Genomic DNA, 72,089 nt, shown 5'->3' on the forward strand with positions numbered 1-72,089 from the left:
AGGTACCTCCATTTGGACCCTCCTACATATTTAATATAATGAAGATAAATCTATGAATCATCCACAACCACAATTATCTTTTATATAAGCTTTGGATTTCAAATATTTTGGCCACGAGCATCACAGAAGAGACATGTATTGTCGAAATGCGCATCTGGTGCAAGAAAATTGGTATCATTGATTTTATTAGAGTAAACTTTCAACACCAAGAGTAATCAAAAACTAATCTACATTGTGTTTGCAGAACTTGGCAGTTTCACCCTGAAAAATGTCAAGCAATTCAAAGGTTTGATATGAACTGACCTTTGACATCAGTTTAACCTCTATGAATTGACCTTTGACATCTATTTAACCTCTATGAACTGACCTTTGACATCTGTTTAACCTCTATGAACTGACCTTTGACATATGTTTAACCTCTATGAACTGACCTTTGACATATGTTTAACCTCTATGAACTGACCTTTTACATCTGTTTAACCTCTCTGAACTGACCTTTGACATCTGTTTAACCTCTATGAACTGACCTTTGACATCTGTTTAACCTCTATGAACTGTGCTGTATACTTGTTCATTACATTAACCACTTTACTAACATTGTTCTGTGAACAAGCAACTGTAATCATTAGGTCATCTGTTTCACTGTAAAATTAACAACCAACTGTTATCATTAAGTCATCTGTTTCACTGTAAAATTAACAACCAGCTGTTATCATTAAGTCATCTGTTTCACTGTAAAATTAACAACCAGCTGTTATCATTAAGTCATCTGTTTCACTGTAAAATTAACAACCAGCTTTTATCATTAAGTCATCTGTTTCACTGTAAAATTAACAACCAACTGTTATCATTAAGTCATCTGTTTCACTGTAAAATTAACAACCATTACTGTTATCATTAAGTCATCTGTTTCACTGTAAAATTAACAACCAACTGTTATCATTAAGTCATCTGTTTCACTGTAAAATTAACAACCATTACTGTTATCATTAAGTCATCTGTTTCACTGTAAAATTAACAACCAACTGTTATCATTAAGTCATCTGTTTCACTGTAAAATTAACAACCATTACTGTTATCATTAAGTCATCTGTTTCACTGTAAAATTAACAACCAACTGTTATCATTAAGTCATCTGTTTCACTGTAAACTAAACAACCATTACTGTTATCATTAAGTCATCTGTTTCACTGTAAAATTAACAACCAACTGTTATCATTAGGTCATCTGTTTCACTGTAAAATTAACAACCATTACTGTTATCATTAAGTCATCTGTTTCACTGTAAAATTAACAACCAACTGTTATCATTAAGTCATCTGTTTCACTGTAAAATTAACAACCAACTGTTATCATTAAGTCATCTGTTTCACTGTAAAATTAACAACCAACTGTTATCATTAGGTCATCTGTTTCACTGTAAAATTAACAACCATTACTGTTATCATTAGGACATCTGTTTCACTGTAAAATTAACAACCATTACTGTTATCATTAGGTCATCTGTTTCACTGTAAAATTAACAACCATTACTGTTATCATTAAGTCATCTGTTTCACTGTAAAATTAACAACCAACTGTTATCATTAAGTCATCTGTTTCACTGTAAACTAAACAACCATTACTGTTATCATTAAGTCATCTGTTTCACTGTAAAATTAACAACCAACTGTTATCATTAGGTCATCTGTTTCACTGTAAAATTAACAACCATTACTGTTATCATTAGGTCATCTGTTTCACTGTAAAATTAACAACCATTACTGTTATCATTAGGTCATCTGTTTCACTGTAAAATTAACAACCATTACTGTTATCATTAAGTCATCTGTTTCACTGTAAAATTAACAACCAGCTTTTATCATTAGGTCATCTGTTTCACTGTAAAATTAACAACCAACTGTTATCATTAAGTCATCTGTTTCACTGTAAAATTAACAACCAACTGTTATCATTAAGTCATCTGTTTCACTGTAAAATTAACAACCAGCTGTTATCATTAAGTCATCTGTTTCACTGTAAAATTAACAACCAACTGTTATCATTAAGTCATCTGTTTCACTGTAAAATTAACAACCAACTGTTATCATTAGGTCATCTGTTTCACTGTAAAATTAACAACCATTACTGTTATCATTAGGTCATCTGTTTCACTGTAAAATTAACAACCATTACTGTTATCATTAAGTCATCTGTTTCACTGTAAAATTAACAACCAGCTTTTATCATTAGGTCATCTGTTTCACTGTAAAATTAACAACCAACTGTTATCATTAAGTCATCTGTTTCACTGTAAAATTAACAACCATTACTGTTATCATTAGGTCATCTGTTTCACTGTAAAATTAACAACCATTACTGTTATCATTAAGTCATCTGTTTCACTGTAAAATTAACAACCAGCTTTTATCATTAGGTCATCTGTTTCACTGTAAAATTAACAACCATTACTGTTATCATTAAGTCATCTGTTTCACTGTAAAATTAACAACCAGCTGTTATCATTAAGTCATCTGTTTCACTGTAAAATTAACAACCAACTGTTATCATTAAGTCATCTGTTTCACTGTAAAATTAACAACCATTACTGTTATCATTAGGTCATCTGTTTCACTGTAAAATTAACAACCATTACTGTTATCATTAAGTCATCTGTTTCACTGTAAAATTAACAACCAACTGTTATCATTAAGTCATCTGTTTCACTGTAAAATTAACAACCATTACTGTTATCATTAAGTCATCTGTTTCACTGTAAAATTAACAACCAGCTTTTATCATTAGGTCATCTGTTTCACTGTAAAATTAACAACCAACTGTTATCATTAAGTCATCTGTTTCACTGTAAAATTAACAACCAACTGTTATCATTAAGTCATCTGTTTCACTGTAAAATTAACAACCAGCTGTTATCATTAAGTCATCTGTTTCACTGTAAAATTAACAACCAACTGTTATCATTAAGTCATCTGTTTCACTGTAAAATTAACAACCAACTGTTATCATTAAGTCATCTGTTTCACTGTAAAATTAACAACCAACTGTTATCATTAAGTCATCTGTTTCACTGTAAAATTAACAACCATTACTGTTATCATTAAGTCATCTGTTTCACTGTAAAATTAACAACCAACTGTTATCATTAAGTCATCTGTTTCACTGTAAAATTAACAACCATTACTGTTATCATTAAGTCATCTGTTTCACTGTAAAATTAACAACCAACTGTTATCATTAAGTCATCTGTTTCACTGTAAAATTAACAACCATTACTGTTATCATTAAGTCATCTGTTTCACTGTAAAATTAACAACCAACTGTTATCATTAAGTCATCTGTTTCACTGTAAAATTAACAACCAACTGTTATCATTAAGTCATCTGTTTCACTGTAAAATTAACAACCAACTGTTATCATTAAGTCATCTGTTTCACTGTAAAATTAACAACCAACTGTTATCATTAAGTCATCTGTTTCACTGTAAAATTAACAACCAACTGTTATCATTAAGTCATCTGTTTCACTGTAAAATTAACAACCAGCTTTTATCATTAGGTCATCTGTTTCACTGTAAACTAAACAACCATTACTGTTATCATTAAGTCATCTGTTTCACTGTAAAATTAACAACCAACTGTTATCATTAAGTCATCTGTTTCACTGTAAAATTAACAACCAACTGTTATCATTAAGTCATCTGTTTCACTGTAAAATTAACAACCATTACTGTTATCATTAAGTCATCTGTTTCACTGTAAAATTAACAACCAACTGTTATCATTAAGTCATCTGTTTCACTGTAAAATTAACAACCAACTGTTATCATTAAGTCATCTGTTTCACTGTAAAATTAAGAACCAACTGTTATCATTAAGTCATCTGTTTCACTGTAAAATTAACAACCAACTGTTATCATTAAGTCATCTGTTTCACTGTAAAATTAACAACCAACTGTTATCATTAAGTCATCTGTTTCACTGTAAAATTAACAACCATTACTGTTATCATTAAGTCATCTGTTTCACTGTAAAATTAACAACCAACTGTTATCATTAAGTCATCTGTTTCACTGTAAAATTAACAACCAACTGTTATCATTAAGTCATCTGTTTCACTGTAAAATTAAAATAAAATTTCTGTAAAATCTGATTTTCTGTGAAAGAATTTATGAGGCATTGATTCGATGTAATTTGCAACATTCATAATAATAATTTGGGTTGATAAAACAAATTGCAATTTTGTCAGAAATTTTAACTGCAATAGGTGGAGAGCAACACATACAGTCATTTCATGATAGTAGGTAACTGAAATAGTGGTATGTGAACATTAATAATAAACGTAATAGTGCATCCACATTAATTTACATGTTTAAGTACAAAATTGATATTGTCAGATGAAAATTCATTATTCAACAGTTGGGAGCAAAAGTACACGACCATTCAAAGTCTGTATGAAAGTCATTTTCCGTCTTAGTATGGGTACCAGTAATAGATCTGGAACGGGTTGTCTTAATAGATATCAAGTATAGAGAAAAACTCATGTATTTTATCATTTGAATAATATTATGATGATCTTTTATTTTCAATTTCAATTAAATGGGTCAAAAAGTGGTTCAACAATAAATACTTCTTCCATGATTCCCACTAAAAAGTGTTTATTAGGACATGCTATACTGTACACTATAATACAAAATAGAAAACAAGTACATTCAAGCATCCACTCTAAATGAACTTTCAGAAGGTTTTTTTTGCAGCTTATTGATTTGAAGATCTCTCAAATTTTCTGAAAGATCTGGTAAAAGATGTGATGATTGCCAATGAGACAATTGGCCCAAGACCACAATTAATGATTCGGCTTTTCGTTGTCCACGAATATAGTTCTCTTTAATAATAGTGCATTTTTTCTTTATTTTTTTTCTTTCCCTTTCTCATACAATTCTCAGTTTTTCTGGGGTGGAAATGAAAGAAGAGAGCTGGAATAAACTTTTGGATGTTTTATTTTAACTGATTTTGACATGGAAAGAGTGATAAGGCCAGGTGCTAAAAGTTGATTTTTACAGTTTTCTGAACATCTCTCGACTTGTCCATAGGGGTATTGATGTGTATTGGCTAAATTTGTAAAATACAGCAGAGCAATCTTTCTGAATGTTGGATATAGTTTTGGACTAGAACTGTACTTTACACACACACAAAATTTGACAAAAAGCTTAGGTGTAATTGTTTTTAATGAAACAAAACGTTATAGAGAACTAATAGAGAATTTAATTGTGGTGTGTGGCCAATTCTTACATAAGGGAAATAAAAAGTTTGGGTGGAATGGGAGATAACTCAGGTCGGATGGGAGATAACTCAAGACTTATAGCTCATAGACCCACTTTGAATGAATAATAAACTATTTACTTTTTTTTAATACCACTTAACAATATAACTAAATTGCATAATGTAGAACAAACTAGGGACACACCTCTGGCAGGTCCCTGTGGCCAAAATTGTTTACTTTTTTAAATTCAGTTATTGAATATTTTACTGTTGGTTCCATCCAACCTTATTATTACTTTTCATTTATGCATAACACCTGTCTTCAATAAAAAAACCTACTTCCAAAGAAATGGGAGGTAACTTAAAATGAGGAATGTCAGATAATTCTTGCTGTAACTGAATGGTAAAACACAACTTACGCAGAAAGAGGAGGTAACCTTATATGAGGAATGCCAGACAAATCTTCCTGCAATTTGTCACACTGTGTTCTTGGTACACAACAACTTATACTATTTGACATGTTACTGTGAAGTTCCATTGCATTCTGTATTGGTCTGACATCAATAACATCTGAAATACACATAAATACAACATGTACAATAGATTTGTATTTTCTGAATGAAGACCTAGAACTATCAACTAGACTTTGTGTGCACATAAAATTAAACAGTTTTAACCAACAAATATGTTTATATAGACAAAATTGAGACTATCTGGACCATGTGTTATTAGTTCTACTGAGACTTTGTTTGTATAATGACTTTTTTTGAAAGTGTCAAACAGGAATATCTATTAATCTTTATTCATGTATTTAGCCTCTGATGAGTACCTCTTCCTCAAAAGAAAGTTATCTAACCTTGAATAGTGAACAAATTGAGGTGGTACCTAACACTTTCACTAAAATTAATTTGGCTCGTTTAATTTTGATAAAATTTTGACAAAGTATTTACTTTGACCCTTTAACAAAAATTTTTAACCAACCATTTTGTAAGAAAAATTACACTGGTTATATAGCAGTTTGACAAACACCAATTTTCATCTTTGAGAAGCTTATAATTCCCTTTACAACACAACATAATTAAAATGTTTAGCTGACTTTACAGAGTTATCTCCCTGTAGTGTTCATGGTGTTATAGGTACCATCTTAAATAATCTCTTGTGCAACAGTGGATTCAACTAAATTAATCTTCTTGAACATGTTGTAGGTCATACATGTACATATACATAAAAATTTCCTGTCTAGAATACTTAAGAATTATTCTAATAGACATCAATCATTTACGTATCATTCTTTACCAAATGCGTTTATTAACCAATCATTTACTCCATTTTCAACACAATCGTAGCTTGTATGAGGGGAGAAAACTCCTATCCTATTCTCCAAACATTTTGTCACGATTCTCTCCTTCCATGATTTCTGAGTGACACATTTCATCCCAGTAAATATTGGTGGATGATATGAAATGATTAAATTGGTTCCCTTGGCAACAGCTTCATCCATTACTGGAGGGGTTAAATCATTGGTCAGCATGATTGTCTTCACCTGGCAAGAAATACATACCGGGTTACACATTTTAAAACTCTTTTTACTACAACTGAAATGTAAGTGACATTAACAAATAATTTTTTTTGGGGAAATTTTGAGTAGTTTATAAGTAGTTTTAATTGAATATATTCACACTCTATTTTTTTTTGTGGATATCTTAAATCAAATTTGACTACTCAAAGACAACCATAATTAACACTTGTTCACTGATGCATTTGTGTTTGGCAGATCTCTATCTGACCATCTCATAGGTTTAACATGTTTTGTGAGTATTGTCTTTGATTGAATTGTTGACGTAACTCAACAATCATGAGTGTAATTATATAAGTCTGTTAAAACACAACCATGACAATCAGGTTATCCTTTGATTTATATCAGTTTTTTAGCTTTAAGCCTCCAACATGTCCAAATGTTCATCAAGTTCCTAATAAATCTGATTTTTTTTTAAATTTTGAACGCCATTTGATTGCGGTAGTAGATCACTCTAATTAATTCACACCATATAATTAAAAAGAATGCTCTTCAGAATTTGCTCATTTCTAAAGTCATGTTTTGACAAGTGATAGGCTACAGTACAAATTCAATCTTATCATGCTTGTTAAAATATGTTCAATCTTTCATACATGTATCTAAGATTGATTTGTAAATAAAAATATATATCTATATGTACTTGTAATGGTGATGATGGCTCTATCAATAGTCCAACATTGTCCCATTTCTCTGCCAATGAAGTTGGGGCAAATTGATTTAACTTTTTTACGACTTCTTTCAACTCCATTACTTTAAGTGATCTAATTGTTGAAAATAATCTGGTAGAAAGCATTTAACTTCACCTGAAAAGAACATCATAATAATAATTTAAAATACGATAACTGTGAATATTAAAACAAAAGATGGAAACATTTGACCATTCTACACTTAGCATATAAGCACATTGTATTCCCCATTCCAAACTAAAGGACAAATTAAAAGTTGGTATTTCTTTCTTTCATAAAAAAAATATAGCCAACATAGATACAAGTATCTTGTTTTAGGGAGGGACATGAGGGATAAATCTAGTCCAAATAATTATGACGTCTGGCTGTCAACGTATATTTGTACCACCTAACAGAAGTTCCAGTGGAAACTTTATTATAAACAATGTCATAATACCTGTACCTTTGGAACAAATATTCTATACTAAAGTAAAGTAATCTTTATTTAAAGTCGGGTTGCATATATATACATAATAACAATGAACATGAGCTCTTAAGAGCTCTTTAACCGACTATTCTATTTATTCCGTTAGGAACATCTACTGTAATATTTATTCCTGTGGAAATAATATTCCAGAATAGTTTTTCCATTTGGAACTTATATTATGAAGGAACTTCTATTCCGTGACAATGGCTAGCCTTGTCAGACGTCATAATTATTTGGACTAACTCACAGATCACAGATGGGCCGCAAATAGTAAAAAAAAAATAGCACAAGGACCTAAAGCTATGGTTCTGCAGCTAGGACGAAGGCATCACAGAAAAAAATTTAAATAGCCTTGTCAGACGTCCTCCCAGAAAAAAAAAAGTAGCTTTGCCAGACGTCATAATTATTTGGACTAGGATAAATCCTACTTTATAAAGGATCCATCATGGATCTGATGCAAACAAAAAATTCTCCGGCATGACTGATATGATTTCTCTTTTCATTCAATGTCAAAACTATTCACACGTATTATTGGTAAATAGTAAGACGAAAAAGGCAGCTTAAAAAGCAGTCTCATAAGTCAAAGATGCTAGTAAACATTTGGGGATTTTATATTCTGACACCAACACACACACCGGAAATTGGGGTTACACTAAAGACCTGAAAGTGGACCTGAAAAGACCTGAAAAGACCTGAAAATATACGACTAAAATTATTCAAATTGCAATAACTTTTTTATTATTGGATGGAATTTCTTCAAGTTGGAATTTTATTAATTGTAAATATTCATATTTCATTAAAATTTAATTTTTTAAAATTAAAAACAATTTCTTGATGCCAAAAGTTGGACCTGAACGGAGAAATGAAAAGACCTGAAGGGACCTGAAAATCTATGTCGGACTAATTCTAACTACAATAACTTTTATAATATTCAATGGATATCTTTCAACTTTAGATTTTGTGAAAATAAAAGTTAGTTGTAATGATAAAATTAAAAAAAAATATATGAAAAATACCATTTGGGTGTGAAAACTCGGAACTGAACGGAAAATTAAGTAACATAAATTTGCCTGGAAAGACTGCGGTCAGATTTATTCAATATCTTTAACTGTATAGGAAAGGTATACTATATCATTGAAAATATAAAGAATTTTATCGAAAATATAATGGTTGGGTTACAAAATTCGGACCTTTTCGGTGAAATAAAAGACATGCATGGATTATAGGGGTAGTTGTATTTAAACTCGCAAAACACTGTTTTCCTATTTGTTTCTATTTAAGACAAAAGTCTATCGAAGAGTACGAATGACTTTATACATGTATTTATACAGGAACATATTTGAAAACATTAATATATATTTTATTCTTATTCTATATTAAAGCGGGTCGTAAACTGCTTTATTTATAAAATGAAAGTATTAGTATTGCTTCCCCATAAACCATATGTAATTTAAAGAGTTCGTCGATTGGAATGTTTTAATAACATGAACGTGTGCCGGTTGTAATTCACACCTTGTATTGCTATTAGGTGATAATTGGATCATTAGTCTAAATAAACATTTCACTTTAATCTTTTAATTGGATTATCACTATATCTGGTTACACGAACTAAACATTGCTCTTTCACCAATTCAAGTATAAAGTTTACAAATTAAAAATATAAGCATATATCAAATAATCAGTGAATTCAGAAACTTTGAATCGTTTTTAGTCAGAATAAAAATATTCAACAAAGTGCGTAGTTTTCAACGTTATTATATATCAGCATGTCTCTTGCATTGCCATTACCTTTGCTAACTGAACACACCAGACTAACACCATACCGAGACACTTTGCAGACACAAGACCAAAACGCTTTGCAGGTAATATTTTAAAGTCATACATATATATTGTTTATCAAACAGCATGTATTCATTTCAGATTTGTATGCCCCACCTACAATAGTAGAGGGGCATTATGTTTTCTGGTCTGTGGCATTGTTCGTCCGTCCGTCCGTCGTACCGTTCGTTCTTTCGTCCCGCTTCAGGTTAAAGTTTTTGGTCAAGGTAGTTTTTTATGAAGCTGTTATATATATATCCAGGTTCATTCAGGACTTCATTTTTCATTCACAAAGTGCAGGTTCCAGACTTGGGACACCACAAAAATTGTGACGGGGTTATCGTAGTTTAAAGACACCAAACCTTTTTCTGAATTATTTATTTCTATGGTATATTATGTCTCTTTGACTTATAAGTTTTGACATCCGAGTTTTGATTATTCTTTGGTATCTTCCGTCTTTCAGTTTTACTTGTATCAGTTTTGCGTATCATATTAGTATCTTCCGCCAATAAAAATTAGAGAGATGTGGTGTGATACCAACGAGACAGATCTCTACAAGAGACCAAATGACATCGAACATGAAAAGTTATCAACCATATTTTTCGTCTATGTTTATTATTTTCGTTTAAAAAAAAATGTGGAATTTTAGGCTCATTCAGATTTTGAATTTTCCGTTCAGGTCCGAGTTTTGACACCCCAACAATATTTTTTTTTATATTATCATTATATTGAACTTTTTGTGTCACAAAATCAAAAGTTGAAAGATATCCATTTAATATTAAAAAAGTTATTGTAGTTAGAATTAGTCCGACATAGATTTTCAGGTCCCTTCAGGTCTTTTCATTTCTCCGTTCAGGTCCAACATTTGGCATCAAAAAATTGTTTTTAATTTAAAACTTTTAAATTTTAATGAAATATAAATATTTACAATTAATAAAATTCCAACTTGAAGAAATTCCATCCAATTATAAAAAAGTCATTGCAATTTGAATATTTTTAGTCGTATATTTTCAGGTCTTTTCAGGTCTTTTCAGGTCCACTTTCAGGTCTTTAGTGTAACCCCGGAAATTGTGAAATGGTTATAATTCATGCAGATTCGGAAACGGATAGTAAAACTCGGTTTTCATCAGTTAAAACTTTCATTATCAAAAATCCTTTTAAAGACAAAAGTTGAAGTATTTCTATTGTGTTGATTGTTAAATGCCCTTGTTGTTATTTATGACCTTATTGGACGTTTCAGCAAAAAGATTGTGTCTTGTCGTATTCGAGGGTCCCTGGACGATTCGGAGTTTAAGACATCAAAATACATTTCCGTTCTTATTGCGTAATCACAAATTTCTTTGGTCAAGGTATGATCGTTTGTTACTACTTTAAGCATCCCTAGCACTATAAGACAAACACATCAAATCCGTCCTTAGTCAAAAGGAGCCCACTATCAATCGCTTACACCTAATAGACCCACTTTTTCACCATATCGCCCCACTTTTGTTTACCAACTCTCTTATGAAAAAGAGAAAAATCCCATTGAAAATAGATTGGATACATGGGGGTAAAATTGTTTATCAGGTCAAGATCTTGAAATATCTGCCCTGAAATTTTCAGATGAATCGGGGTTGCTGCCCTTGAATTGGTAATTTTAAGGAAATTTGGCTGATTTTGCAGGGATCTCCATGGCCTGTTTAACGATGGCGCCCTGCATCGTTCAAATGTCTTGCGCCATTGTCAAATGACTCGCGCCATCGTCAAATGACTCGCGCCATCATTAAATTGCCTTGCGCCATCGTTAAACTGTCTTCCGCTATCGTTCAAAACTTCATCGTTTTTTGTAGCCCGACGTCATTTTTTTTTATCAATTATAATCAAATGCATGTAATTGCATAACCCTTAGGCTTTTTATGTTATAATCCAATACAGTTCTAACGCCTGAGGGATATCCGGATTAAGATCGCTAATCACTTGTACCTGAGCTTGTACAGGAAGATCAACAAACCAGACAGGAGAATACTATCTGAGGATAGACGACCAATTGTCGAATTAATTTACTAAGTTTCAGCAAATGATAATGATAATTTAGATTAAATAAATTAATTAATAATCCAGTTACAAAGAAAATAGTTTAACAAGTCGAACACATGCTTTATTTTGACTTACGCAATCAGCATCCCCCTTTTTAAGAAGTACAAAATAAGATGCAAAACAGTAAATATTGTTTCATCGCAAATAACTCGAGTACTGCTGTAACGATAATCTAAAATTACTTTAAAAGTAAAAACTTAAATATCATGAATATTTTCTGTAAAGAAATATCGTATGGTAATTCCAAAATTCATTTCGTATATATTACAATCAAATTGATACATCCGCGTTTCCGGTTTCTTTTAGACTCGAATGATGCATGTTGCACAGCATCAATTTGCCAGATAAAGTCATTAAAAACCTCTTCATTTGTCAACGTTTGCTTTACAAATCTCTTTAACCTTTTACATAACCCATACGAATCGTTTTGTTGTTGCTGCAAATCAGCCATACTGGTAATGGGTTCTGAATTTGACAGTGTCCATGAAAAATAATCTCCACATGATGGCACATCATATGATTTTTAACCGCCATAACAATTACCAAAAATACAAGAAATCTACAGGGGGACCGGTACCTTCATGACAGCTTTTGGTCATTCTCGACTAAGGGGGGACCATGAAGACTTGGCATTTGAATGGTTTAAAAACGGCAATAAATGAAAATATTGATACTTCTAATTCTATAATGAAAATTCAAATAAATATAATTTAAATAAGCAATGAATTAGCATGTTCACCATTCCTTGTATGGAGGGATAAAATACTTCCGATCGCGCTACACTGTACGGCGTAGACACGGTTTGTAATGGTGAAAGTTCCTCCATGGTTCAATTTTCATCCATGAGCATCCCTGATTTTGGTTATTATCTTGAATATTATTATAGATAAAGATAAACTGTAAACAGCAATAATGTTCAGAAAAGTAAGAAATATCAAAAATTAACTAAATATAATCATAATATCAATCAAGGGCACATAATAACACTTATTAACAATTGAATATACATACCCTAAATAAGCAAATGGCAGACATTTTACTGCAATAATATCATCCTCATACCTGTCAACCTCTGAAAATGAAAAGTCAGGTCATGACCTGCATTGAGAAAAAAAATCTCAGGTCATAACGCGTACGACATTTTGCGGGCTCAATTGAAGAACAAAAATATGTTTACATATAATTTATATAGTCAATATGTATATAAAACAGTTAGAACATGTATACAAGTTTATTTCATAAATCAATAGTTAAAACATACAATGTAGTGAACAGTTTTTACCTGTACACTAATTACTAGAATGTAGTAAATAATATTTTGAAATATCTTTAAGTTGGTACCAAACACCTTGACTAAAATTTATTTGGCTTGTATAATTTTCATAAAGTTTTGAAAAACCCTTGACAAAAATATAAAAATTTCAAAAAATTTGAACCAACCAACTTATCAGAAAAATTACACTGGTTATATGAAAGTTCAACAAACACTAATTTTGATCATTCACTGAGAAGCTGATTTTACAGAGTTATATCCCTGTAGTGTTAGGTACCACCTTAAATTATATTTGGACAAAATAATCAAACTGTTTTATAAATATGATTTGATAAAATATATAAATGCTAATATAAAAATTATCTTTTTCGTTTTTTCCAAATTTTATGTAATTTCCAAATTTCACTTATTTTGCTTAACTCTATACAAAGAGAGATAACTCAAGAGTTTCTAATGTAATATTTGACATGTTACAAAATTTTAAATGCTGAACTTGATACAAAGAGGTATAACTCAAAAATTTCTAATGTAATTTTTGACATGTTACACAAGTTATCAGAGAAAAATAACATGCATGTGCTATTACAGACACTTCCATGAGTTGTCTACTCTTTTTTCCTTAATCTGTAAAAACATATGTTTGTTATCAGTTTAATATATATCATAAATATTTTATCTTAATGAGCACTTGGGAATTTTTAAAACTTTGCGCAGTACCTTAATAATTAATACATTGAATTGTTTTACATTGTCTTATCAGGGCCTTTTATAGCTGACAATATGCGGTATGGGCTCTGCTCATTGTTGAAGGCCGTACGGTGACCTATAATTGTTAATGTTTTGTGTCATTTTGGTCTTTTGTGGATAGTCTCATTGGCAATCATACCACATCTTCTTTTTTATATGACAGTGAAATTTTTATCGCAAATAAATAATATTCCAAGTGAAAACAGTTAGATAAATGTTTACCTAAAAAAAACAAAAAAACTGCATCAATCATTATTATCATTGTACATTCATGACATGAGGGGTCATTTAGGGTACTCCAATTAGAGGTGTCCAGAGGGTATACGTAGTTTCAAGGTATACGATTATTTTAAATATGTTGAATTAGTGCTTTGTTAATTATGAAAAACAGAAGGATGCCATGTTGTACATGTTGTAAACCCAGATTTCTTATTTTAACATGTTTTAACAAACTTATCATTTTGTTTATATTTAGCTTAATAAGCAATATTTCTAAACTTAGAAAATTTAAGTATAAAGAATATAAAAAATCACTTGTTGAGCAGTTACAGAATCTACATGATGATAATCCTAAATCTTATTGGAAGTTAATTAATGATTTAAAATATAATGATAATAAGGACCATAGTTCTGCTGTGGCACCATCTGTGTGGGTTTCACATTTCAATGGATTATATCAATTACATGAGTCATTCAAAGAAAGAGTGGCTAAGTTGGAAAAAAAGCTAGATAATCTTGAAAAAAATGTTTGTTTTAATAATCTTGATAAACTTATAACAGAGAAAGAAATTTCTTTTGCCATTTCTAAACTACGTTGTAACAAATCACCAGGCTTGGATAACATTTCAAACAATATGATTAAACACAGTCAAAAAGTTTTACTATCGTCTCTTTCAAAAATATTTAATTCTTGTCTGTCTCATGGTTTATACCCAAGAAATTGGACCGAAGGTTATATTACAGTTTTACATAAGTCAGGAGAAGTCACTGACCCAAATAATTATAGAGGACTAACAATCACTAATGCAATTGGTAAGCTTTTTAACAGTATACTTAATATAAGGTTGGATAGTTTTTTAGAAGAAAATAATGTAATTAATGATTGTCAAATAGGTTTCACAAGAAAGGCAAGAACATCTGACCATATGTTTGTTTTAAAATGTATTTTTGATAAATACTGTAATACTAAGGATGGGAGAGTGTTTGCTTGCTTTGTTGATTTTCATAAAGCTTTTGATAAAGTAATACATACAGGAATTAGAATTAAGCTGTTAGAGATTGGGGTTAGTTCAAGGTTTTATAGCGTTATAAAGAATATGTATCTTGAAACTAGATCTTGTATAAAAATACATGATAGAATAACTGAATTCTTTCAAACAAAGCTTGGTGTTAAACAAGGAGATAACTTGAGTCCTAACTTGTTTAAAATATTTATAAATAGCCTTCCAGACTATTTTACACAAACCAGAGATCCAATTATGCTGGATGGCAAACTCATTCATTGCCTTATGTACGCTGATGACATTGTAATTTTATCTAACTCAGCTGAAGGACTACAAGAGAAATTAAATGAACTTCATAATTTTTGCAATGACTGGTGCTTAGATATAAATACTAAAAAAACTAAAGTGTTGATATTCAACAAGCAGGCAGACATATCTCTCAAAAATTTATTTTCAACAAAGATGAGCTGGAGTGTGTATCTAATTATAAATATTTGGGTATCCAATTTAATGCATCATGTTCTTTTTCATATGCTCAGAATGATTTATACCAAAGAGCCTTAAAAGCATACTTCAAACTATGTAATGATTTTTTAGTGCATAATCCTACTGTTAAAAATGCAATTTATGTTTTTGACCATACAATAAAGCCTATACTTTTATATGGGTGTGAAATTTGGGGATATTTCAATCCCTTTACTGCACGTTTAAAAAAAGAACACATAACAGTGGATACAATTTACTCAAGGATACTTTGTGAAAAACTTCATATTAAATTCTGCAAATATATTTTAGGCGTTAATAGGAAGAGTACAAACTTTGCAGTTTTGTCTGAATTAGGCCGTTTTCCACTTCACTATGATATAGTCAAACATGTTTTAGGATATTGGCATCGTTTAGAAAATATTGGCTCATCATTTCCCTTGTTAAAAGCTGCATATAATTGTTCTAAAAAGCTATTTGAAACCAAAAAAAACTCTTTGTATGGATCAATTAATATTTTAAGGAAAAAAATGTCAGGCATAGAAAAACATATTCTTGAAAAATATTCAACATTTAAACTACACTGTGGCTAGATAGTTAAGGGATACTATACTGCATTGTGGAAAAAACAGCTAGATATACATAAAGATGGTAAACTACGAACTTATGTTACATTCAAGTGCAACTTCGGTTTTGAAAATTATTTGTCAATAATTCGACATTTTGAGCAAAGGAAATGTATTACTATATTAAGAATATCTGCTCACAAATTGCAAATTGAATCTGGTAGATACCAGGGTACTCTTCGACAAAACCGAATTTGTCTCAGGTGCACCTCAGGTGAGGTTGAGGATGAAGTTCATTTTTTATTTAAATGTGATACTCATTTATTAAAAAGAGAGGAATTGATGCAAAATATATTAAAATCATGTCCAAACTTTCAAAATTTAAATATTTGATAACAAATTAATTTGGATAATGAATAATGAGGATCCCAATGTACTATTTGCATTTTACAAATATATAGAAGATACTAAGAATTCAAGTACAACTTAATCTGCAATAACTAATTCACTATAACTCTTTAATATGAATTTGGATACCCTGTTAAGCCTGCACAGATCATAAGAAGAATTTCAAATTCTTTGGCACCATCCCTTGATGATCTTTGCTGGCTGGACACAGAATCTATAATCTTAAAAATATGCTTTAAAAATATATTTTCAATAATTAAGGAGCTTGACTCATCTGCATAAAGTACAAGTAGGGACTCCCCTTTAAGCACCGACTCTTGGTGCTTTCTGCAGATAAGTCATATTAAATATCCTTTATTAAATATACTTTGTTATTTGCAGTATACCTCATAGTCAAATGTGGGAGTGCTTAATTGCTTTGTTTTTTATTGGGTTCTTTTTGTATTGTATTTTTTTTTTTTTTTTTTTTATATTGACATTTTTCCACACAAACTACTAATGCCTCATGTTTGTCTTTTTAAAGTGAAGATACACTTACCGGGTGCACTTGAGTCAATTTCAACATAGTATTCATTGAATAATAATACATTGCTACTATTTTGAGTGTATTTTCTGTGGTATATTATTTTATTTTATTATTTTTATAACACTGTTATATATCTTTTATTATGTGTGTATTGCATATGTTAATGTTTATAATAATATTGTCTGTATCATATGCCCTCCTGGGGCCCTAATTTGGAAAATAAAAATATTCTATTCTATTCTATTCTATTTAAATTTTCTCTTTTCAGTCAAAAATAAGAAGATGTAAAACTACTTTTGGCAAACTTAGAAGTCATGGAATTATAAGCCAGCAATAAGAATAACAAAGAGAAGACAAAGAACAAACACAGCTCAAGTTATCATTGGTTATACACTTGTTCAACTTTTAATTATACACCTGGTGAATTTCTGGATCTGTATACATAGTACAACATATTCATAATATTGAAATATTTACATACATGTAGAATATTATCACTTCCTTATCAATGTATCATACAAGTATATGTATGTGCAGATTCAAAGTTTTAAATTCCAAATCTAGGGTTTAGCCCTCTTTAGATGTTTAAAGTAGAGACATGAATTCAATCAAGAAGTATAAGTCACTGGTAAAACACTTCCGTCTATATTCAGTATTAGGAACCGTTCAGTCATCAAGGCCACATTTTGTGCCCCCACATTCACCTGCAAATGAGGACGACATAGATAAATTTAAGGAGTTTATTCATAATTCTAAAAGACTGTTAGTTATAACAGGTGCTGGGATATCCACAGAAAGTGGTATTCCTGATTATAGATCTGAAGGTGTGGGACTATACGCCAGAAGTTCGAATAGACCAGTCCAGTATCAAGACTTTGTAAAAAAAGCAGATATTCGGCAAAGATACTGGGCTAGAAATTTTGTAGGGTGGCCTGTGTTTTCATCTGTATTGCCTAATAAGACACACAAGATTTTGAGTGATTGGGAAAGAGAGGATAGTCTTCATTGGTTGGTGACTCAAAACGTTGATGCTCTACATTACAAAGCAGGAAGTAAAAATGTGACAGAACTACACGGAAGTGCTCACAGAGTAGAATGTTTAGACTGTAAACATATGATATCTAGACCAGAACTTCAGGATATGATAAAGGGGGATAATCCCATGTGGTATTCACAATCTGTAGACATGGCACCTGATGGGGATGTACAACTCAGTCAAGAACAAATAAATGGATTTAATGTAGGTACATGAACATGTATTGGCTTTAGAACTGACCATTGAGGTGTTTTTTTGAAGGGAAGGGGCATACTTTTTATCTTGTTATTACTATATAGATATACTGGCTTATAGATCATGGAGATTACACTTTACAGTATTTACTGCATGTGTATTTCATTGTCATAATCTTTTCATTTCACTCTTTACATTTACATGTACATGTAAAATGGCTCTTAATCATATTACAATTTTTTTCTACCAAACAATAGGCCATTTACTAATTCCTGTAATTGACCCTGTAATTAGAGATCCCTTTTTCAGTTGTCTACCTTAAGAGGGACATTAATTTTTATTTACAATGGAGAGCTAGCAGAAAGAGCAAAATTACCTGTGCAGATATATATATAATGTGAGTAATCTTTAAGGTTTTCAAATCTTTTAATAACATTAATTTGTTGTTAAGCTAAATACTTTTGACATCAAAAATTATTTTTCATGAAAAATTTGATAAACTGCCGATACATCACTTTCAATTCATCATGCTTAGCATTGGCAATAGCCAATTTTGTCTAGTATAGAACCAGTCTATGATTGACAAAGGAAAATAATTTGTTTAAAAAGTGTGTAATAACAGAATCAATTCTCGGGAATTGGTAAAAGGACTATTGCCAAACAGATGAACAGATATAATGTTATTCTAAAGTTCAAGAAAAATGCTCTAAAAATTTTAAGAATACAGAAATTAAAGACCCCCTCCTTTTGCATACCCTCTTTGTTATATATAATTACATGTACATTTGTATAATTTATAACCCTCTATTTTATATTTAACTTATTTCAGGTTCCATCTTGTGAGAAGTGTGGTGGAGTATTAAAACCTGAGATTGTATTCTTTGGAGATAATGTACCAAGGCCTAGAGTAGAATTTGTATTTGATAAGGTCAAAGAGTCAGACAGTCTTCTTGTACTTGGATCATCACTTGAGGTAAGAAATGTGGTGTATTGGGGTAAAGTTACAGTCTTCTTACTGTCAGAACTGTAGGACCAGAAGCCAGGCTTGTAAAATTCATATTGGTCCTCTACAAATCATACCCCAGACATCCATACCTGCCAACTTTTCAAAATGCCCATGGCATGGAGGTTTTGCGTGCAAGATGGCTGTCATAGTCCTAAAAAACCTTCAAGGGGGGCCTTCAAATACATTTCAATGTTGTTTTTTGGCTTCATATTTTTATAGGCCAAAAGTCAATGAAAAATTAATTGTTTTGTTTAAAATTGTGGACAAAATTGTTCTTTCAAAGTTTCAATTTTGGAGCCTCCATGGAGGAAATTTCCTCCAAAAACGACAGTTGGCAGATATGCCAATCTAGAGGTTTGAGATTATAATACAAAATACCTACTGTATAAACAATGATAAATTTAGCAATAGGCCAGTTTTAAAAAGTGTGAATGCATTTTGTACAGCTACATGCTAAATCTGCAGTTTGTAAGCTACAACTTCTGGTTGAACGAGTTTAATGAGGATATTGGAACATATAATAAACACGGTCATTGACAGTGAAACCTGTGCATTTTGTCAGGATTTTGATTTTCAAAAATGATATGACAGGTTGTTGAACTGAACAGTTCAAGTTTGTGTTTGGTCAAGGTTAACATCCTGATGACTAGGTATAATTTATCGTGGCCTTGTGGATATAGATAATTTCATAATAATTATACCTTTTATCTACTTTGTAGTGTTTGCATATGTTATATGGAACTGCCAATTTTCATACACATGTACTACATTGTACTAGGAAAAGATAAAAAATTAAATACATTAAAAAAGTATTATAAACAATATAAAATAATTGCATCATATAACGATTGCAAATGTATGGGAAAATGATATATACATGTACCTGTGAAGTGGTGTCTAATCATGCTTAATAAATATACTGGAAATTACAATATTGTACATTTAACATGGTTTAACATGTAACTTGTTAAATATGCTTACTAAAAATTCTGATATTATATTATTGTTAAAAATGGGACAAGCTATCATAGTTATACTCATAATGATTTAAACTTGTATTTTGAAATTTTGTATATGAATTAAACAGGATTTTGCTCAATATCACAAAAATTAAAATTACATTTTAGTCTAAAATGACAAAATTGCAATAATCAATGATAATACTAAAATACACACAAAAATTTCGGAATTTACAGTATATATGCTATGTATATTTATACCAGTTGGTAGATAATTTTGATTTTCTAAGGTATTTATATCTTTTCTTGATTTGTTATACTTAAATGACTTTTCTTTTTTGTATTAAAGGTATACTCAGGATACAGATTTGTAAATGCTGCTCACGAACAGAAGAAACCCATAGCTATTGTTAGTATAGGACCAACAAGGGCAGATAAACTTGCCAACATTAAGATAAACACTAAATGTAGTGAAATTCTAGACCATATATGATTGAATTCTATTTATAGATGTGATATTTTTTTTATTAAATTATTTTATTAGACATTGGTAGTTATCAGACAGAGAATATTTGTATACTGTGGATTCATTATTATTCGTTGGATACCAATTTTCGTGGATTTAGTGGGCACAGTCAAACCACGAAATTAAATATTCTACGAATGATAATTTTTCTATAGGTTTGTATGCAGACTTCAGCAAAACCACGAAATTAAATATCCAGGAATAAGCAAATTTTTTTTTAATCCACGAAAATTGGTACCCACGAAAATAAATGAATCCACAGTAATCATTGATAATTGTTGATGTAAATAATATTAACTTAAATTGTCAGATTTGAATTTTCACTTAACAATAACCACTGAACCATGAAAATGAGGTCAAGGTCCGATGACATCGCCAGTTGGACATTTACACCTTATAGTCCTTCCATACACCAAATATACTAGACCTATAGCATAAAGTATCAGAGATATGGACTTGACCACCAAAACTTAGCCTTGTTCGCTGATCCATAAAATCAGGTCGAAGTCAAGTTAAAACTGTCTGACGGGCACGCTGACCTTCTAAGGTATACGTACACACATACCAAATATAGTAATCCTATTACTAAGACAGAATTTAACATTACAAAAAGTCTTAACTTTTTTCAAGTAGTCACTGAACCATGAAATGAGGTCAAGGATATTGGTCATGTGACTGACAAAAATTTCGTAACATGAGGCACCCATATATATACAAAGTATGAAGCATCCAGGCCTTCCACCTTCATTGTAAAATATAAAGCTTTTAAGAAGTTAGCTTACGCCGCTGCCGCCGCCGGATCACTATCCCTATGTCGAGCTTTTTTGCACAAAAGTCGCAGGCTCGATAAAAATGTAATTGTTATATTTGGTCTATTAAATTAAAAATCGGCTGCTAAGTATTAATTACGGAAATACACCAAATTAACAAGTCATATCAGTCAGTGTCTGAACGACCATCAATAATATATAGATATTGCAAACATGAATGTTCCTAGAAGGAGGATTTCTATGATACATGATCTGTAAACATGTAAGAATCAAAATTGATTAGCAAATATTCATTATAACTTACCATACGATAGGGGTTATGCTCATATTTAAAGGTCGTATGGTCACTGATTGCTTACATGTATATGTTTTGTTTATTAGTCCGCTGATCGTGATAAAAAGGGGAGGGTTGAAATTTCATAAAAAAATAACGAAACCAAGAGTTTTATGCATATTATGTCCAAGGTCAAAAACATCGTCAGTGGTTGACTGTTATTTTGGAGATTTCGGTTTTACCACAGATATTTGACAGCTACTAGTGTTTATTTATTCATGAGTTTTATGTACTCGGGACTCTTAGAGTTTAGAAACTGCTCTATTGTGTGGGGCTATGGTAGAAGAGTGGTTTAAGTAATTTAACCACTGTCAGCTGGGACTAAGGTTGTGAGTTCGAACCCCACACTTGGCAGGTGCGCTGGATCCCAATCCTATTTGACTAGGAGTTTCATTTTTCGTGGAAGGTCGTTGTAGCTCTCGGGCAATCCGACTTCCTCAACCAATAAAAACAGACCGCCACGAAATAATTGATGCTCATTAATCAATCTATAGTGAGTTGTAAAGCATCTTGATGTCCCTTTGTAATATGTGTTTTTCAGAAAGTAGTACATATTTAACACAAAATAGTTCCTACGCATGGACATAACTTTCAAAATATTTAGAATATTTTATTAATCTTGGTATCAAATGAAAGCTGCATGACTGGTGATCATTGTAGAACAATTGTTGACTGATAAATTTGAATAATAAAAAAATGGCATGAAATTTAAAAAGTAGGGTACATTTTGCCTTTTTGTCAGATCGGAAGTACCTGTTTTGGTACATCCGAAGTTCCGGGAACCAGTTCTTTCTTATATGCCATGTAAGGTATGTTGATTTTTTCAGTACATGACACCAGAAGGTGTTGCTTTGACATGCAATGATTGTCACTTTATTTGAACTTAAAATAAAAGAGGTGTGCCTGCTTGAAACGGAGGAATTTAACATAGAAAGCAATGGGACCATGAATTAGTGGTGTACTTCCTTATTTGATAGGAAGTAAAGTACGATGTTTTAGGGTTACTTCACACTTTTATGGTCAAATAATAACTTATATGATATCGTGTAACATTCTTTTGTCAGATTGTCTTTATCTTATTTTAAGTGGGTGAGGGCCTATATATACACTATTTCTGTTTTGATGATTGCTAGTCAATTTCTGGAACACTGTCGTGCTGATAAAGGATACACATATAACGCCTCACGATATCAGTTTTAAAAATATTTTAGTTTGAAACGCAGTTTGGTTTTCAATGAGGACGTTTTCAATCAAGGTTGTTATGTGACTCATACATAATAGATTTCTGTTTTTAAATCTTTTATTGGACCAAAAAAAACCGTATTAGTTGCAATGTCAATGTCAATGTCAAAATACACCGCATTCTTGACTTAAAAAAATACAGGTAAAGATAGGCGAAGAATCTTAACTGCACTTAAACTTTAAAAGCTTAATGTTACTTATTGATGGGCGTTTCAATAACGAAAGTATTTACATATTGACACAATGATATTACAATTCAATACCTCATGTGACCTTTAGAACATGGGACAAGTTATTTATAGCGCCAGATTTAATTTAAAAATGCGTTGTTCCATGAAATAAATAAATTGTGAAACGCCTTGCATAGTTCATCTTTGTAGGTAAATGATATTTGTGAAATATCAAACTACGCGTACTAAAGAGAATAATGCAAAATAAAAGTTCTAATTCAAGATATATACAAATGTAAAAGTATTGTTCGATTTAAGTCCAGTGTCAACTATTTCAACTTTGTGTTTTACATTGCATGGCAGGTTTTCTGTAAAAACCGTATTAGTACACACATTTAGAAATACACGAGCGTTTAATATAAAATCTGAATCTGTTTACGTCGTAATCCATTTCGAACTTAATATGAATAAAAGAAAATGTGGAGTGAATGAGACAGAAACCCAACAACAAATGCAATATCTAGGAGCAAATGGCACGGAAACACAAAGACCAAGAGCAGAAAAGGCATAATGAGATCAATACAATGAATATGCTCTTCAACATTAGACAGATCTCTATACCAAACGACGAGCTCTAAATCGTAAACGAGTATAACTTTAACCATGATCACTGATCAATTACATTTAAATGAGGTCGAGGTCAGGTGAACTGTCACTGCCTGACGGACATGGTGAACTCGTAAGGAACTCATATATCAAACAAAGTTATCTTATTACTCATAATAAACGAGAAATTAGCACAAAAATATATTGAATCATGAAAATGAGGTAAAGGACAATTGATTATATAGACAGAAATTTCGTAACATTAGGCATATGTAAGCAAGATATAAATCCCAAGGATCTAAAACCATTTAAACTATAATGCTGTATACAAACAGTTTTATGCTGCGCGGCCGGATTGTAAACATATGTCTGGCATTTTGCACCAGAACCATCAAACCACTTACAATTTTGTTTGAACTTATTTACTGTCCAAAACAATAAAACTTAACAAAAAAATGGTAAAAATAACTATAATTGTACACTTAATATACCAGTGAACTAGATTTATTCTTCTGAGAAGACCAAGTTAAAATTTTAATGCAGAACGTGAGACATCTAAAGTTGCCTTCTTTGTTAATAACAGAAACAGATTTAAACAAAACATTTATTTATTCTGAAATTGACATAACTTGTATCTGTCACATTCAAACTGGAATTACAAGTTTATATTGTATGCAATATAACAACCGAGTTAATGCATTTTCCGAATCCATCAGAAAATTTCTTAATTAAATGCTTCGGTCCATTTTCAACTGAAGGGTTTCCCCATGAATGGTTATTTAAGCTGAGCTATGATAGCAGCCATAAATTGTGGTAGGTCTTGAGGAATACGTGATGTAATCATATTGCCATCAACCACCACTGGCGAATCTTCATATAATGCTCTACAAAGAGAATTAAGGTATATAAAACTCGTTATGTCTGATTATATGTTACATACTATTATATTTGATCTATATGTACTCTTGTGGACTCCCTTTTAGCTTAAAAAAATACATCGACAGCATAATATCCATGTACAGTCAAACCTTCTAAAGAGACCACCTGTATTAAGCAAATAGTTATAAAAGGTACCAGGATTATAATTTAGTACGCCAGACGCGTGTTTCGTCTACATAAGACTCATTATTGACGCTCATATCAAAATATCTATAAAGCCAAGCAAGTACAAAGTTGAAGAGCATTGAGGATCCAAAATTCCAAAAAGTTGTGCCAAATACAGCCAAGATAGTCTATGCTTGGGATAAGTTTTCCGAAAAAATCGAAGTTTTGTCAAATACCTGTGTTAAGGAATAGACCACCAATTTTAGATCCCTCTCTAGTTTATTTCATATAAATTGAACCTGTATTAAAAGACCACCTGTCTTAAGAGACAACTTTTGTGCTCTCCTTTAAGTGGTTTCTTGAAACAATGAATTAGTATTTGACGTTGGATACGAAAAAGATTTTTGCCTGCCGATCAAAAGGTTTCCAAAATATAATGTTGTCTCTATGTGTATTTCTTAAAGTGATCACACTCAACTTCAAAAGAATCCCACGTATACCATATGAACATAAATACCTTGACGGCTCTAATGCAAATTTATAGAGATTATGGTTATTAGGATAACACCGTGCATCTTTAGAGTACTTCGTGTTGCTATCGTCTAATCGTATTTTAATTTAACAGCATTTTTGATAAACAAGCATTTACTGATTTATATTCTGACCACGTAGAACAAAACTGTGTACAATTGTAAGTATTAAAACTTTATTTAAACTTACCCAGCATTTTCTACGTCATCCTTACACGCTATAAAACACGTGGCTTTCTTTCCTTTGATTATCTTGGCAGATACAAACATCCAAGCCCCATGACAGATTGCTGCAGTTGGCTTACCTGAAACATACAATTAATGCAAATATTCAAGCTTCATGACAGATTTACACATTTTAGGCCTACATTATACTTACAAAATATATGTAAAACTAGTTTCATACAAAAATCTAAGCCCTATGACAGATTTATGCAGTCGGCTTACATACAACATGTAATGAACACAAGTGCAATTGCTAGTAAGATAAATATATCTTGTGAGAACATATCGACAACATAAGAAGGAAAATAACTTTCTTGGTGTTTCTTATGGTCTTTCTATCATTTGGTAGTGAGACCAAGGAAAGATAAATAGTCCAATGGGCTTCTCCCATTCGATATTAGAACTCGTGGTGCGGGAGGCTTCTCATTTGTTGGAAAATATAAACTAAAGCGTATCAATCGACACCGGTCGTAAAAGGGATGTTGAATCTAGCCAATAACTTTGGCAGAAGGTAGAGATAAACTGACGTTCTCTAATCGTTTCGTAAAGAACCCTTGCTAAAATACTTGTGGTGTTTGATAACAATATTTTTCAACGCAAAATCTCCGTTCGTTATAACCAACAAGCCGTTTTGTAAGAGTTATAGGCAAATATTTCCCATTTATCCCGGTCGAACAACATTGCAACCTCTGCGTTTTGTTTTACCTTGAGATGGAATTACAAGACCTGTCAAATAAAAGCAACGGTAGTATACCGTAATAGAAAACAAATTCAAAGATAGAGAAAGAGAAAGAAAGCAGGATATAAGGCAATCAGCCACATTTTATTCTTGTGTGCTATCTTCAGCCGTGTGACCATGATGATTTGGTTAAGTCGAGGGACAAAAGCGTTAAAGTAAACCCACTTAGGAAGATACAGGACCCATTGTTTCAGATGACAAATCGTTTTTTTATACGTTAACAACTGATACTAAGTGACGAAAAACGTTCGACAAGACCCTTCGATCAAGTTGAGCTATAATAAGGTGAAGTGACCCATGTTCCATCAAAAATAAACTTTTCAACACCCGACTACATATCAAGTGTCTTCAGTGCACTTGTGTAGGTGTTTTAATTTCATGTTAATTTGTAAACTGGGACATGTGAATACCTTTGATTATAAACAAGCTATCTTTTTTATTTGTTTTTTAAATTTAAACGTGCAACGTGACAATGTTTGGGTCTATGTTCATGATGTTTAACACTAACATTTCGTCAAAAGTATGAAAGCGTGACTCCAAAAAGAACTAAAATATCGTAAAAGGTATAAAAGTGTGACTCCAAAAGAAATGACGCTAAAACACCTATTCGTTTATCTGTCACATGTTCGTGACAAAGCTTCACCTTTTTATAGCATTCCTTTCAGTGAAGCAGTTAGTAGAACGATTAGCCTCAGAAACAAACAGGATAAAGAAGTGGCTGCAATGGTTTACCGATGTTTCAATCCGACAAAAATACAGATCCTTTATTACCTGTGTCCTTACCAGGGACGAGGACACATAATCTGTAATTTCATCTGAACGTTGAGTTCAAACATACGCATTTTTGGAGACCTTTTCTCGCATAAACGGAGTAGGAACCATTTCGCTAATTCAGCAATGTAATCGCAGAAGGTTAACAATTTTGATGGCGTACCTTTGCATTGGAATTACAATTGAACATTTAAAATATGACAAATAAATATGAAAATATTACACTTTTAATTTTGAATATAAACTTCTTAGGAAAGATAAGTAGTTAGCAATATCCTTTAACTCTACTTCCCGCTATAAAGATGATGTTCAGTCACTAAATAATTCAAGATTTGATGACTATGTAGAACATATCTATCCCATCAAACTAGAGATAAAGGATACTACAGATACAGTTAAGTCGGCCTATCTTGACTTACATCTAGAAATTGACAATGAGGGTCGGTTGAATACAAAACTTCGTAAGAGATGATTTCAGGTTTCCAATTGTGAACTTTCCATTTCTAATTAGCAACATTCCAGCAGCACCTGCATACGGGATATAATCTCCCAATTGATACGATATCCCCGTGCTTGCATTTCCTATCATGATTTTCTTTACAGAGGGTTGCTGCTCACTAGCTATAGGAAGCTATTAAACCAATAGTTCCAAATGATGAAGTCGAAATCATCCCTACGTAAATTTTACGGACGCCATCACGAGTTGGTTAACCTTTTCACAAATGATATCGGATATGTTCCTTACGTCGTTACTACAATCCCCTTCCCTTTCATGAATTTGACCTTCTGAATTACACTACTTACCGGATTTGTTATCACATAAGCAACACGACGGGTGCCACATGTGGAGCAGTTTCTGCTTATCCTTCTGGATCACATGAGATCACCCTTAGTTTTTGGTGGGGTTCGTGTTTATTATTTAGTGTTCTATGTTGTGTCATGTGTACTATTGTTTGTCTGTTTGTCTTTTTCATTTTTAGCCATGGCGTTGTCAGTTAGTTTTAGATTTAAAAGTTTGACTGTCCCTTTGGTATCTTTCGTCCTTCTTCTATGTTCAAACACGTGTCTAAAATCATTTTCCTTTTGTTTATAAGCAATGGTATGTTTTAATCAGAAATCTGCTAACTTGTAAAAATTAAACATACTATGCACCAGCGTTTTTATTTAGACATTTAGATAGACATTTCATTAAAAATATAACGAAGTAACAAGATCAGGGGCGTGGGCACATAACCTGTATTTTATCACATTGTTAAGTTCAAACAGACGCATTTTTTTCATTAACTGGAGTAAGAACCGTTTCGCTAATTCAGCAAATAAGTCGTAATACCATATTGAATATTAAAACCTTTGATTGCGTACCTTTTCATAGGAAAATAAAATTAAAAATTTTAAATAAGACAAATAGACTTGCACATATTATTCTTTTGAAGATCACAATTATTCGTACACGTTTTTAAGTTCAAAATATTTTGGTTTATAAACGATGTACAAGTTAAACATACGATGCACAAGTGTTTTTCAATTAGACATTTGATTAACCAAATATAAAGTGAATTAATCATGAGCTTTACGAAGCATATTTTGCGCTCTCTGTAAATGCATTAAGGTCATCCGTTCACTGTGACCATCATTTTCTGAACACACAAACGGTAATTTGTTAAGGAATATCAGTCAATTCCTCATACATATATAGAATTCATTTAGTCCATTTCTTTTAAGACAATGACTACGGTAATGGAACAGTCATTTAATTATAACTCGATGTGATATCCTTATACACCACATTGTCAAGATTTTATTTTGAGATTTGAAGAATACTGTGGATTCATTTATTTTCGTGGATACCAATTTTCGTGGATTGAGGAAAACTTGCATGTTCCTGTATATTTGATTTCGTGGTTTTTGCAAATCTGCGTACATGCCTATAGAACATTTGTTTTTTGTTGAACATTGAATTTCGTGGTTCACCTGTACCCACGAAATCAACGAAAATTGGTATCCAACGAATAATAATGTATCCACAGTAAGTGTCTCTTCCTTTCGCATGCCATCAGCCCATGTGTATTTTTGTCTCTTTTCAGGCAATTCAGTATTCAGTATTCAGTATTCATTATTTATTACTGATAATCCAGAGATTTAATGAAGACGTTTTAAAACGATTGCGAGCGTAGGCTTGGTATGTTCCACAGGTGAACGTGTCCGTTTTAGTTCAAAACTCTCTTAAGGTGTATCCAATACTATCATAGAAGTGTGTTTCATTTACACGCAAAACATTTATATTGTGACAATTTTAACCAGAAAACCAAAAGATAGTACAGCGATTTATATTCCAACACAAAATCAGTGGTTAGGTACCAATTTGATAACAGGACAAATAGACGCAAGTAAAATTTCATTTCAAATCCAAAACAAAAAACGTCTCCTGAAAGTGTAACAACATCTGCTGAAGTTGAGATAATTTAAACAAGAAAACATATATTTGATTTAAAACTACTTTTATGTAATTATATGTAATTATCATAGCAAAATCTACTTATTGTCCAGGAATAGGAACGTGATTCCAAATCAACTTAAAAATAGCCGATAAGTGCGTCAGTTTAAATGATAGGATACGCATGTACCTAATCAAAACATATCTGGCCTTGATCACTGGTTATCTATTATCTTACACCCCAATACGATAACAATACTATTTAAAATTCACAGGTATACCATGTGATGAATTTTAACGTTGTAGTTGTTAGAGGAAATCGATACATATAAAAAGATATACACGTGATCCGTCAAATCATCAACAGATTGATTTGTTGTATTGCCTTCACCAGAGGAAGTTTACTTTTATCTATTATTCTTATCTATAATTACAACTACATGTACTATTATGTAGTATATACATGTGAGATATTAATATAGGTGGATTATTTTGTATTATTCTGATCTTCGTTGAAAAAAACTAAAAAAGTGTCATATATATTTTTTTCAAGTTTGGATTTGTTCACCGGACTGAGGCAAGTCATATTTACTTCTTTTGCTTCGATGATTTCGATTAATTAACCCAGCATATGTTCAATACATCAATGGAAAGCTAACTTAAAATAGATTTCACGAAATATAAAGTGCATTCTTAATCAAATTGTGAAATAAAAAAATAAACTTTGTCAAATAATAGTACTGTTATACTAGAATGAATTACTCAAGACATATTCTCACATTTTAGTTAAACAAATGAGCTGTTCGGATTTGAACTGTTGGCTGCGGTTTATTTGGTGATGTTTATTTATCACCCGAACAAATCTTTAAATAAACAATAGGAAACACGCATGTTGCATTCAGGAATAAGCAACTTTAGGGATACTGTATTAAACCAATCAACTTGCTGATATCCTTAGTATGCACAAGAAGATACTGGATGTCCGTCTAGATTATCGGAGCTAATAAAAGTTGTACATTACGACCAACGAGTAATCTTTTTTTGTTTTGAACGATATAAAAGAATTAACCGTTACCCGTTTGAGGAAATATAAAAAGAAGCATGTTTTTGATTAAACGACATGAAAATTGATGACAGCCAGTCTTACAATAGACAGAGATAGATATCGTGTGTTAAACAACATCACGTGAAAACAACCGCAAAATCAGATCAATGAAAGTGGGTCAAAATGTTATCAGTTACAAACATTGAGCATATAATGCAGATAAAGCTATATTTTTAGCCGATGCTCTAAAAAGCACGTGATAGACTTCCCCGCTTCCTTAAAATAAATTTGTATGGACTTTTCTAATGCGTTCTACTTCTCTTTAAAAATAGTATTGTACAATGAGGGTACTGCAACACATAGGAAAGTCGTAACATTACAAAATGAATCAAGACATCGATTCAAGAAACAATTTAGCAATTAATGAATCTTTAAATAACGTTAAGACCGAGACCAAACCATGTGACATCAACCGTAGTGACGCGAAGACTGTTAAAGCATCCGCAGGCAAATCAAAGAAAAATGCAATGCAAAACAATCCAAGTTACCATGTTAAAGTAGTTATAACTGGAGACTTAAATGTTGGGAAAACCTCACTTATTAAGGCTTTAGTAGGACCCGAACATGATTCCGTGCTAAAAGGACAGCGTACTGGTAGAGTGAAGACAGAATTTCGGAGAACTGATAACAATATAAAAATGGATATATGGGACACCGCAGGTAAGATCCGAAAGTACCAGTATTTTAGTGTTATCATATCAGTAAAATTCTACTGCGTTGTGCAATATTTGAAATATTTAGTTCACTAATGAAATAAGATTTCACTGCTTGTTGATTGAAATGTAACAAATACATATGACAGTTTGCATAATGAGAAAACCAGAAAAACATAGATAACGGTAAAGAAAAAAGTAAAAAAAAACCAAATAAATATAGCTTTACCAAAAAAAACCATGCAATTTCATTAATTGTGCAGTAAAATAATCTTATAAGGCATTACCACAAAGATTTCCCCTCTTGATAACTTCATAATTGTTTTTCTATCCCAGAACAATGAGTACATAAGTGATTTCTATTTTTTCCTCTTTGAATACTCATTATGCTGTTGACCGAAAATATAAACAGGACACACAGAAAAACTCGATATCTCACTCTAGTAGTGAGTTTGATTTGAATGTGCCTATATATTCATATCCTGTACTAAAGCCATATCTGTCCATTTACACAATATTTGACAAGGTAAGAACCGATATTTATACTAAAGTTATATAGAGATTTCTTTTACTGAACAGTATCGGCCAGTATTGACCAGTATTTGATAGTATTGTCCAGCAATGATCTCGTATTTACCGCCCGCCTGGTCAATACTACATGTAGCATTGACTGTTTATTCGCCAACCTTGATCTGATTTCGTGGTATCGATATGTTTACAACTTCAAAATAGAATGCAGTCAGACTTTTCATTCGTTGACCAGTATATTTCCGAAACAGACTTCTTGAATTGAGCGTTGCCAGATCATTAGGCAAAGTTTGTACATAGGATCATGATCCTAATCAGATTGAAATATCATTTAACATTTAAAAAAATACACGTATCAAAGTTTTGTTTTGTCATAGCTATAGTTATATCGGCATCATCACAGAATAAACCCCATTAGAATTATAAAATGCAATTGTAAAATTTCGTTAAATCGAATTTTACCAATTGGAATCTGATGTTGACAATCTTACAAATGATAAACTTATATATCATAAATCATAAGAAGGACGAACACAACTACACACTGACGTTCTGTTCATATGCCATTGTAGCAAAACTTATGTGCAGTTGAACTTTGTTCTCGTATTTAAAAGAAAACGTATCACATTGGTACTGTCGCGCATGCAATGACACACGTCTCTTTAATACAAGTCAAGGGATTACCTAGCTATAAAAAAGTTAACAGTAGTATGCCAATGTTCGAGCGTAACAAAATTTCACCTGCCTTTAAGGTGGTATAGTTGTCTTCCTCGATCTTGGATTGTAAAAAATAGAGAACCAAAGGTACAGATTTTCTGTCAAAATTTAGCAAAATTTGATGCAGCAATGCAGATATTTTTTGTGCATTTTCATTTAAAAGAACCAATTTATAAGAATATAACTTATTAATATTAATATTTATGCAAATGTTGATTATTTTTGGTTGTTTTTTAAAATAAATTAATTTTGCATTCTAAGGGGAGGTAACTCTAAAACAGTGCATTTTCTGAAGGATTCTACATGGCATTTTCCTATTTTGTATTTTAGCCGGAAAAAAACGTACGGTGACCCTATCTTTTCTTTTGATATTCTCAAAGCATTGTTTGAAAGCTATCTTTTCCTTAAGTATTGATCAATTCTATCATTTTGTTTAGATTCTATTCACAAAATGGTGTTTTTCCTGTATAATCCATACAAATATTTATCAAAGGTATCAGGATTATAATATAGTACGCCAGACGCGCGTTTCGTCCACATAAGACTCATCAGTGACGCTCATATCAAAATATTTATAAAGCCGATCAAGTACAAAGTTGAAGAGCATTAAGGATAAAAAGTTTTTCGTAAAATTAAAGGTTTTGTATACAGGAAATTTACTTTAAAAAAAAAGACCACATTATTGATATATTGATATTCATGTCAACACCGAAATGTTGACTGCTGGGCTTGTGTCATTTTGTCACTTCCTGTAGCTTGAGAAAATGCATGGTAACCTATAATTTTTATTATATTTTTCAACATATATCGATAGATACTACGTTTTGGCAACGTATGAACAAATTATGTCATTTTTATTTTAGACTCCAATACCACCTTAATAAGGAATATGTCTGTATCCGACTGTTGTTTTCTTTTCGTTTGTGTAACGTGAGACGTTTTCGTAATGAACGCCATCTTTTTGAATTTAACTTAAAGCTCGGTAATTAAGTTAACATTTTTTTTCGGGAATACCCTTGCTGATGCACGATCGAGACTTAATTACAAAACAGAGAAAATGTACAAAACGATGTTAACATTTGAATCTTTTTGTATTTCGAAACGGTGTATTTAATACAGAATTTTCAAAGTAAAATGCTTGTGACAAATGGAGGACAATAGACGGAAAGTACAAAATGCACCACTGGCCAGTGATGTCCGATGCTAAACTACATGATTTTTTAAAAATCAAATACAAATGCAGAAGAGTGACTGTCCAAACGTATACTCACTCAAAATATCAGATTGACATTAAATAATTTGACCTTTCGATGATAAAATAAGATTTAAAACCGGTCCTTTGATTTTGATTTTGATTTTTTGTGTTTTAACGCCATTTTTAAGCACCCCGCTTAGGGCATTTTTTTTTATTATAAATTTCCTGTTTACAAAACTTTAAATTTTACGAAAAAACTAATGATTTTCTTATCCCAGTCATAGATCACATAAGCAACACGACGGGTGCCACATGTGGAGCAGGATCTGCTTACCCTTCCGGAGCACCTGAGATCACCCCTAGTTTTTGGTGGGGTTCGTGTTGTTTATTCTTTGGTTTTCTATGTTGTGTCATGTGAACTTTTGTTTGTCTGTTTGTCTTTTTCATTTTTAGTCATGGGGTTGTCAGTTTGTTTTAGATTTATGAGTTTGACTGTCCCTTTGGTATCTTTCGCCCCTCTTTGACCTTAGCCGTATTTGGCACAACTTTTTTAATTTTGAATCCTCAATGCTCTTCAACTTTGTACTTGTTTGGCTTTATTAATATTTTTATATGAGCGTCACTGATGAGTCTTATGTAGACGAAACGTGTCTTGCGTACTAAATTATAATCCTGGTACCTTTGATAACTATTTACCACTTGGTCGATGCCGCTGCTGGTGGAGGTTTCGTCCTAGTGCTTCGAGGGTATCACCAGCCCAGTAGTCACCATTTCGGTGTTGACATGCATATCAATAATGTGGTCATTTTTTTATAAATTTTCTTTTAACAAAAATTTAAATTGTACGAAAAACTAAGGATTTTCTTATCCCAGACACAGATTACCTTAGCCGTATTTGGCACAACTTTTTGGAATTTTGGATCCTCAATGCTCTTCAACTTTGTACTTATTTGGCTTAATAAATATGTTGATATGAGCGTCACTGATGAGTCTTATGTAGAGGAAACGCGTCTGGCGTACTAAATCATAATCCTGGCACCTTTGATAACTATTACAATACTGGGTCGATGCCACTGCTGGTGGACGTTTCGTCCCCGAGGGTATCATCAGCCAAGTAGTCAACATTTCGGTGTTGACATGAATATCAATTATGTGGTCATATTTTTTTAATAAATTTCCTGTTTACAAAACTTTAGATTTCACGAAAAACTAAGGATATTCTTATCCCAGGCATAAATTACCTTAGCAGTATTTGGCACAACTTTTTAAAATTTTGGATCCTCAATGCTCTTCAACTTTGTACTTGTTTGGCTTTATAAATATTTTGATATGAGCGTCACTGATGAGTCCTATGCAGACGAAACGGGTCTGGCGTACTAAATTATAATCCTGGTACTTTTGATAACTAATAAGCTATAAATGTATCTATGTAAACCTTACGTTTTGTATACGGAATAACATTTAATAAACAGTTTGACATTGCGATTTGTCGATGATATCATGATAATAATAATAATAATAATAATATTTTACAACTGGTCGTTTGACCGATAATTTATAATTCTTTCAACAGTAATGCTGCGTTCACACGTATTCCGAACTCGATTCGCATTGGTTTAATTCGAATTCGAAACGTTTTACGTCCGAAAGGAAATTCTAATTCAAATAGCAATGCGCGTCAAATTCGCTTTACTGTCCGAACGACGTTAACTTTTAATTCGTATTAACAAAAATGTATTTGTAATGCGAATTAGCCAATTCGAATCAGTTCGAATTAAAAATATAGAGTGTGAACGTGATTAGCGAATTCGATTCGCATTCGATTCGAATTCAATTTGAAGCAAATGAACGTGTAAATGAGGCAATAATTCAGAAAAAAATAATCTATGTAAAACGATCTTCGTGTTTAAAGAATAACATTCTACTTCAACTCTAAATTGATTTGTAAATCCCAGTGTAAAGAAGAATATACTTAGTTAATTAAAAACAACATACCATAACAAATAGTATAGCTATTTAATTTTGCAATAGAGATTTAATATTTTAATGTACAATACACTTTTAAATCGAATTATATCCGTTCCGTAACATAATTTTCCTTTAGTTCAAGGACCCAATTTTCTCTAGTAATTGATCATAAAGAAAGATCATAACAAAGTAAAGAACAAATCACGTGTTAGGGCTTATATTAGTTTATCATGTGCTAGGGCGCAAACTAGATGTATATCCAAAGAATTTTTAACATCAATAATCTACATGTATTTATAAAAAAAAAGAAATTTTAAAAGTGTTAACAAATTTAAAGCCAATGTTTTACTTAAGAAATGACTGTAGTTTTTCTGATTATGAAGAAACAGCATCAAAAATTTGGTTCACAATGATTAACACGCGTAGCGGGTTATTTTTTAAGTGTGCACCACTTTTTTGATGTTGTTTCGAATAGACAGAAACAATATCATGAATATAAAAGTCGTTTCTTATAATTTAATTCTCAATTCCATTTCAAACCGTAGTACACAATGAAAAACCGTTGATGACGTCACGGTCATATGACCAAATTTAAATTATAGAATAATAATAAAAAAAAATATTCCTTTTATTTTTTTTACAGCTAACAATTGAATTGTAAATGCTATTTATATTTATGAGATTTCAACATTGGTAAATTACTGTTGCCTTATTGTACAAATTTGTTTAAGAAGTAATATGTTAATATTTAACATCTATTTCATGCAAATTTTTTGAAAACGTCGGTATTCCCTGGCAATTGTTTTAAACAAAAATAGCTTGATATCACATACAATTTTCCTTAATTCTAAAAATATTCTAAATAATTTTAGATATGTTGCAACAAAAGATTAAATGTTTAGAGATACATACTATCTTATCTGAACATCAAAGAATAGATTATTAAAAGTGAATCATATGTATGACTTCTATGTGTATTGTATGACGTTTTATACTATCCTTGACCGTTGTCATCAACAACCTTGTACTATATGAAACATATAGTTAGAAACGATACAGTTCGCACAGAGAAACAGAGAAAATTGAAATTGCTTATAAAAATTAAACATCAAGAGTTCATCGGCCAACATAAAAACACATTGCTAGTAACATTATGTAATTAGAACTTCAAAATAGAAATGTACTATCGAATAGTCTTATGTTCTCGTCGGCAATAGGGTTCTAGAGACCGTTAGGTGTGCGGTATAACCCAATGATTTGCATAGCAGGCTTTGATACGGCAATGCTTATTCCAAGTATGACGTAAACATACTTTCATGACAAAATAGTTATACTATAAGTACAGGCTACATAGAAGAGTATGTACTGCCAATACGCATGAAACTGTCACAAGCCTTCGACGCCTTTAATGAAATTGTTGTAAATATACTTTTAATTTCGAAAAATCAAATTTTAATCAAAAACCCTCTTTCGATTTGACAATTGTTTTCCACTCGCTTGATGTGTTTTAGCTTTTATTCTTTCCATTGTTCCATCTTCAACCATTGAAAAGTTTTGTTTCAAATATTATGGTCCGTGCAACACTGCCGAACTGTGCATCTGAATTGGTACCGTTTAACATGACTATCAATTATTTTGTTTTACTTATTTCAAAGAGGATTTTGATGGGTCTTTTTTAATTCTTCATTCTTTATTTTTCTATGACCGTTTGTCTTTATCAATTATTTATCATTGCCATTATTCTCTATTCTTTATACTATAGCCCCCATGACTTTCTATTCGAGTGTTTGATCTTGTTTTCTCTCTTCTTTATTTTTGCCAACCATCCTCTATAATGTTAACCCCAAACTGAACTTAATATAATAAAATTAAAAATAATTTATACAAATCAATCTGTTTTACATAATTGAATATGATTTATGAATACATATTTCTTTATGTAGACATGCATATGATATCTAATGTACATGGAACCACGATAAATGAGTCAAAGGATAGGCTAGGGATAAAAAGTGAATCATTTCACACCTGATCTTTTTTATCAGACTATTTCATGGCGTGTGAGAGTGTCCTTGGACATTGCTATCACAGACATCATGTACTAATGAAATATGTTGTACAGCAAAACAATAGAGAGAAATAATTCTTGTTTTGAATGATAAAAAATAGTCGTGCAATACTTTGTGTTACCATTCAAAGAACAGACATCTCAATACTCATTGCATTTTAATGCTATTATTAACTGAAATGTGTTTTTTTTTATAATTTTTAAGTTTTGTGTTAAAATATATATGTGACGGTAATAATTTTGGTATATCTGAAAAGGGCATTTTTAAGGGAAAACGAAAAATACTGCAATAAATCTAGTTACAAGTTTTAAACTTTTGTTGTTAAAAGTAACCAGCAAAAACAGGAAAATACAAAATTATGCATATACAAACGATAGTTTTACATTCAAGGTCACATGGGCGTGATCCTAATTGAAATTGAATCAAAGAATTATTTTAAATGTATTTGGGCATAATTTTTTCTAGATTTTTTAAAATTATGGTTGTAACACATCTGTTTCAGAATAAGACAGAAAGCATAAATATTTTGAAATTTAATATTTTCTAATTGTAAACTGATATAATTAGTAATTAAACATTGTATATTGTATATTTCAACTTGAGACAAAAGGAAATGATGTACGTGACATTTGATGTTATCGATATTACTAATCAGTGTTCAGTTATTGACTAAACTTTGATCATGGTCATTGTGCACTGACCACCGTATGAAACATGATTATAAATCGACTGTTACCCATACAGTGAACAAGATTTTATTGTCGAAAAGGGAAAGCTGCATATAAACAGAGTAACAGTTCATATTTGCATAAAACCAGATGTAACTAAACACCACATGTATTTGCACGCTACTTACGGGTTATTTTATTTTGATTGTGACTTTTGAAATTATACTACATGCATGTATATGTAGATTCAATACGAATCTCGAATGCTGTTCATTTTAATATGGCTTTTAACCGGTAACATCTAGTCTGATATTTGATAATTTATAAACTGAAAAGAGACTATTAGTTCTTAGTACTGATAAATGAAATACAACATTTGATATTGCAAATTCAAGACAAATGTGTAATCTTGATGGATTTTAACATTGCAACTACAACTATACTGCTTTTAAAAAAAATATCAGCGAAGAGGAGTGATTTATTTCTCTTTTTCAATTTGTGATTTTTTTTCAATTGCGTCGATACAATCCGATTCGCATAGACTATATTTGTGATAAGTGCATTGTTTATTTAGAAGATTTCATATTTCCATTTTGTTCGAAGAATACTATTAAACCTAAGTGACACTTTGCTAAACATGCCGCCTATTTTATTCATTTCAAATTTAAAAGCAGTTGAATTAAAGCCAACATATTATGCTAAAATATTAGTACTTGGTGACATTGCAGTCGGAAAGACATCGTTTGTTTCTAATTTGTGCTATGGAATCTCGCATGGTACTACTAAATTACCAAAGCTACATAACTGTTGCAAAAAGGAAATAAATAAACAGGAATGTAACATTCAAATGCATATATTTGATACGGGAGGTAATATATAGATTTTTAACAACTTTTAATGATGATTTTACATTAAATCGTTTTTGATTATAATTAACGATATTTATATACATGTATGATATGTTATGAAATATAAAGTATAATTTGTTATCTATGTTAATTCAATTTGAAAGTGAATTCAAGCTGGATATTTCTGCTACATTCTAAATTCATTAATTGTTCAATTTGTAATAGCTGCCATGTTATTCTTCTGCTAATAAGTTAATAGACCGACGTGTAAGCAGGAGGTCCTGTTTTAACAAGTAGAACAGGAACTGCTTTTTACCTTCCTGTCTGCCGAGGATGACCCCCAGTTTTTAAATAGGGGAAATGTTGCCCAATCTTACGTTTTCCGTGAATGTAAAACAATCAAAATAGGAAACATGTGAATTATACAATTTGAATGTTTTGTATAGTATGCATAACAAATGCACCTTGTATAGGATTCCAACAATATGTTGGTCTTTGTGAAACTATGATGTTTCAACATTCAAAAGTTGAAGAATATATGCTTTTCAAAAACACACTGTTCAGCACTTATTCAAATAAGCAAAATGTTTTGAACAAATTTTCCTACCTTTGAAAGTTTTAATTCTTGAGATGAGAAAACGACAATTAGAATCCATAACTTCGAGGAAACAGATAATATCATCAATGCAATGCATCAAAAGAGTTAACAAACATTTACAAAACATTGTTAACAAATTTTATAATGTTGAATAAAATCCAACACTCATAAAAGTTAAGGGACATAAAAGGCGACATAAAAGCCATACTTTCAAAGGAAATGTAAATGTTCCAGACCATATTAGTATTTGGACCGTACGCGTATGGCCATGACCATATGGGTATATACTCATATGGTCCGACCATACGCTTATGGTCCGACCGTACGCGTATGGTCGGGGTAATTAACACTCTGTTGCAGTTTACTTTAAAAACGTCTCAACTCTTCATATGGTATGACTGTTCATTAAAAAGACGCTATCGTATAGTAATTTGATATTAATTTATATAATCATTACAAAAAGATTATCTAAAAAAATTAGAAGTTTCAAATAGTTTATTCTATTAACTTGTCAAAACTATCTAAATAAACACATTTTATACCAATGGTCATTGCCGATTGTCATTACCGATGGTTATTACCGATTTGTTATAACGAGTGAATGCCAATATGTCGACTTAAAAAAAAAATATTTCCCAAAATTTCTTAATGAACTGTTACACAAGAAGTCAATTGAAAGTAACACATTTTATTCAAGTTGTCTTGTGAATATGGTGTATAGCAGTCGTGTTACGATATTTGAGATCTAGAGCTTCTTAAAACATCGTAGATATATCGGAATGGCCCAAGACCTCGGCATCACTGTACGCAGCTGCAAAAAGGCTAAATTTTCATTCGCAAACAAAAGATGTAAATGAAAAGGATCGTGCACAACAAGGACTAGTGAATGCAAGAAAGCTATGATACCGTGTGGAATTAACTGTCACCTCAAGAGTAAATGCAAGAATGTAATTAGCGATGAAAACTAGGGCATCAATATTTAATTTTTACGTATAGTCTTTGAATTATAAAATTAATACATTATCATGTAACCATCATTGCTTTTTTAGATAGTTTTTGTATTGATACGTTTATAATGTAATTTAAAATAAAATACCTATATGGTCCAAATACTCATATGGTCCGGCCCGTTAATAACCAAACGAGTATTATACTCATATGGTCCGACCATATGAGTATACGCATACGGTCATGACCATACGCGTATGGTCCAAATACTCCTATGGTCCGGAACATATACATAGCAAAGATAAAACGAGAAAGAAAAAAACACATTTGAAAAAAAAAATAGAAACAGATTACGAGGCATCAGTCAATAGTCAACCCTTAGAGACAGAAGAATACACATGATTTGAAGTTCTCTCATGAGTTTACATTATTCATATTTCAGGCCAGGAAAGATACAGGTCATTAACTGCATCATACTACCGTGGGGCTCATGGCTGTCTTATAATGTTTGATCTGACGAAGCACCATACGTTTGAAAATGTAACATCTTGGTAAGTAAAGCTGTAGATTAAAGTTACTTTCAATTATCTTCTAGTAAATTTATACATAATCAGCTTTGATAAAAACTGCGTAATTCAATATTATTATGTTGATTTTATAAATGTCGCTTTAACGCCAAAAAGCAGGCAGCACATTGGTCACCAACAAAAACGACGAAAAAGCTAACAACTAAAAATACGGGGAAACATTATGTGCAGTTTAACTGCCTGAATAAAAAAAGAAAGTAATTCAACACACTGTGCGAAATAAAGATTGAAACACTGCAACAAGTGCACTCGAGACAGTTAAATTGCAGATCTTTTTTAATAATTAAAATTCATATGTTGAGGGTAGTGAAATATCGTTATACACGAGTTAAAACGTGGAAATCTGTTTCTCTATAATTGATTTTCATTTTTGGTAAAATACCACAGTTGTGTAATTGCATAGTTTAGCGCCTGTGGATTTTTCAAGTATGAGAGCTGATATGCAATAAAACTCAAATTTGGATAGCTGCAGATTAAATAAAGACTTCATAGTGGGTGTATACTAGAAACATCAAGTTGTGTACTGCATGCTTTATGAGCTGTTTTCTGTAATACTGTCCGTATTTGTATATTCATATGTCCGATATTAATCCGGTAATTATTACAATTTTTGTCGCGTTTTTGTAGCACAAACTTTACCCATAGAATGGGTAGCTTGTCGAAAAAAATTTAATTTCGGAGTCAAAAGTCGGTATTATGAAAATAGTCTATAATTGTATAAATCAAATAAATCTGAATTGAAGGTATGTTTTTTTAAAGGCTGACAGATTTGAGACAATATACAACGAATCCAGAAAAAATCTCGACAATTCTAGTAGGAACTCGATGTCATGCAAAGAGACGGGAAGTTGGTAAAGAAAAGGCGGAAGCATTTGCGGAACACGTCGGACTTCCGTATATCGAAGTGAGTTCCGAAGAAGACATTAATGTTCGAGAAGTTTTTGACTTATTGTCGGACAATATATTACAAACACTGAAACGACATCCTTCATTACTTATGGTACCAACAATGTCAACGAAATTATCAGACAATGACTCTAAAAAGAAAATGTTTTGGTGCTCTTGTTGACAAATAATGTAGTTAGTACTAGTAGTTGATAAACGGAAAACCGGGTCTTTCTTAAAAAGTATGAATTTCAACGATCATAAAAACATTTCATTTTTGTAAATATGTCCATTTAACTACACCATTTGAAAAGTTATAGGTAAACCATAGTCATTTGTAATTATAAGTAATGTATACTGTCATTTAATCGACAAAGGTACTTTAATAGGTCATGTACATACTGAGTCGTATATGTAATTTTTGTCAATAGTCCTACACTTTTGAATAATCCGAAACAAAAATTATTGACTCTAATCCAGTTGATTTTTGAAGCTGATATTTTAACATACAAGACATGTATCATGACAACTGTCCAGACTCTTTGATGATGTGGTACATGTATCACATCATTTTGTGGAACTCAAAAAGCTATTTACAAGTACAATAAAAGGTGTGTTCATAAAATGTTTTATCTAAGAGAATTATCCTTCTCCATTACAGCGTCCTTCATTTCATTACCATAACACCTTAAGTACCTTTTCTCCAGTCATTTCGGTCTATTGATAAAAGGGGCTAAGAATAGGTTAAAAGCTTTATCATAATTATAATTTGTTTGGATTACTGATAAATATTTTGACAGAACAAAACTTGTCTTAAAACTCATATTTATTTGTATTGGTCACTTTAAAGACATATTCAAAAAATGTAAAACAAAAGCTACTTCCTACATCACTCAACTCTTTACCAAACATTACATTAACGGGTTATGATCCTATGGCGTCTGCATTTATTATTTTAGATTATTCATGTATGATAAATAATAATGAAAATATCTACGCAATAATTGTCATTTTATTGGTTCTTTTATATTTGAGAGTATGCAATATTGCCATTGTGTTCATGATTAGAAAATATGAGTGCTAATAACATTTTGAATGTGTCCTCATTTAATATGTTTATGATCGAAACGATTTCACACAAACCATAATGTTTATTAACAAATGTAAAATTTGATTTGTAACTTAAGTATCGTACCACCATTTAAACGGTATCAATTTATATGGTGTTTTGTGTTAAATGTATGTCCTCAAAAAGTGTTTTCCTGTGATTTTATTATATTTTTGACTATCATTGGACGTTACCTGTATGTTAAAAATGGCAACAGTCAATAGTTATTCTGTGTCACTTGTAGCAGAATTTGTCATATGATAAGGAAATAAGCAGTGATTTATCGTAAAAGATTCTACAAATATTTTTTTCAAATCCCACTTAAAATGTAAAACTTGCAACGCAACTTTATCCATTGATGAAATATAAGACGTTTTGTCCCTATTACCATTCGCATTATGTTAATATAACGCATATTTATTAATTATTCATTAGGCTGGATCAATGCAATGGCAATATCAACATACAATTTACATTATGTATTTGTTACTATATCTTTACAAACATTGAGGATATCAAACAGAAATAAAACGCAGTATTGGACGTCATTCATACTTATCCATTTCAAAGGCATATTCATGTCCCACATGCAAGTTTGATCTTCAGAGTAATTTGGCTATATTTCTTGTCACTTTTGATAAAAAAAAATCCCAGTTCTTCAAGTGTTTGGGTGTAAGTAATCGTAACTGAACGTACATCTATATTAATTTTGTAAATCAAGAAAAAAAAATTAGGACGCACGAACTTTATAATGGTTAAGTTCGTAACTGTTTAATTTATACTTAATTTAAACAAATGCATACATCGTTTGATCTTTCATTGATTTTCTATTCTGTGTTCCTCCTCCTCCTCCCCCATGATTTTTTCAATGTCATAACATGATGTAAATAATGTATAGCTAAAGTTATAATACCACCAAAATGACAAAGATTTCGTACCACCATTCAAACAGTATATTATCATAGTGTTTTATTGTACTTTAAGTCCTCAAAATAATTATTTCTTTTGATTTTATTATATTTTTAAATTGTCATTAGACAATGCAAATGTAAGACATAAGTTGTGTATATTAGAAAAATGATTCAGTCAATTTACATGCCTTATAACTTGGAGCAGAATTTGACATATATTAAATAACCTAATTTATTTGAACCTGAATCACATCGTTTATATTACGCTCTCACTTAATTAGCTAATTCATTAATTAGTTAGACTACACGACCACCGAGACCCTTCGCTTTCACATGAGTATTTACAGAAACATCAGTATTAAAATTTGAAGATGTTGTATGATTGTCAATGAGACAACACTCTCCATAACACCATACGCCGTTTAAGTTAGCAACTTTATGTCACCGAATACAGCCTTCAATGTTGAGAAGAACCCATTCCCCTCAGCAAGCTATTAAAGTTCCCGAAATGACGATTCTAATGCAATTCAAACGACAAATCCTAGCCTGATTGATGTTCCAAACAATAAACGAAAAAAAAATGACATACAAAAACAAACGACAACAATTTAATCACAGACTTCTGACTAAGGACAGGCACTAGTTTGATTAAAACAACACTTTTCACTCGTTAGTTCGCATGTCGCGCATGCGATGATAAGAGGTTTGATTTTTTATTTACACTGAACAGACAAAAATAGAGTTTTGCGGTATCAATCATGATTTCGGAGGCCTAATATAAAAACAGAAGAAAAAAGCTTAACTCATAAGATCGACAAAAACCATAGAGACAACGTTCAAAAAGACAAAACGTACAGTTCTGAGAATACTCGCAGTTACTGAAAGCTAGTTCAATGCCATCCACATCATGTATTTAAGATTAAAATAGCATTCAATGCACATCAAACATCCAACGGATTTAGTATAAAGACGTCTCTTAAACAGTCAGGTACAAACCTGTCCATGTTTAACGCCAAAATAAAGAACCACAATTATTTAAAGATGTACAGCAATCAATCTAGTAAGGTTTTAATGTATTGATATCAAAATCAATATGTTTACCTATGAAACAATACTGACAAATCAATGACAGTATCAGATTTCCTAACTTTAAGAATAAGTTTATTTGAAGCATCGATAAGATTGCACAGATCGTATCTTAATTTTCAGGCCAGATAAACTACATCACAGTACATATTATGATGATCCATCTGATTTACAGATAGTTTTCTACAGGTGTGTCGAAACGTCCAAACTATGAACGAAACGTTTCATTCAAAGTTTAATTCCGTTAATGTAAACATTATTTATTAGCCATTCATTCAGCTGGCGCAATGGCAATATCAAAATAAAATGTATATGTTGACAAAACTTGACAAATTTTACGGATATAAACCGGAAGTTAACTCAATGAGTATTGAGTGATTGTCGTCTGATGTATGTCCATTGAAAATAGTGCAAACATATTCCGCAGACAAGTACACATTGATAATCATAACAATAAATAGGTTCAGCAGTCGGTTTGAAGGGAGTCAAATATGTGTAGAAGTTGCATAGGGCAAATGTTATTGCATACGGCAAATGTTATTGCATAGGGCAAATGTTATTGCATAGGGCAAATGTTATTGCATACGGCAAATGTTATTGCATAGGGCAAATGTTATTGCATAGGGCAAATGTTATTGCATACGGCAAATGTTATTGCATAGGGCAAATGTAATTGCATAGGGCAAATGTTATTGCATAGGGCAAATGTAATTGCATACGGCAAATGTTATTGCATAGGGCAAATGTTATTGCATACGGCAAATGTTATTGCATACGGCAAATGTTATTGCATAGGGCAAATGTTATTGCATAGGGCAAATGGTGTGACATGCAATAGGTCAACTACAAAACCTCATTCAAATAATTTTTGCAAAGCTTCTTTAACAACCACAGAGCGTGGAAACGCCCCTACAGGAGGAAAAAGAAATACGTCTGACCGAACATGAAACTACTTTTCAGCAAGGGTTTAAGTGTTTGGCAGGAGTAGTTTGCCGTGTAAGTCAACATTGTGGTTATTTGAAAGAACAGACAAATTCAGTTATTTGAGCACAAACAAATTCAGTTATTTGAGCACAATTGGTTGAAAAATATTTTGAGCATCGTTGTCGATATTTTACATATATATGTATACCAGTAGTGACATGAAAAGCTAAGATTTTCACTCTCTTAACCTACAAAAACTAGACCGCTTCTAACAATACCATATTACTAACGCAGTGAATATTATATAAAAACAAGATTTTGTTTTCTTGAGAGATATTATGCCACCACTATACCAGCACAAACACATTACATTTTCCAGATAAAAGATAGGCAATACAACGAAACGTTCAAAATATGTGACCATGCGATAAGACGTTCAAATGATAAACTTCAGCCTAATACTTTTTTGGAGATTTAAACATTGGCTCAAACAGAGGCAAAGTACACCAAAGGGATATTCACACTTGTGAGTCGAATATAAGCTGAAAAGACGATGGTTAAAAAGGCAAAACAGGCAAAATAATTAACAACAGTACGCAAAAAAACATAGAGATGATCTTAGCATCTCCGGAGGGTAGCATGATCCTGATCCACATGCAGCACCTGTCGTGTTACTAATGCAAGTACAATTCAGGAGATACATCGAATTCGGGAGAAAGGAAACGAGATTGTTGTCACGACAATAGGAACATATCCGTCGTTATCTGTGAAACAGATACAGTCAAACCTGTATATAAAAGTCACCCTTCGGATCAGAGGAAACTGACCTTACAAGTGAGGTGTTCTTTGATATGAAGTTCAAATTGCAAAGGTTTAACTACAGCGGGATAAGCAGAGTGTTGATTAAAACTTCACAACTTTGACCTCATGGTTAAAAAGCTTTCTTGTGAATAGCAATTCTCTATCAAGGAAATCGAAAAGTACAAGCCCTGGAATTTCGTACGGGGGTATATATACTGCGTATGCAAGCGCTGCTTGAATGGTGCAGAAATAGACTTGCATATACAATTATCCCTTTTGTCGTACAGTTTTGTTTCAACCGATTCTCATTGTCCAGATCATAGATGTAGATCAAGATATGACGCAGACTAAACTGTACCTATTATGTCCTTTATCTCAAGTTTGATGGAATACATTCGTTCAATACAGTCACCAATTTTGAATAATTCAGTGAGAGAAAATCATCTATATTGAGGAAAGTGAAGTTAGGGGGTACTGATAACGTTTTCTGTCTTCCTTATGATGTCAGCCTGATATGAATAAAGGAACAAGTTGGACAGTAGAAGAGCACAGTTGTTTCACATGGGAATTCTGATCGTTTGTTGAAAAGCACATCTTCCAAACGTAGTAAATATGTTGTCAATGAAGAAACCAATTATCACAATAATGTGAGTTTGAGAGAATTTTTGGTTTGAATCAAAGTGATTTTTACACAGTGCAATTTATCCCTCCCTATATAAATAAGACAAGAAACTTCTATCTACCTAAGTTATCATTTGTTACGAAACAAAGCACGACCAACTAGGCCATAAAAAAGAAAAGGTTTGTTTGCCCTAACCCTACCTACCCAGAAAATAGCTGCCTACTCAAAATCTTTTATTGTCCTGATTGGTAAAATATTTTTTTATTCAGATAGGCATAAAGACTTATAAACATCTGATACTTAAATTTCTCTTTGCCGAAAAAAAGAGAAGAATGCCTACCTTCCTACCTACTGTCTCAATGTTAGGTAGGGCTTGGGCAAACCAAAATATTTTTAAGTGGCCCTTTATTGATTTGTCTTTTAGTTTGGAATGGGAAATACTTTTGTAAAGTGTAGAAAAGTAAAATGCGTTAATACTCGTGAATAGTTATCAAAGGTAGCAGGATTATAATTTAGTACGCCAGACGCGCGTTTCGTCTACATAAGACTCATCAGAGGATTCAAAATTCCAGAAAGTTGTGCAAAATACGGCTAAGGTAATCTATGCATGGGATAACAAAATCCTTAGTTTTTCGAAAAAATCAAAGTTTTGTAAACAGGAAATTTATAAAAATTACCACATTATTGATATTCATGTCAACACCGAAGTTGTTGACTACTGCAAGTTGACAGAGTTTTGTATTGATTGTGCTCTAAAAGATAATGAGAGTTTTTCAGTATCCACATGTGATTCACGCCACCTCTAGAATTAGTTATTGTTTCACAATAACTTTGCAGTCCGGCTTTGATTGTTGATAAAACAAGTGAAACTGCGAGCTACTGCTCACTGATGATACCCCCGCCGCAAGTGAATAATATTAATAGTGTAACAATATGCAAGTGTTCGGTAAACAGGAAGTTGTCAAGTGATCAATCTGAAAACGCATCACACGGTATAGCTGACTTAGATAAACCCTGAAACCAAATTTCAGAAATCCTTGTATTGTAGTTCCTGAGAAAAATGTGACGAAAATTTTCAACTTGGCTATCATGTGTAAAATACAAGTGTTCGGTAAAAAGGAAGTTGTCAAGTGATCAATCTGAAAACGCATCACACGGTATAGCTGACTTAGATAAACCCTGATACCAAATTTCAGAAATCCTTGTATTGTAGTTCATGAGAAAAATGTGACGAAAGTTTCATGGGACTGACTGACTGACGGATGGACGGACTGACGGACGGACTGACGGACAGACAGAGGTAAAACAGTATACCCCCCTTTTTTTTAAAGCGGGGGTATAATTAATGCTGATGATTTTAGAAAGTGTTTGATGCATCACTTGGAAGGCCAAGAAATATATTGTTGTTTGTAAGGACACCTATATAGTTTTGGTATCCAATACGTACCGATTATCAGGTTATCTGCATGTTGATATCGTAAAATATCAGCTGCGAGACATTATATGAAGCTTTTTGTCGAGTGAGCGTTAGCCTTCATATAATGCCAAGCAGCTGATATTTTACAATATCAATATGCAGATAATCTGATAATCGATTTATCGGGCTATTTTTGCGTGTTTCAGAAGTGTTTCCTTTGTTTCACCAGCACACAAAAGATGACTTGATAAGTTCGGGTCAAAGTTATTAACGTCGGTTCAAATATTATGACGTCGCTGATATGTCCGGGTCAACGTATTTGACGTCACAAAGACATGATACGGAATAATATTAAGAGCTGAACAGAGTGATATATACCGTGGGACGACCGATAAAGCGAAATATCCAGTTCTTTATCTTCAGTTAAAATTCCATAGAACAGACCTATGATTATCTGGGATTTAATATGTGGTAAGTGTCGTGGGGTATATGTTGAGTTTCCAAGTGAATTGGCAATACCTTTTCCATTTATCAAGCAGTTTATCTTATGTGATTTACTCACAAAAGGATGTTGCTTTAGGCCTGATCAATAGGTTGTAGTACTCCAATAATTCCAATGGTAGATCTTTTTACCGAGACATAAGACACCGAAAAAAGGCACATGACACAAAGTCTGTTTATCGAGTGAATGACAAACAATGGAATGAAAAACAACGGTGATTGTCACATTAAATACTCATAACATAAATAGTATCCAAATGCTTCACGTATTCATCAAATGCATAGGTGTTGACTGGTACTTTTTTGGCACCACTAATGGTCGAATTATTTTATATACATATGAAGCAAAATTAATACAGAATCAAAGAGAAAAACATCCTTTCAAATTATTTGATTTCACGTTTAGACGCAGTAATGATGTCCTGTCACTAAATTACCTTCATTTCAATGATAGTATACATGTCATTTATCCTAGTTAACTTGCAATTAAAGATATTATGGAAAGTAAAACATCTGCTTCATATTATTTGTTTTAAAATTTCATTCAAAGTTGATTTCGTTAGCATCGGTGTGTTCCTTACACAAACTCTGCCCGAGTTATGAGGAGTACACACTACATAAGTTTTCCTTCACCATTACAAATTGTTGGAACGATAAGATGTGTAGGTGTCGTAACCTACTAGCGACATGTTTGCGCTGTCTTAGATTCTAGATACAATTGAAGTCGTCTAAAATAAATACTGAGGATTCATTTATTTTCGTGGGTATCAATTTATGTGAATTGCTGAAGACTTGGATATTCGTGGATATTGGATTTCGTGGTTTTGCCAATCTATGTATACAACGATTATTTGAAATATGTTAATCGTTGAACATTTGAATTCGTGATTCACCTGTACCCACGAAACCCACGAAAATTTGTATCCAAAGAATAATAATGAATCTACAGTACATCAATTGTGTCTGATTTATAAACTGTGATATGTTGACTCAGTGTAAACAAAGCGTTTACAAGGCGAATGATGCATGCATAGCTCGAGAAATAACCCGGTCCACACATGGGGCCTTTTAGTGTCCATATGAATTCTGTTCGTCCCCTTGGTGTGTCTCATTTTAATCGGCTCACGCGTTTTGAGCATCGGTAAACTACTGTCACTTTAATTTATACGTAAAGTGTTATTTCATTTGAGATTAATACGGCAACGATACCGTTTAATTTACATCGGTAAAACTTGACCAGTGTTAGGTCAGTGTAAATTTCTACACAGGTAAACTAGTCTGGTATATATTGATGACATCTGTGATTATTTTTTGACGGCTGGGGCGATACACATGTTTCAATTCTGTAGCCAAACATGTTTTATAAAATATTTATATATTAAATGTACAGTTATCGCATATTCCAGAGAAAACCTTTAAATACTAGTATAACAACAACAACAATAAAAAGTATTTGCACGATTGCAAGTAGTGTTTTTGTCAAAAACACACCATGGAATCGTGCAAATTCTTGTATCCTTCAGAAGTGAACCTGCCATAAAAATCATTGCTTTGTTTATTTGATCCCGCAGATAATTAGTATTACGTAATAAAATATAACGTTTCTATATATATGAATTTTAATCGACCATTTGTCAAACCTGCGTTTTAGTAACATAGAAATTTAATATTTCGCTTTGTCATTTGCATTGAAATAAATTTACGTGATAAACGTCCGCTTTACTAGTTACACTGAAAGTTGAGGAAATGAACGCAATATCTTTAGCTGTTATCACAAAAGCGTTTATAAAGAATGAAACTTCTCTTTTGCAACGCAAAAATGAAATTCAAAACTGTACATGCAATGCAAGATAAAAAAGTGTTAACAAAAATTTGTAAGGGTTCCACGGAACCTTTACAAAAAAATTGTAAGGGTTCTGCGGAACCCAGTGTCTCACCTACTTTATGAATCTAATACATGTTTTAAGAACTTACACTACAGACTGTATGTAATGTTAACTGGAAGAAAAACTAAGTCCATATAAAAGAAATATACGGAAAAACAGGAACTATATTTTTACAAAATTTCCTTCTAGATACTAGCTTTTGACCATAAACAAGCTTCTGTCTTAGAAAGATTTTGAAATTTTAAAAACTTAACTTTAACCACTGAGTGAATGTTACGAAGTCCATTTATAAGTAATACTGGGGGAAAAGTTTTTTATTTTACAAAACTTACTTCTGGATACCATGCTCTGATCATAAACCAGCTTTTGACAAAGTTTGGTAGAATTCCAGGATAGTTTAAGAAAATAATTAAATCTTTAACCACAGAGTGAAAATTATATTAACTGGCAGAAAAATTAAGTCCATTTATAAGTTAAATACAGATAAATAGGATTGTTTTTACAAAATGTATTTCTAAATGCTATCATATGATCATAAATAAGCTTCTGAACATGTAAAATAGAAATCTTTGATAGTTTAAGAAAGTTATTATAATTTCAAAACTTTAATCGCAGACAGGCAGAGTAAATATTTGTGGACACTACCGACGACGACACCGACGACGGTATGTAGTATCGTTATGTGTCGCTTTTTCGACAAAAGTCGAATGCTGGACAAAAATGCAGTACATAGTATACTAGTATTACCATTCATGAATTAGGTACAAATTAAGTAAAATATAAATAAACCAAATTGCAACAACCCTGTAAAAACCTCTTCCGTCCGAATCGCATCTCAGCATCCACCTACATTTTCGTATATAATTAAGATCTATATATAGACGTAATCATCACATACCCGACTGATAAACATTGCGAACTAAATCAAGAAAACGCTTGTCCCTCCTCCAATAATCAGGAGCGAATCCTCCTGGAATAATGAGTGCGTCAAGATCCTGAAATATATACAGTGACAGTTATGCATTAAGCTCTTTAAAATCGTTTGTGCGGCACACTTAAATCCAAAACATATAAATAGACCAAAATTTAAAAAAAAAATCAATTCTGAACTCACAAAGGCCAGATGTTCCTGACTTTGAAAAGACGCAAAAATGAGTCGAGATTGAACGTATTTGGTAATATCTCAACCCATCCCCATACCAATGAGGCCACACTTAAAAATATTTTGGTTTGCCCAAACCCTACCCAAAGGTTGATACAGTGGGTAGGTAGGTAGGCATTTTCTTTTTTTTTCAAGAAAAGAAATTGGAGTATCAGATGTTTATTAATCTTCATGCCTATTCAATTAAAAAAAAACTTCTTCAACTCAGGACAATAAAAGAATTTGAGTAGGCAGCTTTTTTTTTGATAGGTAGCGTTTGGGCAAACAAACCTAATTTTTATTATGGCCTGACCAATGTGGAATAAACAAACACATATCAATACACACAATAAAATTCCTTCCAAAAGAAGTCCAATGTAAGCCAGAACGTTTATATGAATTAACATATACTTTTAAGAATCACTCTGATTCAAACAAAAAATTCTCCGAAACTGACATTTATCAAGATGCTTGATTTCTTGATTGACAATTTATTTGTTACGTTTAGTTTAGAGGACGTGTTTTTCAACAAACTATCGGCATTCTCATAGAAACCAATTGTGTCCCTCTTCTTGTCGACTTGTTCCTTTATCATTATGAGGCTGCATTCATACATGAACTTCTAAGTAAAAAGATAAGGGTTAGCATTATCCTTAAACTTTACTTTCCGCTATATAAATGATGTTCTCTTATTAAATATTTTAAAATTTGGTGACTATGTTGAACGCATCCATCCCAAAGGATACCACAAATACAGTTATTTCTGCCTCATATCTTGACTTACATCTAGAAATTGGCAACGAGGGTCGGGTGGAAACAAAACTTTTAGAAAAAATAGATTTCAGCTTCCCAATTGTGAACTATCAATATCTATGTAGCAACATACCAACAGTGTGGAGTATATATCTTCAAATACGGGCATGTATTTCCTATCATGTTTTCCTTGATAGAGGGTTGTTGCTCACAGGAAAGCTATTAACCCAAAAGTTCCAAATGGTGATGTTGAAATCATTCCTTCGTAAATATTACGTAAGACATCGCGGGATAGTTTGACGTTATGGAATATCCCGTTCACAAATGATATCGTATATATTCTTTATGTCGAAACAACCATCATGTTCCCCTTTTCAGAAATGTGACCTACCGAGTTAGGCTATTTACCGGATTTGTAATAACACGAGCAACACGACGGATGCCACGTGTGAAGCAGGATCTGCTTACCCTTTCGGAGCACCTGAGATCACCCCCAGGTACAAGCACAAACATACAGAATTTTGCGGGATTAAACATGAAAGTGGGATCCCAGCCCTCCCCCTAACCTGGGACGGTGGTATAATAGTACAACATATTAAGAACGAGCTATAAAAATTAGTTGAAAAAGGCTTATAACTCATCAGATAGATACAAATACAAATTACTACACAGAGTGGACGTGACCGGGTACTTCTATATCCCAACAACAAAAGGACACTAAGTACAGATCTGAGAGTATTTTTTTTTTAATGTTTGCTTTAATTTTATATATTTTGTTTTTTTTAGATCCGCTGTTATGGTAATGGTTAAGTAAAACCGCAAATAAATCTGTGAACAATCCCGTTTACATTAAACGGTTTAAAACTGTATAACTGATGAAGTGTATTTTGAAAAGATGCGATTATTAAACCCCAAATGAAATTATAACTCTTCAATTTTGGGTATTAAAATAACACATGCCACAGTAAAATCTCTTATTTTAGCTTTGTTATAAGTTTATCTTTTTAATGCATTGTTTAGGTGCGCACTATAACTACATCAGGTACTAGTTAACTACGCAATGTAAATGTAAATGTTTGTTTGCCTTACCATTACGATAATTTTGAACAATGAACAGCTGCAAATGACTGTTCATCTACGTCGAATAGAAATATCATATGGAGAAGTTTAAGAATAGGATATAGACATCACCAATGCCCTGCTCTGTCTTACAAGGGTAGCCATGTTAAGTAATGTTTACCTCATGTTTGACATCGTCAATGCCCTGCTCTGCCTTACAAGGGTATCCATGTTTAGAATTGTAGGTCTTCCCCTTTTCTGGTCCAATTGTAAATGTCTCGTGTCCCTCTTCTTTCAATCTGTAGTAGGGGTACCATAACTGAAGAACAGAATAAACGAGCAATCATAGACTATTGAACAAGTTAGTTAGAACGTGTGTATGTTTGAGGGTCTGGATGGGGTTTAGAGAAAAGAAACCGGCATACGAATATCGAATGGGTGGGGCTAAAACATCATAGGAATAGAAACGTTGAGAACAATGGACAAAATAAGAAATATAATAGATTATTTTTGATTTTCTGGTTTGGCGATGGGGATCAGGAGATTTACAAATCAAATATCATTGCCTGTTGAAGGTGGGCATGAAAGAAAAGGTGAAAATCATGTCCCATTTATCAGATTGGACAGACCAAATTAGGAAATTTGGGTAAAATGTCCACATTTTTAATGAACAATTCAACTTATATATGAAGCACACAAATATTACAGATATTATGAAATAGGGAACTCAGGAAGTGATTGCATTTGGGAGACTGACAAAACGGCCACTGAAGTTTTAATAGGGGGAAGAATAACTAAATTGACATACGAACGACCTAAATATTGAACTCTTAAGGCCCAATGTTGAAAGTAAGCCGACTAAGCCAGTCTCAGTAAGTATAAATACTTGTACATTTCATTTCAAATGAAAATACACTTTTCAAAAACAATTCTTTCAAGATTACCTCTAAATCTTCATAATTAAACTCGGTCAGGATTCCAACTCGTTTCTGTTTTGTTGACATTTTTCTTCCTGTACGTTTGTTTGTATGCAAAGGGAAACAATCCAGATCTTTAGAAATTTTTAAAATAAAATAAATGTTAAACTTCATTGATCTTCATTAAATTATTTAGATGATCCTTTATTATTCCCGGTATATTTAAAGAGAAAATGAAATAAAAAAGTGAATAGGATCTACAAGAAATTTACAAACAAAAATATACAAAAAGAAATCAAATAGAGCTTGAGCTGTTCAGACAGTGTTCAATAATCATTAAAATAAAACTATTGACACAGAGATATGTCTCGCCTGTCTGCATAAAATTCAAGAAAAGACAATCTGATGGACAGCAAAAGTTGTAATGAATTGAAAGTTGCTGGACCAACTAGTGGGTAGGGTCTCGAAATAGTTCACAAACTGGGATGTACCTCAGTGGCGGAACCCCCTTTTTTTGGGACATATAGTTGGACTCCCCCCTTTGTTCTGGGATCGGACCCCCCTTTTTAAAATGGTTGGAATCGCCCCTGGTTAATAAGAGTGTACCCACTGACTGCATAATAGGGGCCTGGTCCAGTCATGCTTCAGTGTTTACCTATATATAATCAACCACATTTTTCCTACAAAAGGGGACCTAGGCTCCCTGTCAACTAAATCCGCCTCTATAGCTGGCAGCAGACAGCAATGTAATTTTATCAAACTAACTTAATTTATCATAAAACTTTTCATCGAAATTTGTTATTTGATTGAAAGTCTCGACATGCAATGACCTAGGAAGCAGAGTCTTAAAATGATCGTAAAACTGAGATAAAAATAAATTATTAGAACTGGAAATCTATATATTGGCAAAATATTTGGTAGACAGTCTTTTACGATTATATATTTACAGCATGGGAACAAAGTTTCACTTTGTTTTCTATGCATAACTATAGTACTGATTTTTTTTTTATATTTAACCTACTAATACATACAGCTATATATAGTTATCAAGACACTTTATTGTCAGCAGATACGAATTTTACCTTTAATTTTCATCTAATCTAGAGCAGGGTAAATCTTATTGATTTTGGTAAAACTTTGCAATTGCACGTATTGCTCATTGAATTTAATAACCTTTTTATTTTTCTGAAGTATCACTAGATGGATGCTTTCAAGATAGTTGAACATTGATATGGATCTCTTTTTTTAAGGTATACACAAATTAAAGTGGTATTATCATCGAATAGTAAAAGCCCCCTTGGCCCCTTCGACTTTTTTGTCAGTGTAATTTGTGAATCATTTGAAATTGATATAACATGAAGTTATTTTTTAAAGGTTCGCTTTGGCAAAATTGCTACGAAAACTATAAATCATTTATAAAATATAAAAACGAAGTAGTAATGGAACGGTGAACGTATAAAAAAAATAACAACACGACCAAGATTATAAGCAAATAATAGGCTAATACAACCAATGGGTCTTCAACACAGCAAGTATATCCCACTACTAGAGACAGACTTGGTTTAGCTAGCCCCTAAAACAATAATATATATTCTGTTTTCATCGAAAATGGACGTCTCACCAAGATCCACCAAACTCCAACACATACAAATGAACAAAATTTAAAAAGAAAATAGAATTATGATAAAGGCCAGAGTTTCCTGACTTTATGAGACCCTCTAAGACATGTTAAATTCAGCCACACTTTTTACGTTCCTGTCTTAAGTCAGTTACTGTAGTTTAGTGTTAGTCGTTGGTTCATGTTCTATATAAACTTAAGAAGATATCTTACAAAGTATATCAGATATTATATAAGATATCTCATATATCATATGAGTTATTTTATATACGTGTACTATATGAGATATTTTATATCTTATACAAAATATATATCTTATATAAGATATCTTAATATATAGTTTTTAAGATATCTTTTTTTTCAAAAGGGCCGTCCATGTTGAAAACAGGTGAGGATTTTCCAACAAATCTTTGAAAGGAGGTTGCATGTCAACCATTATAAAGTGATTTTCTTTCCTCATAATGTAAATATCATTTTTATTTCTTTAGTAGACATTTCCATAACTATCGATATATTCCTTCATCACTTGCTTCAAACCGGTATATACAACAAATTCACTGAAAATGATATCATAAACTTTAAGATGCTTGAATTTCTGATAGACAACACATTTGTTGAGTCCGATGGATTTTTATTTCCGCAAACTGCATGTATTCCTATCGGTACTAATTGTACTATATGCTGATCTGTTTGATTATATTGATGGAGAAATTTGGGTTATAATTCAAAGAGACAGCAACTCAACGACACAAATAGCCAAAAAGATAAAATAAAGATCCACTATCTGACTGATACAATGTGTAAAGTATAGCTGAAATCTAATTTACAATGTTTTTTTTTGTTAACTTACAATTGTTGACTAACATTTACAAATGTATTTAAACAAGCAATACAGAGAAGTCTTCTCAATTTCTACAATAATATTGTTACTTTTGTGAAACTTTCACAATATCTTACTCATATTAAACATGAACTTTTGCTCCTCCAATAAGATGTCTTCGTCCGAAGATTTTTTGGCGTAAACTTTGTGATGCATGATTTTTTTATGTTTGTACATTAAAGTACACATTTGTAACTGCTTATCCCCTTAAACCACTTAATAAAGAGTAATAAAACTTGCTCAAAGTCAGCGCTATATACAATGCCATTGTACACACTCTATTTCGTGTTTTGGTCAGAATCGTTTTTGTCTAGCCTGCTGTGCCTTTAGCTGCAGAAAGCCCGACATAGGGATAGTGATTTGGCGTTAACTAAATTCTTAAAGCTTTATATTTTAGAAGGCGGAAGACCTGGATGCTCCATACTTTGAATATAGATGCCTTATATTACGATGTTTCCGTCTGTCACATGTCCATTGCCCTTGAACTCATTTTCATGGTTGAGTGACTACTTAAAAAAATGTTAAGATTTTTTGTAATGTTATTTTTCTCTTATTATGAGTAATACGATAACAATATTTGGTATGTGCGTACCTTGTAAGGGCCTCATGCCCGTCAAGACAGTTTTTCCTAGACCTCGACCTCATGTCATCGATCAGGGAACAAGGTATAGTCTTTGTGGTCAGGTCCATATATCAGATACTATAAGCATAGGTCTAGTATATTTGGTGTATGGAAGGCTTATAAGGTGTATATTTCCAACCAGCAGGTGTCATCTGACCTTGACCTCATTTTCATGGTTCAGTGGTTATAGTTGAGTTTTTTTGGTTTGTTCTGTTTTTCTTATTCTGTATGCAATAGGTCAACTATATTTCGTATATGGAAATAATCAATGATGAACATGCATTATATGTCAGCCTCACATGTTTTATGTGATCGCAGTTCATTGCTCATCGTAAATTTTTGGTGTTTTTCTTAAAACTATAAGCAATAGGTCAATTTTATTTGTTGTATTGAAGGATTGAAAGCTGTACATGTATGCCTGACATGGTTCATTTGATCTTGACTTTATTTTCATCGTTCATTGGCCAATGTATAGTTTTAATGGTTACGTCTGTTTTTTAGAAACTAAAAGCAATAGGTCAACTATATTTAATGTATTGAATTACTGTAAGGTGTACATGTATTTCTCATTCGGTTAATGTGACCGTGACCTCATTTTCTTTGAGCATGTTAAGTTAATGTGTTTGGTGTAGTAAAGCTTTATATTTAGGACTATCAACACATAACAATGACAAGAAGACATTAAGGGTGTGCACTTTTGTTGGATTTGACCATTGCTTGATATTGGAAGTACATATTGTATTTACATTTTTAAAACATTTTTATCCCATTATTTGAACAACTGGTAATCTAAGCCACGGAATGCTTTTGTGCACTTACGGGATTTTACCACTTCTTTATTTTGATGCCTTATTTTGTTCAGAACTTTTCCTATATTATATGATGGGTACCTTTTTTTTGTTTCCTCAACTCCTTCCAAATCCTTTATTACAACGTTCTGGCAACCATTTAACCACACAAAGTTATTATGGACTTCCTATTTTGTTTTTTGTTCAGTATAGTTAGGGGGAGGGAGTGTTTTCCCCAAGTACTAAAACATGATTTTGCTAAAGCCTTCCAACTTGTATCTGCAATTCCTTGTATCTCCTTATTACAATTTATTGAAAATTTATTACACTCATGTAGTAAAATGACTTTTGTGCGCCTCTATTTATTTGTATGTGTCGCCTGTTTCTTTCAGAAAACCATGTGCACAGTTCACATTTAAACACCTTTCTCCTCCTGCACTTATCAGAATGTTCTCAGTATCATCATTAAATAAGGATGTTGTGCACATCCTACTTTGATTTTAATCTCATTCTTTTTTTTTTATATATATTTTCAATCACCATGACCAAAACTTAGGTGTCTTTTACTAGCTTTGCTTACAGTTGCTCTAATGTATTTATTTTCTGACTATTATTGGATAACTTTATTTTAGATTATTGATTAACAAAATATCAACATTTTAGAATCATATAAAATACATGTATTAATGTATTTTAGGGTCCTTTAAAGCTGGCTGTTCCGTGTTGAAGACTGCACCTTGACCTGTAATAGTTTACTTTTACAAATTGTGACTTGGAGGGAGAGTTGTCTCATTGGCACTCATACCACATCTTCATATATCTATATTTTTCTTTTTGTTTACATTTTTCACCGAATATATGTGAATTTTGAAATCCTGTGTAAGGTAAAAGATCTTACTACAGGTAGGCCAAATTTTTTTAAAACAACCCCACACCCGTAAAGGTGAGCAGCTAAGCAAATAAACTCATCATAGATACCAGGTCTAAATTTAGTATATACGCCAGACACGCGTTTCATCTACAAAAGACTCATCAGTGACGCTCGAATCCAAAAAAGTTAAAAAGGCCAAATACAGTATGAAGTTGAAGAGCATTGAGGACCAAAGTTCCTAAAAGTTTTGCCAAATACAGCTAAGGTAATCTTTGCCTGAGCCAAGGGTATCATTGGCAGATCCAGGGAGGGGGGTCTGGGGGTTGGAACCCCTCTATTTTTTTGGCCGATCAATGCATTTGAATGGCGACATAAAGTTGGAAACCCCCCCACCCCCCTTTTGTCCTGGGTTGGGATCACCCTTTTCAAAATGGCTGGATCCGCCCCTGGGTATCAAGTTGGAAAATAAATAAAATATAAGACTTACCTATGGCAAAATAAAACGAACCATGAGGTATTATGCATTTTTTTAATTTTAAAAATAAAATGCACCAAATACCTATTCCAATTTATTTAAGCTGGAATAAAGCTGCAGACATGTCTTGACAATTTTATGTACAAATTTATTGTCATGATTATAATGCCATCAATTTCTGTATTTCATGATCCTGATGAATGGATGATTAAGGTTGTACCCAACACCTTCACTTAAATTAATTTGGCTTGTTTAATTTTCATAAAATTTTGACAAAGTATTTACTTTAACCCTTTGATAGAAACATAAAAATTTCAAAACATTTGAGCCAACCATTTTATCAGAAAAATTATACTGGTTATATAGCAGTTTGAAAAACACTAGTTTTGATCATTGAGAAGCTTTTAAAATATTCCATTAACAACACAACATAATTAAAACGTTTAGGTGATTTTACAGAGTTATCTCCCTGTTTTAGATACCACTTTAATTGAGTATTTTCACTAATTGTCATGGAATATACCATGAAGAAAAAATAGATGTTATATATATAAATAATACTGATACATTGTATTACCAAAACCAAAATATTTAATTAAAGTAAAATGTATTTAATACATGTATTTAAAGTAAAATATATATATTTGATTAATAATAATTAAGTAACTATACAATAGATGCAAATTCAATAATAACACCATCACACTTACATGATTTATAAACGTTGAAAAAGTTTTCACCAGTAAAAGTGTTTTTTTTATTCAAAAATATTTTCTTTCAGAAACAAAATTGCATAGTGTCGAACTGTCCATGCATTGAAATGACTGAGGAAAGCTATTACATTTGCATAGGTACTATTTCTGTACTTAAATATGTATTACTGGAAATTTACTTTTAATATTTAGTATTATCTCTTTACTTTAAAATTATTGTAATATTAAAGGTACTTGTATTTTACAGTACTTGATTTGTACTAAATATTTTGGTACAGAAATTATACAATATTCCATGTTTGAAAATTATAATTTTTAGAGATTTGAAATAGAAAAACTTCTAAAATGCTGAAAATGTAACTGTAGTAACCCAAAATCTGTAGTACCTAAATTTCAAGCATATATCAAGTACTGTAAAATACAGGTACCTAAATATTAATACAATAATTTTAAAGTAACAAAATAGTACTGAATATTAAAAGTAGATAATCTAATTTTAATGGAAATTCCAGTACTACAGATTTTTAGTACAAAAATAGTACCTATGCAAAAGTAGCTGTGTAGATAAAGGACATGATTGTATATGAAAATGAAATAATTCTAGAATAGTAAAAGACATGTTTATGTAAAGCAAAAGAGATTTGTTTAAAAAAATTTAAGTACACAATTTTAAAGCACTTTATACATGTACAACCACTTGGTGTACGGTGGGTAATATGTATACCTTAAACATCATCTTGTTAAACATGTTAAATGAAAATATAAGTACGTCCAGAAAACTTTGGTCAGACACAAGCTCAGCATAAAACAGTATTACAAAAGTTAATACTTTTCAATATAAACAGACAATAATTAATACATCTACTTCCAAATCATACAAATGTACATGTAAATGATGTAGACAAAGGGCACTTGAGGACAAAAATCTAAAATTGAAAATAACAGAAGTCTTAAAATTCAATTCATATTTGTGCTAAATCAACAGTACAAAATCTAGACTAGTAGCAAAAAAACAATTCATGGATCAAACATGTCAAGTGTACAAAATAATTATCCAAGAATGTACTCAACAAAATCAGTACATCACTTAACATTACCCTGATTACATTTAACATTTTTTTCAAAAATTATACATACAACCTTTGAGCTGACAGAATTATTTGAATAAGCAAATTTGTGTAAAACTGCATGTTAAAAATCAATTTAAAAAATAAATAACTTCTTCATGTTCTTATCATGAGCAATCATGGTTATCATTTCTAATATCAAAATTAATGCTCTTTTTCCAAACATTAATACTTTTTGTGTGTAAACAAATTGTCATCTAATAATGTCAATCAACAACAATGAACAAGAAATATTCAATACATAAAAAAAATGAACAATGCCAATACACAATGACATATTTTAAGGAAAGTAATAGCTTGATTATAAAGAAAAAGTAATTGTTTCCCATACAAAATTTGATTGTTGAAATGATGTGCAATGTTTGGTGTACTTTGTCTTTTTGAATCTGAAATACAATCTATACATTGCAAGATACTCAAATACTTATATAATAACATGACTAATAGAATCATTTCCTATCTTCATATTGGCAAATCTTGCCTCTATGTCTTTTAAGTGCAAGAGTTATCTCTCTTCTGGATGGGTATTTTGCATAGGAAAGTTAAATATATGTATAGTAATAGTAATATTTTATGATGAAATTGTAGAAAAAAAATAAAATTAAAGCATAAATAAAACTGCTGCATTAGTTATGGTAGTATTTGGAATAAAATAAAATTTGAAAAAAAATGTTATATAATCTTTATTTGTCATATAAGTAACATTATACTTGTGACATAAACAAAAGTAACAACAACAATAAAATAACTGAGTTGAACACACACATATCTATATATATACAAGTAAAACTAACTAAGAGTCCCCTGTCCTCAGCTCTAAAGACTGTTTTATAAAGGAACCTGTTTTTTTCACTTGGTTTATATTAGAAGGATTTAGTAGAATTACTAGTTTTTGTGTATCAGATAGATTTGGAAACATAGGATTATCTATTGCTATGTCATTAAAAAGTTTTATACGTAAAACGTTATTAATTTGACAGTGGAGGAGAAAGTGATTTTCATCTTCTAAGGTTTTACAAGTTGGACATGTTCTATTGTCTCGAGGTATTTTTAGATATCTGCCCTTTTCAATGAGCAAATTATGGTCACTAATTCTGATTTTTGTAAATAAACGTCTAGTTTCAAAATTTTGATATTTAAGATAAAATTCTTGGTCTTGTTTGACTTTAATATATTTGTAAAGAAAAAGTTTGTTATTTTCGTTCAAACTATTTATTTTATTTTCCAGTAGTTCTGTATAAAATTTACTTGTAGTATTCTTAATCCAAGTCTTTAATTTGTTAACTTGTTCCATGTTTTGACAGGACATTACTTTTTGTGTATCAATATTCATTTCTTGTGTTGAGTCTTTTATAAAAGTGAACCAAGTATAAACTCCTTGTGAATCAAGGTGTTTACTTAATGTATAACTTTCTTTTAGTAACGGGTTTATGTTTTCAGTATTTAATCTAGCCCAATAAAGAATTGCTTGTGTTTTTATATATTTTTCTATTGGTTGTCTACCAAGTTCAGCTTTAACGCCTGAATTAGCAGATGTTTTTTTAGTACCTAGAATATATTTACAGAAATTAACATGAACCTTTTCAAAGGGAGTCTTATCCAAATATTGGAAATTATCTATATCTTTGTTTTGAGATTTTAATCTGCCTTTTGCTCTATAATAAGATTGATATGTATCCATGTATGATATTTCAGCATTATATGTTAAAATTGGTTTTATGAGAGAATCAAAAAGATTACAAGATACATTAACAGGGAAATTTCCCCAAAAGGCTGCATGTTTTTTTAATGAAAACAGAGCTTTCCTAGCTTTTTTGGCTAAATCTGTTAAACTTGCATTTAAATTTCCGTTATTTTTTATCAGAGTGCCCAGAAATTTATATTCTGTAACGTTATCAATTTTTTCATTATTGAACCTTACAATGTATGGTTCCAGTTTTGTAGTTCTTTGTTCAATGATCATTGTTTTTGTTTTTTTAGTATTTAGACATAATTGCCATTTTTCACAGTAATTTGATAAGTTATTTAGGCTATTTTGAAGACCTTCTTTACTTTCCGATAAAATTATAAGGTCATCAGCAAACAAAAGACTTCCTATATCAGAATTTAATATTCTCAAGGGTGTTGAACCTTTATGGTCAAAATTTTCAACTATATCATTAATAAATAAATTGAAGAGTGTGGGACTAATACTGTCCCCTTGTTTTACTCCTCGGTCAATGGGAAAGAATCTAGAATGTTTATCATTATATTTTAAAGATGCTTCAGTATGAATAAACTGTTGTTTTATTATTTCAAACATATGTTTCCCTACATCCATTCTAGCTAATTTATAAAGCATTCCAATTCTCCAAAGGGAATCAAAAGCCTTTTTAAGATCTACAAAACAGACAAAAAGTTTTCTTTTATTTTTATGAATATATTTATTAATCAAAGTTTTAAGGATAAATACACTGTCTGCAGTTCTATGATTAACTCTAAATCCAAATTGGGCATTAGTTAATTTTTTTTCCAAAATTTTAATCATTCTTTGATTTAAGATGCTACTAAATAATTTGGATATACAGTTGATTAAAGAAATTCCTCTGTAGTTGCTTGGGTTACATTTGTCACCAGATTTATGTACTAAAGTTATGTATGCAGTATTCCATGAAGTTGGATAGTGTCCTGTTTTTAACATAAGATTAAATAATTTAGCATATGCTTTGGTAGTTACTGGACTACTAAATTTAATTACCTCGTTTAACACACTATCTGGACCACTTGCTTTTCCATTTTTTAAGTTTTTTAAAATACAATTAATTTCAGAGCAAGTAATAGGCCTGTCTGTTTCAGGGTTATAAGAAATATTATCTTCAAAATTTTTCAGCTTTTGCTCAATTTTGGTTTGAAAATCATTATTTATTTTTGAAAACTTTCCTTGATTTTGGAAATGTTTAATTGTGCTTTCACTGTCCTTTAACATTTCTTTTAAATCATCATCTCCATCTATATTTTTGTTTTCTAGTGATTTTAGTATTTTCCAGTATTCCTGAGGATTTTTATTCATTGAATCTGAAAGTTTATCAAAGATTTTCTTTTTATATTCTATTTTTTTCAGTTTTATTAACTTTCTAAATGATTTGAGTAAACAAAAATATTTATGTTTCAGTGAACAGTTAAAGGGATTTTGTCTTAATTCTTTTCCGACTGCATTTATCGACTTTTTATATTCATATACTTCATTATCTGACCATTTTTGTTTCTTTTTTTTGTTTCTTTTAGAGTTTGGCATACCTCTTACATGTCTTAATGTACAAGATTTTTCTGTTAAGTTGCATAAAATTAAATCAAGCTCACTAGCTGCCTGATCTATCCCATTTTGATTTTCACTATATTTCTTTGTTTCAAAGTTTATAATTTCATTTATAAAATTTTCAGAAGATATAGTTTGAATTAATATATTTTTGGAGTTATCGTTCCACTTATAAGATTTCATTGTTTTCCATTTGTCTTCTGGAAATAGATACTGTTTTTTACTTATATTACATTTAAGAAATATTTCAATTTGTGCATGATCTGAAAGGTAGTTGATTTCATTAGTTTTAAAGTATATTACTGAGGTCAGGAGACTCTTACTTACAATAGCATAATCTACTGTACTCAAGCCATTGGGCGTGAAACATGTAAAATATCCCAAAGAATCACCAATGTATCTGCCGTTAAGTATACGTAGTCTTGATGACAAGCATAATTCTAAAAGATTGTTACCCTGTGCATTTAGTATTTTATCTTGGTTATTTCTTTTTAAAAATTGATCCACATCATAATTTTGAGGTAATATATTTTGAGAATGTATATTAAATAGATCTGGGTCATCATTTTCTATAAAATCTGGATGACTGCTAGTGCGGGAGTTAAAATCTCCTATTAAGGCAATTTGTCCTTTGTTTGAATATGTACTTATTTCTTTTTCTAACTGGGTATAGTCATTTTCATAATGAGTGGAATTTACAGGGGGGGATATAAACAGCACACAAGTATAAGTCATGTGTAAGGCCAAAGAAATTTTTGTCTAATTTAAGCCATAGTCTGTTTTGTGAATTTGTACCTTCTTGAATATGGGAAATCCCTTTGGAGTATATTTTTTTATAGTATACTAGTATCCCACCACTATGTCTTTTTGCTTTCTTCTTCTTTTTTCTTATTTTAGAAAAGGTATTAAAGCCAGGGATATTATATTCTTTACATTCTCCTTTCCAGGTTTCTAATAAGATATTTATGTCACTTTTTATACTGTTAAGAAAAAAATCATCATTTGATTTGTCACCAAGACCATGTATATTCCATGCAGATATAGTTAGTTGCTTAATTAATGACTTCTGATTCATTATAAATCCAAAATTGAAATATATGGCTGAAAACTAGCTTTAAAGCATAGTGATATATCTATAACATTATTATAATCATGTGTAAGTCTACATTTAAAACACATAGTAGTATAATACATCTGTTTGAAAGTATGCATTAAAAATAAAAAGGCATTCAACTTATTTAAGCTAAGTACCATAAAAAGAGGGATAACTCTTATCTAAATTTTCTTTATTCCAAATCTTTGAGAGAGATAATACTGTGTTACAGAATAACCCTTTTTATTTCTTTTCCTTCAGGTTTTTTTTATTGTATTTCAGAAATAAAAATAAAAATCTCTATTTCTAATTGTGTATAAAGCATTATCTTTACTGGTTGTTATTACATTTTAGAAAAAGGATTTATGGATGCATGAATATAATATACAATGATGAAGAATATAACTAATATAATACAAATTTAGTACCACTTTACATGTTAAATGGGGGAAAACTTCAAGATAAATATAAAGAGAGTTTCTAGACAATAAAGTTTTACTATAGTATTTAATATACATGTATATTCTTATTATTTTTAAAGTAAAATGTATATATAGAGAGAACCATGAGTCTTTAAGAAATAAAATTTATATAGAAAACAATAAAGCATTATTTCTTGTTCTTTGTTTTACTGTGATAACATATCACTATATCTTGTTATAATGTCAGACTACGTCAAGATTTTACTGTTTTACAGTATTGCAAAAAATAAATTCTAGCTAATAACATGAATAATAATCTATCAAGCACCACATTCTTTTTATGGTATACTTCTATTAAACAAAAGATTATTTATAAAAAACAATTTTTAAACACCCCAAAACTACATCTTAATCAGTCATTAAGCCATGTTTATTTCTCAGCTGCGTTTTAAAATCAACATTGAACACAAGATTTATCTAGAAACTGTATAAAATGAAGAATAAGATACACTTATTTCCTAACATTTTTCATTTCTTGCAGCATTAATTCTATCATTGGAAGCAAGCTGTCTGTACTGTCGCTGTATTGTTGACGGTTTACATTTTGGTACTGATTCTGCCAATTTTGATTTATATTTTGGTTTTGCCTATTGTTGTCATTTTGCCAATTTTGCTTGTTATAACTCATATTTCTATTTTGTGTATTATAATCCTTTGTATTTCTATTGTAAAAGCTATGTTTGTACCCTACATTATCTGCTGTGTTTTGATATGGTCTGTTTCCATAGTTTTGGTTTCTATAATGGTTGTCTGGACTTCTCTGCTTTGTATCTGTTACCATACCAAGTAATGGGTTAGTTATTTTCTTGATACATTTCACCATGATTCCTACTCCTACCTCATTAAGATGAATTCCATCAATATAGTCTGTTGTTCTCATATTACTATATTCTACCAGTTGTATGTTTTCGTCAAAACAGTAATCTTTAAGTAAAGTATTATACTGACGTCGTTTCTCTTCAAATTCTTTAGACTGATCACGGTCTCTTAAAAAACGAGGTAGAATTTCTGCGAGAATGATCTTAGTTGCTGGTAGTATTCTTCGTGTTGTTGCTACTAGATATTCTACTTCTTTTAGTACACAATCAGCTTGTTTTCTTTCAAGATCATTTGATCCTATTTGAAAAAGTACATTTTCTGCACTTACTTTTTCTAATTTGATAAATTGTGTAGCGCCAAATACTGTTTTGTCTCTCAGTGTATTAATTCGTGTATTTTTATTTCTATATATCCTTCTGCCATTCAAGTCTTTAACTATTGATGAACCTATTATCCAAAGATTAGCTTTGGGAGTATTTTCATTTGTTGAATTTTGTGTACTTCTAACACTTTCTCCTTTTTCTTGAGAATTTTCAAGCCTGTTATGATCAATTTCACCTTCATCATTTCTAAAATCTTGCGATTGATCATTGTGAGATACTGGTGTGTCATGTGACATACACATTTGGTTTTTCCTTAAATCTGAATCAATTTTGTCTATTTTTTTGTTAGTTTCTCTTGTTTCTGCCTGATTTACTCTTAACTCTTCAACAACGCGGTTCATGTTCACGGCATTTGCAGTCTGTGCTAATAGTTTGTGAGTTACTTCTATTCTGTTGAGAACAACCAATGAATCTTGATATATTTTCTGTGAATTTTCACATCTGTCTAAATCCATCTTAATATTTTCTCCTAACCATGCTAACTGCCTGGCGACTGTTGACATAGTTTCACTATTTATGTTGGTATTTAAATTCTGAACAACTTTTTCTAATTTTTCTACGTCGGATTTAAGTTTTGTAATTTCTGAGAATTTTTCATTCATTTCATTACATACTTTAAGGACCTCATTTGTTTTAGAATCGTTCTCTATTAATTTACGTTCGATTGAGTGCAAAACTTGTTTTATATCACTTATATCTTTTTCTTTAGATTCATCTCGAGCTTGGACATTTATTTGTTCTGTATCTGACATTGTTTCTGAAGTTTTTTTGTCTTTCTCTTGGTTTTCAGACACTATGATTATTTGTTCTTTATCATGTTTATCAGTCATTGTTTCTGAAGTTTTTTTGTCTTTTTCTAGGTTTTCAGACACTGTTTTTGAATAACTAGTTTCTTCGTCTTGTTCATCAGATTGCATGCTAAGATCAACATTTACTGTCACCTTGTTTGAGGAATTATTTTGTTCTTCGTCCTTGAAAGGTTCATAAAGTGTTACCTTTGCAAACAGCTCATCCACATTCGGATTATCTCCCTTTGCCCGTTGGCTAACCAAATTGTCAATTACCAACCATATCTCTTTGTATTCATTTTCTAACCATGTGTCAATAGTTTTACCCTGTATCATTGCATTTGTCGTGGTGTAAAAGAGAGTAACTACTAACAACTTTTTATTATTGAATGATATTTCAACAGCTGATTTGTACAGCAAATCTGTTGGTGATTTCCACTGGAAGGGCTTTTGTTCATCGTTAATGTTAATTGATTTTGATTTAATGTCAAAATCTTTCCATTTTACATCGTAATTTGGATTGTCACCCAATATTTTAAAGTATCGGATAAGCAGTGCTCGTCGCCAGAGTAGTAAAGTGTCCTTGTTAAGCTTAATATATATATTATTTAAAATATAAACTACATGTATACATACAGTGACATATGAGAATATACAATGTATCCCTACCCCAAATTAAATTATTTAACTATTCTTACTGAATTTCTCTTTTTCAAAACTGAATAGTAAAAAAAAATCAATAGGCTTTGAACCTTTCATTTGGAACTGGAATGTACATGAATTGTCAAGGCTTTTTGAAATTTCATTCATTGGAATAAACTTGAAATCTAAAATACACCTGAATTTCAGAAATGCTAGTGTGCATTTACGACTAGAATGTTGAACAATGAACAAATCAAGTTAGATAAATTATTAAGCTAGATTTCAGTATATGCTGCATACAAACAATGCCATCAAAATATAAAATGTTATTTCGAGCTTTTGTCATGTTTGTGAAAGCTATTCTAAATACAACATGCCTCCCCATCTTAGAAATTACTTTTTCCACAAAACATCTCCTGGCCATCTCTGAGCATTTTCTGGTTTAAGTTGAATTAGTGGATTAGCTTTGGGATTGTATGCTTTATAATTCCGTTTCAGAAAGAAATCCAACAGCTGTTGTAGATCGTGAGCTCCTTCGTGCCAGCGCCATTCCATAAGAACCGCTTTTACATCTACAGTATCAAAAAATTTGTTTCCGCCATTAAAAACTTTGGTTTCATATCCTTCTACATCTATTTTTAGAACAACTTTTTTGAAATCAAAATTTGGAAGTTGAAGGATATCATCCAATTTGGCTGTCATGACAACATCTTTGTATTTTCCAATAATTGTACTACCTTGAACTTTTTTCTCATTGCTATCTTTCAAGACGTATGTTCCACCAACATTTTGAAAATCTTTCCCGAGCTCTACTTTTTCACGAATATCTGAAAGAGCATTGTGTATAATAGTGACTTTTTCAGAAAATGGCTTGCCGTCTGATGAAACACCAGATTCGACAGACTTACATAATCTCTGTAAATTAATTGACAATGGTTCAACTGCTATCACTTTCCTTCCTAGCTTTGCTATAGACAGCGCAAATACTCCAATGTTCGCTCCTAAGTCTACAAACTGTAAATCGTTGTCTGTTTTGAGAAGTCGTGACACTAGATTCACTAATTCTCCTTCCCAATGTCCACTATTCATCAGGTCCTTACTGATCCATTTGTCATCAAGTGGACTATGAATATAAATTGGTGTATTACCCCAGGAATTTTTCAATGAAACTTTTATGAAGTGATCTTTAGTTTGACAAATGCCACTATCAGGAATCCAATCATTACCATTATGAGAGTACACTTTTAAACCATTGTTTACATTTACATCTGTGACGGCAGGCTTAGCTTTTCTTATTGCTTGTTGAATGTTTTTGGCATTAGGCTGCATTTTAGCTTTTACAGCTGATATAAAAGAAGGCTTTTTATTTGTTTTTCTTCCATCACTGTTTTTAATACTGTTAATTACCTCATCATTATTTACAACAGTGTTCATCAAGGCATTTCCATTACTTCCAGAAGATTTTTTATTTTGTTTTACAGAGAGCTGTTGATTTTTATCTAAGTTACCTCCCTTTGTGGTAGATATTTGATTTTGTATAGAGTCATCTCCTTGTTTCAACATTTTCTTTTGTTCAACAGAGCTGGTCTTTTCCACCACTTGTCCATTTTCTGATTGACCATTTTCATTGTTCGCTCGAATAAGTGTATGGTGTCCAATAATCCATCCTGCAACCGTACAGCATACAACGACAACAACAAACACAATGGGCCTCACGTTCATATTTAAAGCGTAATAAGACTACAAAAATAAAAGACTAGTTTGTAAATTTGAATGACTATATTCTTTGAGAAGATAATGTTATATCCATATGGCACATAGAAAAATTCACATGAGGTAGCTGAAATTGACTTTGTACATGTATGTTAACTGAGACAGACATGGCTTTAAATCAAATAATACTTG

At 31.6% G+C, this 72,089-nt stretch overlaps 5 protein-coding genes across 8 annotated transcripts in view; 2 read left to right on the forward strand and 3 right to left on the reverse strand.

The window, feature by feature from the left end:
• Nucleotides 1–282: 282 nt before the first annotated feature.
• Nucleotides 283–12,918, reverse strand: LOC134701914 (NIF3-like protein 1). 3 transcript variants are annotated; one of them, XM_063563021.1, is made up of 5 exons: nucleotides 12,892–12,918; nucleotides 7,475–7,637; nucleotides 6,555–6,801; nucleotides 5,678–5,828; nucleotides 283–642 (listed from the first exon to the last, which is right to left on the reverse strand). In XM_063563021.1, the coding sequence occupies exons 2-5, from the start codon at nucleotides 7,625–7,627 to the stop codon at nucleotides 516–518; spliced, it is 678 nt and encodes a 225-aa protein (XP_063419091.1). In that variant the 5' UTR covers nucleotides 7,628–7,637; nucleotides 12,892–12,918; the 3' UTR covers nucleotides 283–515. The 3 variants fall into 3 exon arrangements, with proteins under 3 accessions (XP_063419091.1, XP_063419090.1, XP_063419092.1); XM_063563020.1 differs by lacking the exon at nucleotides 12,892–12,918 and adding an exon at nucleotides 11,028–11,060; XM_063563022.1 differs by lacking the exons at nucleotides 283–642; nucleotides 12,892–12,918 and adding exons at nucleotides 2,054–2,106; nucleotides 11,028–11,059.
• Nucleotides 11,093–20,847, forward strand: LOC134701913 (NAD-dependent protein lipoamidase sirtuin-4, mitochondrial-like). The gene is made up of 4 exons (XM_063563019.1): nucleotides 11,093–11,153; nucleotides 17,375–18,346; nucleotides 19,167–19,310; nucleotides 20,652–20,847. The coding sequence occupies exons 2-4, from the start codon at nucleotides 17,705–17,707 to the stop codon at nucleotides 20,793–20,795; spliced, it is 930 nt and encodes a 309-aa protein (XP_063419089.1). The 5' UTR covers nucleotides 11,093–11,153; nucleotides 17,375–17,704; the 3' UTR covers nucleotides 20,796–20,847.
• A 3,693-nt stretch (nucleotides 20,848–24,540) lies between these two features.
• Nucleotides 24,541–55,714, reverse strand: LOC134701904 (general stress protein 18-like). Its single transcript, XM_063563011.1, has 5 exons — nucleotides 55,616–55,714; nucleotides 54,853–54,990; nucleotides 52,617–52,713; nucleotides 25,715–25,829; nucleotides 24,541–24,834 (listed from the first exon to the last, which is right to left on the reverse strand). The coding sequence occupies exons 1-5, from the start codon at nucleotides 55,673–55,675 to the stop codon at nucleotides 24,726–24,728; spliced, it is 519 nt and encodes a 172-aa protein (XP_063419081.1). The 5' UTR covers nucleotides 55,676–55,714; the 3' UTR covers nucleotides 24,541–24,725.
• On the forward strand, nucleotides 30,056–44,674 carry LOC134701934 (uncharacterized). The gene is made up of 3 exons (XM_063563039.1): nucleotides 30,056–31,458; nucleotides 41,433–41,541; nucleotides 42,337–44,674. Exons 1-3 carry the CDS (start codon nucleotides 31,122–31,124, stop codon nucleotides 42,644–42,646), a joined length of 756 nt encoding a protein of 251 aa, XP_063419109.1. The 5' UTR covers nucleotides 30,056–31,121; the 3' UTR covers nucleotides 42,647–44,674.
• A 14,723-nt stretch (nucleotides 55,715–70,437) lies between the features above and the next one.
• The window catches only part of LOC134701911 (uncharacterized), a 4,494-nt gene continuing 2,842 nt past the window's right edge, over nucleotides 70,438–72,089 (reverse strand). For both annotated transcript variants that reach the window (XM_063563017.1, XM_063563018.1), the window contains exon 2: nucleotides 70,438–72,089. This exon is cut by the window's right edge and continues 213 nt beyond it. In XM_063563017.1, coding sequence (XP_063419087.1) covers nucleotides 70,578–71,906 — 1,329 coding nt within the window. In that variant the 5' untranslated portion in view covers nucleotides 71,907–72,089 and the 3' untranslated portion in view covers nucleotides 70,438–70,577.

Source organism: Mytilus trossulus, unplaced genomic scaffold, assembly GCF_036588685.1.
Source record: "Mytilus trossulus isolate FHL-02 unplaced genomic scaffold, PNRI_Mtr1.1.1.hap1 h1tg000373l__unscaffolded, whole genome shotgun sequence".
Classification (NCBI taxonomy): Eukaryota; Metazoa; Mollusca; class Bivalvia; order Mytilida; family Mytilidae; genus Mytilus; species Mytilus trossulus.

Bases quoted from the DNA above. Each gene is read 5' to 3' on its own strand.
- LOC134701913 (XM_063563019.1), top strand. From the start codon at position 17,705: ATGAATTCAATCAAGAAGTATAAGTCACTGGTAAAACACTTCCGTCTA. The intron at 18,347-19,166 runs GTAGGTACATGA...AACTTATTTCAG, and splicing joins AACAAATAAATGGATTTAAT to GTTCCATCTTGTGAGAAGTG. The intron at 19,311-20,651 runs GTAAGAAATGTG...TTTGTATTAAAG, and splicing joins TACTTGGATCATCACTTGAG to GTATACTCAGGATACAGATT.
- LOC134701934 (XM_063563039.1), top strand. From the start codon at position 31,122: ATGAATCAAGACATCGATTCAAGAAACAATTTAGCAATTAATGAATCT. The intron at 31,459-41,432 runs GTAAGATCCGAA...TTCATATTTCAG, and splicing joins GGATATATGGGACACCGCAG to GCCAGGAAAGATACAGGTCA. The intron at 41,542-42,336 runs GTAAGTAAAGCT...GTTTTTTTAAAG, and splicing joins TTTGAAAATGTAACATCTTG to GCTGACAGATTTGAGACAAT.
- LOC134701904 (XM_063563011.1), bottom strand. From the start codon at position 55,675: ATGTCAACAAAACAGAAACGAGTTGGAATCCTGACCGAGTTTAATTAT. The intron at 54,991-55,615 runs GTAATCTTGAAA...TCTGTTCTTCAG, and splicing joins TTAATTATGAAGATTTAGAG to TTATGGTACCCCTACTACAG. The intron at 25,830-52,616 runs GTATGTGATGAT...TGTATGTTTCAG, and splicing joins TCGCAATGTTTATCAGTCGG to GTAAGCCAACTGCAGCAATC.
- LOC134701914 (XM_063563021.1), bottom strand. From the start codon at position 7,627: ATGCTTTCTACCAGATTATTTTCAACAATTAGATCACTTAAAGTAATG. The intron at 5,829-6,554 runs GTAAAGAATGAT...TGTGTATTTCAG, and splicing joins TTGGTTAATAAACGCATTTG to ATGTTATTGATGTCAGACCA. The intron at 643-5,677 runs GTAAGTTGTGTT...TTAATTTTACAG, and splicing joins AGGTTACCTCCTCTTTCTGC to TGAAACAGATGACCTAATGA.